Raw genomic sequence first — 72,089 nt, 5'->3', positions numbered from 1 at the left:
TAATACTGATCCACACAGGCTAGCAGAAAACAGATCCTGGTGCAATTTTTAATGAGATTAATAGTTTGGATGAGAAAAGCAACAACACTGCTTTAATAGACCTCAAGGTTGCAAGGCCACTGTGTTTCTTTGCATTACTGATGACTGATTCAGGTGTTGTAACAGTGCCAAGGGAACATGGCAGTGCATAAGTGAATTAGAAACTGGATAAATTAGATGTCAATGAAAGTGGAAGGATCACTCTCAAATGACTCTCCAGTCCTGCAAGGCCTGTACTCAACTCCATTCCAGTTAACTTTTTTTCAGCAATGACTAAAAGATAGAAAATGGGAGACAGACAGTCTCAGAAACCACACAGACACCAAGAGGCATTATCTGAGTCCTGCAGGCAGTCGCTAGATCATATCTCCTCTGCCAGTTGGTGTTGTGGGTATCATTCCTTCCCATAAAGTCCTACAGGAATCCAAGTTTCCAGATCTTCAAAACCTTGAGTAGGAAACCTCATTTCTGTGGCACAGCACAATTCACAGGGCAGATGAGGGAAAAAAAGCCTGTTGGGTTGACGGGACAGGACCTCCCAAGGACACACCTATGGGGCTGGACCTCACAGGGAGCCCAGTTGCAGGGCTTCTCATGCTCCCTCAGCAGAAAGCACGGGTTTGAACCCAGTTTCTTGCACCTTATAAGATTATACCATACAGCTGGGGCACAGGCTGCCCTGACATGGGCTTCTCTCAGCCTCTCCTGTTGCAAGTTTCTATTAGCTTAAATTAATGACGTATTCTCTTGGCCAGGACAGAAAGCATGGAGATTCAGAGATGAGCTCTGAGAATAACTAAAGGCTATCTGCAGTTAGATCAAGGCAGGGAAAGCTAAAATTGTATGTACAATACCTACTCCATAGGTACATCACCTATTGAAAGGTGCTTCTCCTCTGAGATTATGAGAGGGATTTTAATTTAAATAAATTCAGAAAATAAGGCTCACCATTCTCTTAGCGTGACTGCCATTGTCTGAAGGGATTGTCTGTCCCTGGAAACTGGGCTTTGCAGAAGAACAGGGCTGGTTTGATTTTCCCCTGTGGTATGCTGTGGTTCAAAGGGGGAGGACTTATGACTATGTGAGACAGGGAATCAGACAAGATTATCACTGCGGTCTATTCTAGTCTTTTCAAATATGGTGGAGGACAACAAACAATTCACCTGATATTACCTCTCACTGAAGTAACTCCATACTTTTTTTTTTAACATTTTGTAGATTTGCATAGTTTACACTCAGAACTGTTCCCAGCTATTCTCAACTTCCCCAGTCAGTCTCTCTTCCCATCTCTCTCTGGCTTGCCCACTTGCTCTTCCAAGGAAAATGTCCTTCATCCATTTTTTTTTTTTTTGTTAACAATTTTAAATTTGAAAAGAGCAGACAAAAGAAAAAAATATCCTTGAGGTTGGACTAAACCAAGCAGAAAACTGAGCAAAGCTTTGCCAAGAATATTGGACAATTTCAATAGATGACCTAGCTGGAGGCTTGGGGTGCCAAGAAAGATAAATAACATGGCTGTCTGCCTCCTTTTCAGTTCTCTAAGTTGGATTTGTAAATCACAAAAATATAAAGAAATTTTTTTAAGACATTGTTGAAATTTTGGGGGGAAGAAGGGAAGGAGAACTATCAAAACAAGCTAATTATTTACATTTTCACAACAGCAAAGGGGTTCAAAGCAGTTGACTTGGATTAAACACACAAAATAATCATTGCTTTAAACTCACAAAACCACAGCCCACAGACAAAATCCGAATCAGCCATGCTATGAACAGAACAGCAGCATCTCAGGAAATGGTAAGCACCATCTCAGAAATACATGAACTATATAAACTCTGCTGACAAGTGTCAGGGGCTCAGCAAAGACCTTTCTTTGAAAAGGGTCTTCTTGAGCTGACAGTCACTGGTGTGTTTTTTGGTGGGGGGAAAGATTTTTTTAATGACATCCTACACTTCTGGCACCTTCACAACTGTTGTTTGCTTCAGCGGAAGTTCTCTCTCCTCAAGAATGCAAAATTTGGCTGGTTTTTAAAACCTTAGGGATGAAGTGCAGGAGAAGTTGGTCAATAAGTCACATGGCTAAGCCTGACTTCTCCCTTTTCAATTACAGATGGACTTACTAATGTGGAAATGTCATGACTACATAACAGCCACAGTGCTCATTAGCATTTAACAAAGAGTAAAGAATACTTATTTTATGCCTTTGGCATCATTTCCATAGTCTGAAAGACATTGAAAGCATCAAGCAAAATTCTCTTATTAATTTCATATGATGATCCCTACCCAAGTGCTCTCCTTTTCTACCGTGTCTGCAAGTCCCCTTGAAATCAGCAGGAAATATCTGCCTCGTAAGAGGCATACTTGAAATCTAATGCTAGAATCTGTATCCCTTGGCGGATAATTCAGTAGAGACAATTTTGCCCCTAAATCCTCAAATATCCCTGTCTTCCTATGACTACAACAGTTTTATGACAAGGAAGGATCTTCTTTTGTTCCAAACAACCAAAGAGTTTCAAAGAACCTCCAGTTTCAAAGAACCTCCAATTGAATTTTAAAGAGAAAGTGGAAACATGTTACAATAAAGCACTATAGGGACGAGAAACAGTCTAAGCTGAAGGAAGTGAGTTAAAGCTGGAAAATAAATAAACCTGAAACATTTCATTTTTAGAAAATTGCACATAATGTGCTTGTCAAAGGGTAGGGATTAGAACAACAGATTTGTGTCAAGACATGCTCAGGAGAAGTAAGTTTATTCACAGAAGATATAGGACCATCCAGATATTGCGAAATGGCAGAAGATTATAACTAACGTGCCAGAAGCATGACTGAATGCAGAACTCGCAGAGATAGGGCACATCTTACCATAAACTAAATGATGTGCTTTTCAAAAGTAAATAAACATATATAAAATTGATAGTTTCAGCTTTAGTACTCAAGCAACAAAATGTATAATTAATCAGACACTGGAAGGAACAAAATCCCACAGTTCTTACAAAATTGTAAAAGTCTGTAAAGACAGTGCCACTTATGGACACTAGAAGTTACCAGCTTGTACCCAAGAGGGATCTTTTTTGTTTTGAATTGGTTGTTTTCGAAGCAAAGAAACAATTTTTATAGTTGTATGTGAGCCTGGAGATGAGGGTGGCTGGGTTCAGCGTCTTGTTGGCTTTGGCTTGCTGTGCCGTACCAAACAAGCCAATTAACTTCACTGTGCCTGTGTTTCTGAAATGATAAAGATCAGAAACTTCTAGCTGCACAATCTTCAGGCTGCATTGTAAATTCCTTGGTTGTCATTTACTATCAATATCAGGCTTGCCACAATGAAATGTCAATTTTGCTGATCCTTCTTGACGCCGTAATATACTGTAGCTAGAGCAATAACAGTAAGGAGAGCAATCATGGTGTGCAGAGGTGTACACACTCTCCAGCTGTACAATTAATTCCTTAACAAAACAAAACAAAACAAAAAAAAAAGACTGTTCCTTTTTTTTTTTTTTTTTACCTTCAGAGTAGCTGAGATAATAATAATAACCATGAGTAACCCACTCAGTGATGACTGACCATGACTGAAAAGACTCTGAAGCAATCTTTGTAGCCATTAACCCTCCAGGAATATCTGTCTCTACAACAGGCATGGACTGAAATACAACAGCCCATAAAACATTCTGGTAAAGACTAGTTATAGCAGCTGGTTAATGAGACAACTGATTAAGCAATAGTGGTAACATGGTGAGCGACCTTGCTCCATCTATCAGGAGCTACTTCCTTCAGTGTTTTTATCCTGTCTATTGTTCTATTATACACTTATATGCATTGTTTCATTAAGTATTTAATGATAGTTTTCTGCCCGCAGCTACTATTAATCATAATACAAAGAAATGTCAGAAGGTGATGGAAGAGCTGAGATGGACACGGAGGAGAAGAGCTAGAAACAGAGAACCAGGAGAAAAACTTGTGGCTGGAAAACAGGAAAGGGAGAGCTCCAGAGGAGGTGGAGTTCTCTGTAAATTCAGTGGACACCTTTAGGAGTTCAACCTACCTCTGTCAGGAGGCAACAGGAGAGAGAAAAGGAGTGAAAAATAGCTATTTTTTTAATGATTCGGGGTCAGAGGGAAGAGATTTGATGATGGAACACAAGCTCATTAGAACAGCTCTGTTGGGTTAGCGCAGGGCTCCACCTGGCCCAGCCTGTGTTTAAGAGCAGGGCAAACACAGTGATATTTTCCTGGTATATTCTCCAAGTAACCAGCAGCCCTGGAGACGGAGGTGACCTCTTTCAGCTAAGTCAGCTAGAGAGTGAGCCTGCTTACAGGCTCTGCTGTAGTGATTTTAATAGCATTGTACTACTAGAAAGAATAAATCTTTCAGAAGATACTTGTTTAGTGAGGGACAGAAACATTAAGTTTTTATCTGAATCTTAGCTTTTGAACCAAATGCACATAAGGGGAATTACAATGGAAATCAAAGAAAAACAGCTTCTCCCCCAAAACAATTCGCGTGGGGAGTCTAACTTGACCTTGGGAAAAGCCATTTGCAGTTGCTATGCTCTGAGGTTAAGATCATCTTGAAGGGTTTGGAGAGGAAACTAGAGCCTGCTGCAGTGCACTGAACCAGCAAACCACACATTCATAGAAACATGCAGAGGCAAAGTAAAACTTAAAAAAAAGTGTGAGGAGTAGTTTGCAAGAAACAAAGGGACAGATTGCACAGGGTAAGGGAATAAACATGCTACTAAGCAATATCTAGCCTTTGGATGTTGCCATTTTTTCAAGAAACAAAACCAGTTTTCACATATACCTACAGCTGAAACCTGCAGAATTATTCTGTACTGCACAGTGCAGTAGAAATGATTCAGGATATGATTGCTTCCAATATCTAGACAGTCTTCTGGAATATCAGTGAGGCTGGATATGGGGGGAAATGTTGCTTTATCCTTAGAAGCAGGACCCAGGAGGAGGGTCCCTTGTCACCCCAAATTGCCTCAGCTACTTTTAGGGGTGGACAGGCAATCCCATGAACCCAGCAGTAGGGCAGCCGCTCTCTGGCCCTGCGTGTCCAAGGCAAGTTAGAGGAAGGTCCTGGCTCCTTTCTGTCCGAGGTAAGGATCCAGATATCCACAGATGGGAGGAGTAAGCAAGCAAGGGTACCTGAAATACGAAATTAAGTGAGCCCAGTCTTCTTCAACAGAGAAAGTCAATATGCTCAAATCTATGGGCAGGCAGATGTGAATATCTCTCAGTCAGGTACCCCATACAGAGAGGAAAGAGCCTTTGTATCTAATCCAAGCAGTAGAGATATGCATGGTTTTCTCTTAGTTTTCCTCTATCTGTGCTGTTTGTATTTGGTACTTCTGTTTCTTATTCTCCACTTCTGTTATCCTGGCTGGCGCCAGTGTGACTTTGGAGTATGGTAAACACCAAGACGACTCTATCTGTAGATGTCGGGGTCACTTCCACAGTGCCCAGCGCAACCACATGTTGTTTACAAAACCACACTGGAAACAAAATGCTCCTCCACTTCTCTGCATGAACGTTTGCGCCTTAGTAACTCTGAGGGAGAGAGTGGTAGAGGCGTCTTTCAGGGACAAATATTATAGACGTAAGCATCCTGGCAAAGTGATTGTCAAGAGAGGATCTGAAGTTAGAAGGTGCTATGAGAATGTACAACACTGAAATTCAGTAGGAAATTTTCTGGACAGAACAGCATTTTCCCACCTTTGTAACTGGATCAGATTTCTTTAAAGCTGATCCCCAAAGGATGCTCCTTGAGCCAACAAGCCACCTGTCCACCCAGTGTGGCTCCCATGTGGTGCAGCAGCACACATCAGGAACTCCTTTCCTGAGCACCGAGAAAAATCAACTGCTAAATCTGCTGCTCTGTATCAGTTTCTTCACTGTATGAAACATGAGCCCCTTTGATGTAAAGTTAAGGGAGCCTTTGGTGTCTTAGAAGATTAATCTAACAGAAAACATATGAATATGATGTTCATTGGTTAGTGTTGATCCTTCTCTCCTGAGAGATGTAGAAATCCTTCCTGATACTCAAAAGAGTCAAGTGCAAATCCCACACTGATAAGTCCCAAGGAAATGTAGTTAATAAAAAGCCACCTCCTTGATCCTTTGCCCTGCAGTCTTTCTGCTCGTAGCTTTGGCACAGCTTTATGCGGACTTCAAAAAGCATAATGTCTTTCTAGGAAATAGGACACCATCTATAAATCCCTCCAAACAACCCCTTCACTTTTAGTCCTGTGTGGCCAAGTCACTGTAACTACACAGTAGAAGCCACTTAAAGAAAAATCCAAGAACTTTCAAACTTATGTGGACCAGAGAGCTCAGAAAGAGAAGAGTGGAAAGGAGCATGGTGCTGGTTTCTCTTCCAGACGTGGCCTGACACCTGAAGATATATGTGATGTGATGCAATGCAAAAGCTCTTTTGGAGGCAGCTCAAAGCAGCATAAGATAAGCCTTGCTGCTCACTGTGTGATCTGCCAGCTTTTCTTGGACCACAGGGTGGGAACTTCTGGTCTAGCTCCTTACAGAGGCTCTTTGCAGTTCATTTCCAAGAACATATTATCTGAAACAAGTGGGGATGTAAGTCTGCTTTCTGGAGTAGGTCTCATCATTTGTTGTTTGAGGGGCTTATGAGCAAGGCAGCAATTCTAGAGAGGGGAGAGAGAGAAGCTTTGCAGTGACACAGCATCTCCAAGCCTCCATGTAGCAAGGAGCTACAACTGCCCTGGACAATGGCAATGGGGATACTTGTCCTTAAAGCATCCCTAGGTACATGTCCCTCCCAAAGAAACTCAGAGCAAAAAAAAAAGGAAGACATGTTTAGATAACAAAGACACTCTGGTTTAGCCAGCTCTGAATCAAGGTGCCTAACAGGGCTCAACAGGCAAGGGAAAATGGAGTAATTTAGGGGTTTTGTTGCTTTTTTCTATTATTCTTTGTATTTATTTATTTTCTTTCCTTCCTATTACTCCTACTGCCATGTCACAGAACACCTCCTTCCCTAGTGTAATCTTTCCTTACCCCCTCTACTCAAATTCCAGCCGTGCCTTTCCATGGCCTTTCTCCTCTCCTCCTCCAAGGATGCTCCCGGCAGCTTGTTAATTAAGTAGAATCCCTGTGCTGATAAATTTCCTGTTGGTGCCATTGTGAAATACTGAATAACATCAGAAACTTCCACTAAACTGAGCAAATAGTTGGATCCAAGTCAGAAAGCTTTCTGTTGAACCCGAGATGCCTGTGAGCAACAAAATAAAGGGAGAGATTGTTTTCTGCTGAAGTAACAGCAAACAGTTGACTGACTTATGGCTTATTGCAGAAAGGAAGGGTAAAATTTAATGCAAAATAAGCTTATAGACCTATTCTTCCTCAAACGAACAGTCATTCCATCCCTTCAGGGCTTCTCTGTCCCTTGACGACTTCTTTATTTCCTTAGTCTGTGCATTGTAGCCTCGTCAGTCGCATCTCATCTTGCACATCTCTAAGCATCCTAACTTGGGAAAGTGGTGCAATTCTGTCCTTGTTAGAAACAACAACAAACACCAGAAAAGCACTAGTATTTTCTAAGAAGGACCAAAATCTGCCTTAAGTTTCAGGTGAATCAGAGTAGCTATACTGCAGGCAACGCAAGTTCTTGGTGTACTGAGCCCCCAGCCTCCAGTTAGTGAAAGCCAGGAGCTCTCGGGTTCTGTGGGTACCTTAGTGCTCTGATCAACCTGCTTTTTACAGAGAGGTACTTGCATATGGTGTTCCAAAAGGCGGGAAGGACAAACTCCCCCTCCCTTCTCTAATAGTCAAGTTTGGGGAACAAAAAAAACCCCACGCCTCTCCAAAAAGTAAAATGCTAGAGGATTGGGGTGTTCCAAGTCAATTGGGAAGGTTTTCTTTTTTATGATATAGGACATATGATTTGAGTTAGATCACATAACGTAAACACTGTAAAAACAGACACTGAAAATCACAATGTTTCATTAAAATTGTGAGTGTGAGCAGTCAACACTGCTAGATTTTTTTTTTTTTCTTTATTTCACTAAATACAGCAAAATCCACCCAGAATGTTTCAACCTCCTTCCTTATGAAATACTAGTCCACTTTTCCTGTCAGCTCTATACTCCACTCTTTGGGACCAAATCAGTCGTTTCATTCAGTGCTGTACTTTCACACACGTATAATCCACTAGCAATTAATGTGCCAGTAGGCGGTGCTCAGAATCTTACTGCCAGCTCCCTTTTTTTTTACAATATTCAAGCTCTGTGTAGCCCTACAGAGACCTCCCCCCATGTAGCTCTTCAGCTTTCCTACACAGAGCTCTGTGAGATAAAGGGATTTTGCTCACCAGCTATCTTGTATTTTTCCATTTAGCTCTCAACAGCAGCAAACAGTAGTCCAATTTCTTCTAAACTTTCTGCTGCTTTCTGCTCTTTAGCACTCTGGTCATTGACTGAAACCTAATGTGGTAAACCAGAGCGGCCCAATGGCAGCTGCCACCAGGCATGGATGCCAGTTTTGGGACACTTGCTCCCCACAGGCTATGTTATTGATGGTGGCAGTTGCTGGCCGGCTGGATGCCAATGGGGTGCTCCTTCCCCAGAAATCCTCTTCCTTCCTCTGTTGTCCTGTTCAGCCTCCCGCAGCTGCTGCTGTGCTGTCTGGGTCACGGATCTAAACCACTAAAGGATGTTGTGAGGATAAAGCCAGGGAGGCAGAGTTCCTGTACTTCAGCCTTAAAATCATACTCTTTGGTGAGAACTTACAGAAAATGCAGGAAAAGGAGGCACTTGCCTGCTAGGGCAGCCTTCCCAGCCCCAAGAGTAGCTCCTTGTCTCCTCCAAAGAAAACAGCAATGGCGTAGATGGAGGCATCCCACAGACCAGTTATCATAGCTAAAAGCTGAGCAGAACCCACGGCTCAAGCTGGAAACTTAGCCTGATTTGAAGGCACACTAGCCCAGGGAGGACAGGCAAGAGGCACCTTGCTCTCGTGTCTCAACTCCCTTCAATGGGCTCAAGGATCTTCCAAACACAAGGGCATCCTTCCTCAACTGAGGTCACCATTTGAAGGCAGTTAAGAACCTATGCTGACATCCTCTTCCCATCCAGAGGTGACCCTAACTTAAAGCAAGAGCCTGTGGTGCAAGCAAACTAAAAATCTGCATTGCAGCAACATTGCACACAATTTCAAACACCAAAAAGAGAGCGTGGCAATACGTCCCAGACAACATACTCATATTGCAACACTTATTCTGAGAGTAATAACTCCAGGGTTACAGCGTACGAGGCATTCTCAACCCGAGTCCATCTCTGCATGGGAGTAGTGAGCAAAACAACATGAAGAATACATTTCATCTGTAACGATCTGCATATGTGAATGGCAGAGCTCAAAAATCATGTGGGCACATGTTCCGCCTGACAGAAAAGCAAGCGGGGCTTAGTCTCTGTTCTGTGATCCTGGATGGAGTTTAAAAGCTAGGGAATAATCAAGATGCAGCTTAGCAATCCCATTTCCAATTAGTCAGTCTATTGTGTGAGAAAACTAGAAGATAAAAGAAGGAATTCCTTTTTATTTCTACACATATGTGATGGCTCTTTTCATCATCATCAAAGCACCTTCATCAAAGCTTTCCGTACCTTCCAACAGGACCTCAGAGCAGAACACACCTCTGAAAGAAAAATAACTGTATTTCACTCACTGTTCACACAGTCAGTTTACACTGCAGCAAAGTCTCGGTGCCTCCATGTTCTCTGAGCAGCGGTGAAAGACACTGGCAGTGAGTGATTTTAACCGTTCTGAAGCACTGTTAGCTGTGTAGTAATTCCCTCATACAACTCTTATTTTACCAGAGTGACTCCAGCGAGTGTCAAAACCTAGTCTCATAGATGTACTTTACCTGTTTTCTAAGAAAGAGAGGCAGAGAATAGGGCACAGTACAGGAAGGGAAGAGAAAAGCCATGCCCACCCTAAGCCTCCCCAAGCTGGAGCCTTGCTCCTGTGTTCCTTCAAGCCTCTATAGCTTCTGGCTCATCTTACTGTGAGAGAAGTTGCCTTCAAAAGACAGGTCATTTATTTGCTGTTGTGAATTTGAATAATCACAAGTCTCTCTTTTTCCAAGGACAGCACCTTTTTCATATCAAAATGTTAAGAAATTATGCATCAAGCCACCAAACGCATCCAGATTCAAAACAAGGATAACAAATTTGGGATAACTTTTTCCCTTCTCATGTCCAAACTTTTGGCAAAAACCTCCTCAGATGCAAGAGAGCTAGAAACATAGTGTTGTCCTTTTAGTTTTGTGCAGAAAACTGAGGGAGTTTGGGGTTTCTTCAGTATAGCATGATATTAGCAGCTAAGCCTGCAAAAAAAAAAAAAAAAAAAGACTGGAGAATTCCCCTGCTGACTCAATATCTAACTGGGAGAGCCTGTAACACAGGAGAAAGACAAAAAAAAAAAATTGATGAGGAGAAAAATAGACCTGAAGAAAAAAAAAAAAAAAAGGAAAGTTGTGGCTGGTTCATGACAGGAGTACAGGTGTCAGAAATGGCCTTGTTCATCACCAGATGGTGCACTCAGGTCCCTGCAGCATACTGGAACAGAGATAAGTCATTCAGCTCTTTCCATAATTTCCCCTGGAAGTCTGGAGACACATCACAGATCTTGTGCGAGAGTAAGAAGAAATAAATATGAAATGGAAAGTTGGATAAATGAAACATCACATCCAGGTCAGGTACCACTGTGCAGGGTTCTTATCAGCTTTAGAAAATGCTCTTGGTCTATTTGGGGGTGAGAGAAGGAGGGGAAAAGGCAGGCAGGCAGGCAAGGAGACAAGGTGAAGCAGACAGGCAGACAAGAGGGAAAGAAGAGGATGGAAGGAAAGAAGGAACAGAATATTTTCAGTCTGCCAGCTTTAACAGTGATGGCACCAATCTGTTTGCCATGAAGGCACTGTGGGAGGGCATAAGTCAAAACCAGAACATTTATTTATGAGGTAGCTCCTTTCCTGGAGACCACAACAGCTTATGGTCTCCAATAATCACTATTAGCACCAGGGACACTGCATGGTAACCTGTTAGCATGTTAAATTAAAAAAAAAAAATCACCTGCCCATATGAACTGTGTGCTTACAACTTCATTACAGTAAGAATGTTTCCAAATCACTTTTTTTCCTGATACTGAACTTCAGCAAATACCAACCTGGCCTGTGTCTGTAGCACTCTGGGCCTTCTAATACATCATTGAGGGCTGCACATGGCTTTGGAGACCAGAGACCATGACCTTCTCAGTAGGCTGCTGCTGGAGGTGTTGTCACTTCAGGCACGGAGAGGGGAATCGTTACAGCAAACTTCCCATTATTTTAATTCAAATGGCAGTCAGTGCTCAGCATACAGAATGGTAATACCTGTAAGGTAACAAATGTAACAGCTAAATGCCTAGTGCACTGTGTGTCCTTGAGAAAAGTCTGTATATTCAAAATATAGACTAGAAAAATAAATTCTTCTACTCCCTCTCTTATCCATCCATGAAATTTTTCCCAGTCATATCTCAGAATAAGTACCCACTTCAGCTCAAAGCACAGTTAGTCTTTGCCCTAGCCAAAGGTGCCCAGGTATCATTTCTGTACTCACTGGCAAATAAAAATGGAAAAGCAACTTGGGAAACTACACTAGAGATTTATTATGGGTTAACCTTAATGTAGAATGTGCACTTAAATTATGACATTGGTATCTTTCAAACTTTTTTCATTAATCTAAAGAAATAAGCCCCAGGCTGAGATTATCCCCTGCACAGGGCTGCATCCTCTTTTTACATAAAGACTGCATAATGTAAAATCTAATCACACATGGCTGCTGGCATCCAGGTCTCTCTCATCTATCTGAGTGGCCAAATCTCTAGGACAGAGCATTTCCATTTTCCATGATTTACAGCCTTCCCAGTGAATGCACAGACCCATCTATAGCTATTTTTTTAATCAACAAGCATATCATCTGTAACTTTAGAAGAGGTCAATGCCTTCCTCCCCTTTCACCCTCGTGAAGCCACGGCCCACAGGATGAAACCCATCCATCCTGTGTAGACGGCACCTTGTGTCCCAGAACTTGACTTTGCATCTGCAGTGTCGCCGCCGCACCAGGACACACAGAAAATGCCCCCATGTACCCTAAAATAGACAATATTCAACAGCAAAGACACTTGCTTATCAGGAGGGAAACTGCTAGTTGGAACTGTTCAAGCTCAAGGACTGTGGTCATAGACATCACTGGCTGCACAAGGGAAAAAAAAATTCTGAGGATAAAAGTAATGCCTTTCCTTGAAGAATATCTCAAAACGGGGATTATAAGCAACAAACTGATGAATTTCCCCAGACACTGTTGGACTAATCACACTTGGTCAGAGCTAGAAACTACCACACTCTCTTTAATCTCGATTTAATGACCAAAATCAGTCCATTTCTGGCTCTGCCCAGGTACATCAAGATTCGTCCTATGCTAAAATTCATTATCGACTGGCAAGTGGCAGCTCTAGGAATACCAGGCAAATCCCAGAGTTAATGAGTCAGTTTTTCAGCTTGAGTTGACTACATTTTTGCTCACATGTGGATTAGCCAAGGGGGACAGGGATGCCATAGGTAAAAGCAGAGCTCTAGGTGCTCTGCGAGTGTTGAAGCCAAGCAGAGAAATTTTACAGAGCACTAAGGGCCTCTATTGTTGTGCTGAGCAAGAGCTGTGTTTCTTCATAAGCGTCTTAATAACATCTTGATCCTGTTTTAAGTGCCTAAGTCCTTAAATAGATCTAGGATGTTTGTTTTTCTAGTGACCTGCATTCAACTTGTGCTTTTTTCCTGGCCGGTGCACATTCAGTCGGGCTCTTTCCCACCTATGTGTCATTGCATGTGCCTGGTCACAAAGATTTGCAGAGTACGGTCCTGAAAAACTGAACTGTAAATCTAAGGCTCGTTTCATTTTGATAGGATGTGGCAATGGCTGTGTCTGGGGCACATGTGGACCTGGATTACTGAGAAAAGGCAGGTGGACTCCAAATTCCAGCTCTCAGTGAAGGCAAGTAGATCTTGAAGGCACAGGATCCACATGTGAGAGACATGAATGTGGTTTTTCTTCCAACTGCAGAAGCTTGAAAAACACTCATAGTTTCAACAGTAAGGTCTCCAGAGCAGGGCAGCAAGCTGGCAAATACCTGAGAGGAGCTATGTTTTGTTTTTACAGAAGTTTGACCAAAAGATTTTTTTTTTTTTTTTCTTTTAACCTCCAGCATGGAACAGCTCAGCTCTGGTACTTACGACAGAAATATCACAGCTGATTCATGACTGGCAGTATCTGGTTGTCAATGCTGACCCACTCTTAAGACAAAATAAGTGTCTACAAGGCACCCAGTCAATCTAGCAAGCTTCCTTCACCTGCCTGCCACCTGAATTGCATTTGCCAGTTTGTCCTCCAGAGAGAAAATGTATTATAACACTAAGAAAGAGCCTTTAGAGTGTTTTCCTGTACTGCTACAGGCACTGTTTCCAAAGAGTCAAACAGAGGAGAGAAGCTGCAATGCAAAACCAAAGGTGCATGGCCTGGAAACTGCTCCACACCGGATCAAAGATGGGAAGAAATATCGGAAACACCATGTATTTCCTTTCATGGGAATTGCAGTGTAGTTGTGTTTGCATGGAGCACCAGTGGCATCTAGTGACCATGCCTAGAAGATCACCACGAATTGATATGAACACAGCGTAGACTGAGGCCAGAAGATACGTCACTGACCTGCTGGTGGTGATGGCTGCAAACCTAGTCTAACCTCCAGGGTTTAGCAATACTGCGTCTTCGCGGTCAGACTTTTTAGCACTTCTACAGAAGATGCTATCACATCTTACAAACTGCAATAGCAAAATCTCTCACCAACCCTGTGTCCACCACACCAGCCTGGAGGTTCAGCAACAGTGTGGGCCAGCTTGCCTCACACAACAGCAAAAGAAGTGTCTCTTTGGCACGAGTGGAACACTTTCCAGTCTGGATGGAAACCAGTGATCCAGCGCCAGCTGGTGGGGATGGAGAACGTGTCAGGCAACACCAAGTCATCTGTCCCCCTGCCAAGCGTACAATAGCCCTTCTGTTCCCTCTGGAGAAAGGCCTCTTCTCCGAGAGTGCTGGGGGCCAGACAGTGAGCAGTATTGTTGCAGCTGGGTGAAAAGTTTACTAGTGCAGGGGAAACAGTACAAAAAAATTATCATACACAGTAATCTGGAGTTCAAAAGGGCATGATGGCTAATGCAACTGACTGGCAGTGTGAGAACGAGCGAGGACTGTCCGGTTTACAGCTGCATTTTGGTGCAGATTTGGACCTATATTTAAAAAAAAACAACCACAAAAACAAAAAACTGAATTTCATGAAAAGTTGTCATTAGGAGAATGAGGAAAACTGTACTTATAAATCCCAGCTGTGAAACAATTGTAAGATTTCTGACACCAATTTTGGTGCCTGGAAGTACAAGTTCACACCTCGTACGGCTTCGCTCAGCTCTCCTGTCCCTGAGTGCGTGTGGCTGATCGCAGGCGAGCTGTCAATCGCTGGCCTTTCAGGGTTTTAACATTGCGCTCCTTTACCTATGCTGGATGGCTGTTAGAGACCTTACCCACTTTTCCTAAGGACAAACTTGCTTCCCTTGCTGGCAAAACCCTTTCCCTCTGTGGGTGTTCTTGCAGTGTATCTGCACTGCTGGCTCCTGCTCCGGACTCTGGGCCGGTGTCTGTACCCATTCGGTATTTGGAGAAAACAGTGGAGCTGTTGGGAAGGAAAAGCAATGTGTACGTGCAGTGGAGGAGCCATGATGGGCAGCAGCAGCAGAGAAACACCATCAGATGTGTCCGAATAGGGCTGAGAACCAGCCCTGTGCATCCTTCGTCACCGCGCAGGCTGTATGAGGTGCTGCCCTTGAAGCAGGTTTTCAGCCATGTCTGACTTCCTGAGGCCTTGTGCAGCTTTCCAGCCTTCTGCTGCCCCCTGTCCCTTGGAGGATCCCTCCAGGCCAGTCCTGTGGCACTTCTCCAACAAGAGGAAGCCTGGAGGGGAAGAATGGCCCCATGGCTCAAACCACAAGCAGACCCTGCAGAGGCAAACTGGCCCGCAGCAGGAATCACAGCGACAGCTACTGTTTCCAGCTCACATCTTCTGGTGTTTATTATTCTTTTCATTCCTGGCCATGTCTCTGTATTATTATTCTTTTCATGTGAAGGAGGAAATTTTGCTACTGAACCACTGTTTGTGGTCCCTGCTGTGCAGACAGCTGCCCAGATCAGCAGGCCCCTGGTTTGCTGTGGACCAGCCCTGAGCTGCCGGCCTGGCCATCCACCTTACAAGGACTCCTTTCTTAGACGTTTCCAACCGTTAGTGGTCAGAGAAAGGATGCTGGGCTAAGCTGACCAGGATGGCTATCCATATCTTCCTGAAAACTCTCGTCAAACACATAGTCAGTTAATGCAAGCAAGGGTTGGGAGGTCACAAAGGGAAAGCACAAGCCAAAGAGAGGGAGGAACAGCTGCAAAAACTACTGAGTGCTGCAATGCAGAAAGCACCCCATTTCTCCTGCTCCAGTATTCAAAAAAAAAGGAGGTGCCACTCAAGAAATTTCCCCATGTCCCCAACAATTATAAAATGGAAAAAAACCCAAGAAGTTATAATGGAAAACTGTACACACCCTTGAGAGAAGGAGAGAGCAAGCAACATACCATGTAGCTGCCCTTTCTACCAGACTGGCAGGGATGCTGCTAACCAGACGTGGAGGGTTACGTCCCAAGCCCTGCAGTGGATAGAGCAGTGTGTACGTTCACCAGAGCCCCCGCAGATGGGCACAAGTCCTGTTCTGAGCACACACCGGCTTGCAAAGCCTTTGGGCTGAGCTGGCAAGCAGAGAGCACACCGAGCTTCACCCTGGGGTTGCCCGGCCACCGGGCAATGGCCTGGCACACCTGCCGGTATAGCAACACCTATTTGCTTTGTTTTGGGACACTGTCATCATAGCTACACCCTCCCCTCAGGGCTGGCTCCCAGCCAGCTGTCTCAGAGCACAGGCCCAGAGAAGTCAGGCATGCCTCCAGTGACAACGTGTCCTACCCCCGCTGGGATTTGAGCATTCACTCCCTTTTGAACAGCTCACCCTGCGAAGGGAGCCACAATGAATGATGGAGGGCTCTCCATTGGCATCTCCATCCTGCTGGGACAGGCTGAGAGCAACCACCAGGCTACTGATGGCATGGAAAACGACATCACAGGATGTGGCTCCTCATGTGCATCAGGCAAGTTCATGATCACTTTGAACATATGAAAGACGGGCAAGGAGCAGCACATCATGGATCTGATCCTTTGATTTATTGTTTTTAAACAAACAACCTAAAAAGAAGCCCAGGCACAGAGGAGTTTTCTTTCCCTCAAAGCTTCTTGCACCTTTTGCCTGGATGGGTTGCTCATTCCCTCCTCCCAGCCTCTCCATCCACGTGTATCACCTCCCACGCTGCCAGCACTCCTGCCTGCTTATTTGTGGTAAACCACTGTGGCTGATATGGTTTTATCAGAGAAAGACTTGGAAACATTTGTGGTCCTTTTTAAACAGTAAGTGCTGTATGCTCCTTGTAGGATGAAGCACAGCTGGAATGGCATCCTGCAGGCTGGGGAATCGGCCGCAGCATTGGCTGCGACCTGAGCACCGGCTAGCTTGACATGATCTCACATTGCACACCACTTCTGTGTCCTAAATCCTGTTAAATATCTCATGCCACTCCAAATCAGCTTGTGCAAGCCATGAAGGCGCTTCACTGGGAAGGGTGCACTGGGAAGGGTGCACACTTTCCTGCAGTGCACTGGACCCACCCTTCCCACGCATGACCCTCCCCGAGGAGTACACTTTCCCAAGGATGCTGTCACCAACACAGAGGTGTCCAAACACAGCAGATTCTGGCTGCTTGAGAAACCAGTCACCCAACCTGTCCTTGCTGGCAGACAACATGCAGGCTGAAGGTGCTCATCTGGGATGACTGCGCATCTCAAATCACTCTCAGGGCTTCATGACAACTCCCTGCTTTGAACAAATCCTCCACCAACAAAAAGTAAGTAAAATTGAAGCAAAAAAAAAGTGTTGACAATGACACAGTTCTATTGGGATGAATTTTTGTCTCTTCATGCTTCAGCGGAGCTGATGTCAGATGATGACTTTGGCTCCCTGCCCCTTGGCCAGGTGTGATTGCTGCCTGTGGACAGGCACGGGGTAACTCATTGCAAGGTCAAGGAAAACTACAAAATGTTGAAACTACCCATCTTATTTCTGAATGAACAATTTCATGTTTTAAAATACATTTTGCGGAAGTGTGAAACAAAATTTCACATTTTTTGAAGTATTCTTCCTTGAAATAACTTTTTGTTGCCTTTCTAGCAACCACTTAAGTTCTTTTGAATGGATTCTAGTAGGACTTTTTTAACTGTACGAAATTATATTTTCTCTAGCTGCAGTTGTGGATGAAATAAACTGCTACCTGCAGTCCTGAAAAACTGAATTCTAACATCTACCATTTCTACCCCAAAAGTGTAGGCAATTTCAAACAATCTCAGAATAGCTTCAGACCTGTTTCCAGTTGTAGGACGGCAAGTGCCCTCGAAAGTAAATCCAATGTGCATTCCCTGAGACCTTCCATCTGATGATGTTGAAATGCATTCTCAGAAATAAAAACCAGTTTGACCCTAATAAAACAGTTTATCAGAAAAAGATTCAAGGAGTTTTTAAAAACCCCAACAAACAGAAAGGTCATTTAGTTACATGGAAGAGAGCATTAGTACAAGATGGCCTCAAGGAGAACAAAATGCAGAGGTTTTTGCAGCAGAGACTCCCACCACGGGACTTCCTAAGGTCCCCAGTGCCGCAATGCCACTCTTCTGAGCACAGCTGCATCACCAGGCCTCATTTGCTGAAGGGATTCTTTAGCGAAAAATAATTGGAAACTTCTCTGCACCTCATCTTAATCTTCCACCTCAGTACCATCTGACGAAGTTGCTTTTGCTATGTGTTCAGCACAGATTTCAAGGAGAGAGTGAACATCCTTTGAGGTACTGAACAGCTAAAGTGACATTCAATTTTCTCATCTAGCAGTACTTAGAGAAAAATCCCTGCAGCAAACAGCATCAAACTAATGCCTGGGGTTGCCATGGTTCCCTCGCCTCAATCCTAATGGCCCGAGTAGAGTGCAAACCCCTCAGTGCATGCTTGTTAATTATTGATTGGGCCTGAATCACTAGAATTAGTATTTTATTGGCATTTCTTTCCCCAGACCAATATCTGTGCAAAGCTTGCTAATTTTCCATTCCTTAAATCACATCTTAATGTGTTGAAAATTCATGCGCAGACTTGTGACGTGTTAGTGGTTTTTGCAGAATGAGAGTCCTTTTATTTTTTCAGTATTTATGGTTCAGTATACAGCTGCATGACACACTGAAGCTAAGAAAAAGTGGGTAGAATGATTAACAGTAAAATTTTGAGAAGTCCGTTTCTTCTCAATCAAGGCAGAAACAATTCTCAAACAGTCCACGATCAGTGACTAAGTTCTACACTATTTTAAATTTACTTAGTGCTATAAATAATCATTAGTGACAATACTACTATAACCTGAAAATAAGGTGGGGCAAGATCTGATCTACATCTGTTTCATATTTATAGTGTTCACACTTGTATATTATTTTATATGCATACAGTTGTAAAAAACAACAAAATAAAACTGTCTCCACACCAATAACCAGGGTACATTGTACAGCTTAAAAGTTATGGTATACAGTAAAACTGCTATCACAGCCTATAGGTTGTGGGATACATTAATAAATAGACAATGATACATTAATTTACAAATTTAACAAAGAATTTTAAAAGAAATAGTAAGATACTACATACAATGGGGTTGATTCATCATTACTGCTTTTATTCCAGTTTAAAACAATGGCAATTCCATGTCATGGGAAACTTGAAAGCAATAAGGTAATGACTCACAGTCAGTACATACAATCTGGCAGAGCTGTAACATTTTAAGAGCAATCTGAATTTTTTGGAGTTTGAGCGCTTGATTTTGCAACCCCAAAGCTGAATTATTCACATCTAGTTTCTCTGCCTGCCTGTTTAATATATAGGTGGAGTGGGGGGGGGGGAAGGTACTTGTCTTCTGGTATTCACCAGCTTTGCTTTTTGATTTGGAAGTAAATCCTCAGCTTATCGCTTTGCCATTGCTCTTCCACATCAAACCAGGACCAAGCCACGGAGCCCATGGGTCCATCCCACTGACATAGTGGCTGAGGCATTGGCTTCTAATGTTAGGTAGCACCCTAATTATCTAATCACTCTATTAACAGAATTCAAAACCCTAAACTACTTTGGAACATTCACATATTTTAACTACTGCTAAGTTGGCCAATATGATTTAATTACAAGTCTCTAATCTAGACAATAGCTTCTAAACCCACTGAAGGCAAGATGTACCATAACACTCATACAACTATACATATAGTTGTACCTAATTCCTAATTTTGCAGCGCTGCAACTCTCCAGCAGTAACAGAAATGTATGTATGTACATATGTAACAGAAAAGGAGCAAATCAGCGTTGTGGCTGGACTTATGTCTGCTATTCTCATGCTCACTGACTACATCGTCATTAACAACAGTATCAGCAGAGGACTGCTGTAGGAAGAGAGGGGGAAAATGCTGCTGAAGGACATCTGAAGGCAGATGGCCTGGTAGGTAAGCGCCAATGTCGGACACAAAGCGATATTTTTGATTGCTAGGGCTGCTTGTGCTTCTGTTGGTCATGGCTGCTCCAGCTACTCACAGAGCGTGGTGATGGGAAAGCTGCCTAACAGTCATTAAAACTATTACACACCTCTCCTGCACTAATTTGTCCCTCGAGCTCTGAGAGAGACAGGAGGCAGCCATTGGGGGCTGAGGGGTTAAATGCAGCCCGTGATTTTATGTCTGAGTTAAATTTAAAGAAAAAGTATGCTTCACACTGCAAATCAATGTTGATGTTACCACAGAACCATCAGAATCAACAATAGGGTGCCGGAGTGCATCTTCACTCATCTATCCCAAAACAACACAGGAACACAATTTTCAAAGACACATATTTATACATCTGGTAACCACTTTTGTCCCTATTACGTAATCAAAGATCAGAAACAGTTTTGGACACTCATGCACACACACACACATATTAAAAAAAAAAAAAAAAAAAAAAGCAATACAAATTTTTTGTTGCTGTAAGAAATAGAAAGTGCCAGGTAGTACATCATCGTTTTCTGGTCCCACTGTTGCCACTGGCAGACTTATTGAAACTTCTGCTCATTTGTGGGAAGTGTACAGTTGGTGTTCTTTCAGTGGGGCCATACAGCCCTAAATTCCTGGCTGTAGCTGACTTTCGAAGAGGCTTGACGCTGGGAAAAGGATTGAAGACTTGCGGCTTTGGGTTCCCAGGCTGGGGAGATTTAGCCAGGTTTCCACTGTCGCTGGATGAACTGGAGGACTCTGATAAACGTGGCTGGCCGACCTGATGGCATGTTGATTCAGAACCACTTTTGTTATCTGAGGTGAGTTCCAGTGCTTCCAGTTTTAGCTGAACCACTGACATGTTTGCACTGCTGTCCACAGAGACTGGCTCAGATGACTGCTGGTCAGCTTTTCCAGTAGTCCTGTCATCCAAACCACCTCCTTCTCTTTCTCCAAAGTCAGAATGTTTGGAAGTCTCCTCCTTTGCACCAGGGCTACTTGTTTTACAGCTCTCGCTCTGCTCATCTATCAGTCCTACGGTATCTCCATAGCCCAGCTGGCCTTTGGCCCTCGCAATATTCTTTCGATGAACTCGTATGTGAGTGCGCCACGGAGAGTTCAGTTTCGTTTTAAGATCTTCTTGGGGAATGGGAGACATCTTCCCTGTAGCATGACTTGGGATGTGTATAACAGCATTTTTGAGAGATCTGTTATTCAATTTCATCTTCTTTCCTAAAAGGAGGTGGTTTATCACCGGGGAGTGGTTTACCTGAGAGGGGAGGAGGCTGGTAACTGGCCCTTTGTCTGAAAGAAAGCATTTAAAAGAAACACAGGATTGTTAAAGAACAAAAAAAAATTCATGTTCTAAGGATCCACCACCAAATTTGATGCCTTTCTTGAGGTATAGCAAAGGTCTGTAGGACTGAAATCACTGAATTTCTCTTACATCTTGGAGTCAAACACAAAGCTGTAACTTCTATTAACAAAGACTTCCAGTCCTCCCTCCCTGCTTCTTACCTATGGGTTAGTCCCAAGCCAGGAATACCATGAAAATGAATAATAACAAAAATAGCTTCTGGATTTTTGGAATTGCACTGTGATAGTTTAACATTAATAGTGGCTTCTGACCGTTCCCCTCTCCTTCATTTCTCTTCCAGCCATGAGAGGCAGGTCAGTCCCTACATGAGGTTAGGGACTCGAATTGCCCTCAAATAAGCCTCTCCACGAGGCTTGTACGACTGCAGAATGAACCAGTGTATTTTTAATGGATGAACCACACCAACTCTTTTCTATTAGGTCCTCTTAATAAACCAGAGCAGTAGATTTGGAATTAGGTAATTAGATGACAGTTTGATTAAGCCCCACATCATGATTAGTAAGATTAGAAAGGTTTGTGTTGAGGGGTGGGGGTTGGCAATCTTTGGGAATCAACATTTTACTGTTTGCACTGTTTCTGCTGGTTACAGGCTTTGTTCAAAGCAAATACTTTGCCAATATTAAAAAAAAAAAATCCTTACAAATGATGTTACTGTTAATTAAAAATTGCAGCTCTATGCATTCAAATACTCCTGACAAGACAAGTTTAGACAACCTAGAAGAGGAATAAAAATTCTCCACAGTGACCCATCTGCACGGTTCAATGCTGACTTAGGAAGACGACACCTAAGTGTGCAGGAATGAGTGGGATGAGCTGTGTCCAGCTTGCACACCCACTAAAATCTTCAGCTGTGCTGCTCACGCTAAGCCCCGCATTGTTGAGTTTGCCAGCTGGGGAAACAGACTCCGTAACACAGATTGCTAAATAACGGAGTGATGTCCAGCTCAATCCTCACAGCAGGATCATTATGGCTAGGTAAACTGTCAGCCACCACGGAACACCTAAGCCAGTTCTTCAGCTGCGTAATTTGCCATACCCAGACGAGCTCAGAGGAGTCAGGATAATATGGACCAGCTAGGAATCCACCTGCCACTTGGTCTGAAGTGTACTCATCTCCTCGTTTCACTTTTTCCAGTGCATCAGTATGTCAACTCCAAGAATGCCAAAGATTTAAAGTTTTTAATCAGAGAGATCAACACAATGCACCCAGATAGCAAAGATACTTTTAAATACCATTGTTCAGCTGGTCCCTGGGACCTAAAAAAACCCCAGGGTCGTCATCTTCAGATCCTGACAAAAGAAGAAAAAACATCACCTTCTTATTTCCAATCTGCTCATACAAAGTGGCGCCCACTTCATTACTAATGTGTTATATATCCTATCACTCTCTCTCATTTTGTCTATTTGGTTAAACATAAAAGAATGTTATTTGCCTTGTTTCCTATGATGAAGTTAGCTTGTAATAAATCAGTAAATGAAGCATGTTTTGATATGTTACCTGCTCTGATATACACATGGTGAACCTGCTGTTGCTGCTTCTTCTTTATCCTGGAATATTGCTTTTTCAGTGCATTAATATCAGTGGTCATACGCTCCATCATCATGCTGTTAAAAGCAGCATGATACTCGCTTCGGCAAGAGTCTATTGCTCCTGGACTTAATTCTGCAATGTTACTGGAACCCAGACTTTGTTCTTCATTCTGATCTGCACAGAGTGGGAATAAAGTGGAGATGAGGAGCAAATTGGCAAACTCAAGGGTGCCGCAGACTATCTACAAGAGAAGTCTATATCTGATTCCTATCGTCTTATTTAACTGTAGTCACTAATTAAAAATTTGATCTAATACACATATTTAACAAAGCTTCACTGTTTATAATAAGAAGTATTACATTTCTAGAACTACTGCTTAAGAACAGCAAGAGTTTGAGGGGAGTTTAAAAAGTACAAAAGTCAATTAACACAGCAATGAGAAGTTATAAGCACAGTTCTTCAATTACTCAAAAGTATATCAAACCATCACCAAAGTGATTCAGAAACTGATCATTAAAGACACTCAGCTGGTCAAAGAGGAGGCTAACAACGCTATTTATAAAAGACATTACAGTCAAGCAGGCATGAGATTAAACAACCAACCTAGTGACACCATCAAGAAGCATGAAGAAACAGTTAAAGCACCACATGGAGAAAGCTGCTATTAGCAACAAAAGGGATAGGCACAGAGCAACTTGAGAGTCTCTCTGATCAACAGGAGCAGAGCAATTTATTTTCACAGCTGTTTCTGATGCACCACCAAACTGGCACTCCAGGGTCAAGGGGACCGTTCCTCTTGAAGTGATGTGTGTTTGTTTTTGGCTTAGTTTGCAGCAGCAGTTTGCTGTTCCCACTAAGCACGAGCTTGAAGCAGCAGGTAGAGACTTAAGGTCCCTCAGGAAGGGAAAAACAAACCACCACAGCAATCAAGAGGAAAATCGCAGCTTATAGGCCCCAGCAAAACCCAGCCACAAGAATGATGACGTGTAATCAGCTAACAGCAACTGCTACATCAGTCTGGGTTTTTGCGGGGGGAAGGTGGGGGTGGGTTGAGGATAAAAAACTACAGCCTCTCCCAGGATATCATAAAATCACTGTTGATCCAGTACCATTTTGTAAAGGCTGCTGCAAGTTAACAAATTATCTGCTTTTCTTATATGGATCAGAATTTTGTTCTGCTTGTAGAGCTTGCACAGGTGAACATACAATTCTCTCAGAAATTTTATTTCAATGTGGAGGGTCTTGAAAAATAGTGAGATTTTGTCAGAACACCCTAAACCATACCCAATTGTATAAAAATGTGAATATACCCAAAACATGCAACAGTCTAAAGGTCTGGCCAAACGGGCAGTGAAATGACCTGCAGAATTCACTCACTGGCTGACACGTTCCAGTATTAGCCATGCATATGCTAATAAAGGTCAACATTATTTATTACATGTTCAGTCTTCAGAAAAGGCTAACTACCTAACAGTTTTCTTGGAAATAAGCACGGACTTAGGGTGGATCTTTTTCCACATCCGTGCTTCTTTTTTTGTGGGTCGGCAACATTATGGGGTTGGGTTTTTAACCATTACTGCAGCCAAATCCTTAACCCACATTGTCATTTACTGTATACATACAGCCTTCAAATTTGACTTTGAAGAAATCTTCATGGACCACAGAGCAAATAATTTGGTACCCGTTGTAATCTCTTCGTGGATATAAAATACAATTTTCATAGTAGCTTTCACAGAGGAAGCTACAGACAATTTCTGCAAGGTCATGCAGATTTAACTACGCTTTCCAAAATGAACAAAAGCACTTTTACCTTTCATCTGTTTTTGGTATTTTTGGAGTTCTGGTGCCAAAAACCCACTTAATGGTCCAAGACAGCCAATTGCATTGGCAATTGAGTCTTCATCATCTAGATCATTCTCCTCATCACTGTCTCTGGTTCTGCCTAGCCTTCTGTCAAATGAGAACATAAAAGAAAAAAAAAGAAAGAGATATTCTTAAATATGATCATTACCAAAAATCTTTATCTTCTTTAGGAGCACACAAGGGAGGATGCCACCTGCCTTTTCACTATCTGTGTAGGGTAAATAATAACTCTATGCCATAAGCAGTGCATTTCAAACTTACCCTGAAAGTGAAGTAGATTTTACTGCTGCAGGGAAAGGAGTAATGTTGTACGTGTATTTCTCCCTTAATTCTGCCAGTTGTGGGAAGGGAAACTGAGCCATGGTATAAACAGTCTAGGGAAAAAAAAAATACAGCTTTTAAAATTGTCACTTTAACTAACAGCCCCACAAAAGATGTATTCATGAACAGACTTTCACAGTCTTGCAAGATTAAAGGCTGCACATTCTCAGGTGCTGTAAGAAAACAGAAATGGTCAAGTTTTATGATTCAGTCAGTATTTCCTGTAAGAAAAACAAAGACTGACTCACTAGAAAAATACACAGTTCAGAGGCAAGGAAAAAAAAAAAAAAAAAAAGAAACAGATAACAGGAGATGTAGGGTTCTTTTCAACTCCTGTACTTATTTAGCAATCATTGTCAATTCTCTCCTTGCCAGCACATCGGAAATCCTGCTCTTCCAATTATGATTTCACCCACATGAAGGCATCATTGAGGTTTCCAGGATCTTCCAGAAGACCTATGTTTCTGCTCAAGTATTCAACAAGGTATTGACACTAGCACGGGTAGGAAGGAGAAGATCCTTACTTGATGTGGCCTGTTAACAGACACATTACTTCACCTGAGCGGCCCCAAGAGCTTGTGTGAAGGAAATAATTTCAAGACAAAAGTTACAGCAGGATCCAACATTACTCAGCTAACTTTTCTCCTCTCAGTTTCTGGTTTTGGTTGTTGTGGGGGTTTTTTTGGAGGGGAGTGGTGGTAGTTGTTTCTTTAAAGGAATTTGTTCTATGGCAAACAAAGAAACCTCTCTGCAATTGTCTGAACTCAACATATAGTCCCAAGAACTTAAAACAAGACAAAAAAAAAAAAAAACAAACAAACAAAAAACCAACCACATTTTATTTACTTCAATACTTAGAGTTAAAGAAGATAAACAAATGCAAGTGCATTTGCTTTCAGCATTATTTTTGCTTTAGGTAATTTTGTAATCAGTTACCAGCCAATCTCCCATAAAGACACATCATCTTCATCACAACATCACTGCTGATTTCTTCCTACCTATTTTAGTTGCCTTTTTTTTTTCCCCTGCTTTTATACACTTACAACTATTCAGGACTTTCAAATAATTGACACACAATTCATTGGGAGTCTCAATGACAGAAGTAAAAAGAAGAAAATAGCCAAAATAGAATTTCTCATAGTTTCTCTGAAAAATCAGATTTTCCCCATCTTGAATATTAAATGCCTTCTCAAAGACAGTAATGTAAAAATTTCTCATTAGCTATGACAGAAAATCTTCACTTATTTTTTTGCCTGCGCTATGAAGTCAGCGACATTTTTGTCAGAAGGCAAACATCCTCAATTAGGATGAAAGGAAATTTTGAACAATTTCTACATAATCTGCTCTTGAACTATGCCTTGTCTGTGCTAAATACACTAAGGAAAATCGCAAACATGAATTCAGTACTAGACCTTTCCTGACAGAAGAAAAAAAGGAAAAAAAAAAAGTTTCACCAACGGCAATGATGAGCAATGAGGAGCAGGAAGGATGCTCCTGGCTGGATGAGGCACGGGGCAATAGTGCAGCTCAACAGGCTTCTGCGTGAAAATGGTTTCACAGTTCAAGTCATGCACGGACTCTAAGGCAAGGAGAACGCCTACAAAAACCCAGAGTGTGAACTGAGGCTCTGCCACTCCATGAAACTACAACGCTACTGTGAAAGACAAATACTCTCTAGGGCCTGAACAGCGATATCCTGGCAGTCTACCAGACAAAGGAATTTTATGATCTGGAGAAAGACCTACCTCCGGCCCAACATGTCTGCCTGTTTGTTTGATCTCCGCCACACTTTCCTGTTTTTTTTCCCCATATGTCTCAACTCTCTCCCTTCATAGAGAAGGAGGTGTGTCTGGAATTTATTTCTACTCTATGTCAACAGCATTTTCAGGTAACTTGTTCCATATGTCAGTTACCCTTTAAGTGAAACAGTTGACTCAGAGTCCTTCATTTACTCCTTGCACCTACTGTTTCTGATTATGCTTGTAGCTTTTGCCTGCCTCCAATCTGTGACTCTTCCAGATCCTGTGCAATTTCTTTCATTTAGCATACACATTTTTACCTTACTTACTTGTTATCAGATTATAACTGGAGGCCTTGCTTGCCACCCGGCTAACAGATCCACAAACAAATTTTATGCGGATGCAAGTTCCACTGGAAATTTAAAAAATATTGTCAATCAACACCTGTGATCTCCTTACAGCAATGCTTCAGAGTCAAAGCACCCTATTCCTAGTTTGTACACAGCCTTGGATGCCATTTGCTTAATTCTGCTGAAACTGTGCCAGAGGGAAACAGTCTACACAGACAAAGCACAAGGCAGCAAAACTTATTATCTTATTTACAGTCATAACAGACAGATTCTGGGAACAAGAGAAAAAGACAAGGTTGTCACCTTTTATCAGTAGCATTTGTCAATTATTTGCCTTACCCTAAAAACGCAAAGCCATCTACACCCTCAGCGGAATACTATACAAAAGGTTTTGGGCTGCAGCTTCCAAAAGAGGGTAAGCAGTTTTGCCTCTGCAGATAGCTCAAACAAACTTATCTCAAGAGCCAAGGCTCCTGTCCCTTTTCACTTTCACTAACAAAACAAAACAAAAAGCAAAAGCAAAAACAAACCCAAACAAGGTGCCACTCAGGTGAAAGTTAACAGCGAATACCATGAAATCAGGGTAACAGTCTACAATGCTAGGGTGCTACAGAGGGATTAATCTCTGTTCCCCTCCACCATAGTAAACAGACAGGGATGCCTCTGCTTTTCCTGCTTGCTTCTCATCTCCTCTAGGCTGGAATGTTTCTAGGTGCGCAAACTGGATTACTTCAGCTGCTTATAAAAATGCCTGCTTTCTGATAAGGCATGAAAGCATGCACTCAATCCAGCTGTTTCGAATATCTACTGACACCTGGCATACAGCCTTCTGTCTCCATGTTAGAACCAAAGTTTACTAATAGGCCAAGAAAATGACATTACTGAACATCATATTTGTTCAACTTCTAGTCCTGAATACATACCCGCTCTAGTATCTGATGTGTACAGCACTTATTTACCTAAAGCGTTCAATCCAAAAAAGAAGGAGGCTGTGTAGGCTTGCTTGCTCCTTCAATCCCTCCATGCTCTCCTCAGCACAACATCATAAGAACTCTTGCCACGCAAGGGCCAAATCTGCAAAAGCTTTAAGCCCTCAATCCTAGATATACTCACTATCTGCATGGGAGGGAGGGAGGCAGGCATTTTTAACCATAAACTTGCACCAACTGTACATGCCGGTGGAGAGAATGAGGACGAGAGTCCTCTGATCTACTTTAGACAACTGCTCCATCAACACCTGCCCCTGAAGTCCTACCTCCTTTTCCGAACTCCCAAAGGAAACAGGTCTTTTGGAGCACAATTTGTTTTCTAGTGGCAGAGAAGTGCCTGCTACTCTTTACTAGCTTAAATAAGCCTGGACGGGTAGTCCAGATGTAAATGTGTCATGCACATCTAAAGAAGTGAGATGATTGCCACCAGCAACCTTTACTGACACATGTAGGGAAGGTAGAGGAGGATATTAAACCTTTCCCGCAGTAGGATACTAATCCTTGAGCCACCTTGTAAAAAGTACTAGATGTAAATTCACCCTTCTGATTTTGATTAGGGAAAAAAGAGCAACAGCAACAAAACACACCCACAAACACACATCATTTTGAAAACAAAGCCATCTAAACATTCACCTCTGGCTGACTCCTATGAAAGAACCTAAAGCAATTTAAATAACAGTGTCTTCACTGGATCCTGAATCCTTTCATTAATGCAATGGCTCATATTTCTTTATTTTCTTCTCCAACACAGAAAAAAATTGTTCAAATGCAGCAGCCAGGCACATGGTGGTATTCATATCCCCTAATGGCAAACACCTGTAGTGCCCACTTCTCTCCACTAAAGAGAGCTGAGAGTGAGCACCTCAGATGGAGATGGTTACACTGCCAGCGCCCGCCTTTGAGTTGGAGAATGCTATCTAAACTATAGTGTGGTTTCTTCAACTGAGAGAACACAAGTAAAAGACACACTGCTTCTCTACGCAGAAAACTTAAACCCACCACATTCTCCATGTCAATGGCAATTCTGTCCTACCTTAATGCTCCTGTCAGTGTCACAAAATACACCTGTACACTATGAATACACATATGCTTTGTACCAAGTGTTATTTTTTTTGCTGAAGCACAAAAAGACTGATAAGTTAGTGTATTTGCAATTGCAAGAGTTAAAAAACCAGACAGGTCCTTCCACCCCTCCAACCAGTAAGTTCCCTACGCCTTGTATTTTTATTACACACAACAGCTAAGAAAGAAATCCACACTGCGTCACTAAAGCCCACTTCAGCTTTCCTAACATTATTCTTTGTCACAAATGCCACATCTTGATTTTGTACTACACTTGAGACTTCAGAGCAGTACTTCACCAGACAATGGAAGTGTATTATCCCAGATAGTCAATAAGTTTTGCTTCCAATAATGGGTAACAGAATTCACCTGCTAACTACTGTAATAAACTCATCCAACTTCATATAGTAAGACCGACTTTGTTCTTCTTCCCCCAAGTCAGGTAAAAAATTTCAGATTAATTATGTGCTGTGTATTTGCACCCATTTAATCACCACAGTCTAACTCATCAAAAGCCAAGTTCCAAATCTGTAGCATGAAGTCTTTATAAAACATCTAAGTAGACAACATCTCAAAGATATCAGAAAAAAACTAAAGTGTAAGTGCAAATCAATACAATTATATCTGTAATACTGAAGGTCCTTTCCTTTCCCAGAACAATGTGGATCCTTGTTCTCATACAATGACGTATGCTTTAAGAATTCAGGGACTGCAATTATCTACAAATGTCTTTGTTTATAGTTCACTGACGACTGTTCATAGCTTTTTTTTTTTCCTAAACCATCGAGAGTATTTTTTTCCCTTCTCACTTGATAAACTCGTCTCCCACAGTGTCTGCAGAATGAAAAGGACATAATGTAATAAATAACTGGTCAAAACATAAAACACCCTAAAAATTAAAACTACTAAAAGATTCTACATCTTACTTGCGTAAATGCAATTAGTCATTATATCACAACAAACTTTCAGCTGTGAACAAACAACTTTCATCAAACGGAGCCTAGTGGTTCTCTGTACTTAACGTACAAGAGAAGATTTTAGCTTCAACTGCAGTTAATCTATTTGTTTCACTGACACACTAGCTCAACTCAGTTATCTTAAACTTTCATTCTTGGGAGAGTTTAGGTCTCTGCAGTATCTGAACAAAAATGTAATTCATTAGAAATCAGCACCGAAAGGACTTACAGAAAACACAAACAATAATGGTATCACACTTACTCACCTGCATCAGTTCATTGCTTTCAATCAGACTGTCCTCCAGCATCTCCTGGGTCAGCTTGCCCATGGTACTGTAAAACTCATCTGCAGTTTCACAACACTCTATTTGCCTACATCAAAAGACACGGGTTTTTTTTATTTTACTTTTACATACGGATCATACACCTCCAAAGCAAAACTGAACTTTCTGTCATCATAAAATACGCGCTTTCATTAGTCATCTTAATTCTCAGGTTTATTGTAATCCTCCCTACAGTTCTAAATAATAAAAGTGTGCACATGACATTGGAAACGCTAGTGCAGTAAAAGGACATACTGAGCACAGCTTACTGTCCTGACTGCTCACGATAAAGGATTCATGATGCATGTCCAGACAGGTTATTCCCTCTGCCCCTTTCACTTCTACAACATGAGAATCAACAAATCCTGCCTCCTACGAGCACAAGGGAGCTCTCTCATCAGCTCAAAAAGGGAGCATAAAGATTTCTTGAGTGCCTCATCACCCATTCTTCACTATGCACCGAAAGGCTGAATCCAGTTAAACTGTTGCTGAACTGCCTTTTTGTGAGACGGGAACATATTCACTGGCCAGAAAACATTCCCATGGAGTAAATTAAATATAGATGTATTTATGTATGTCATTGTATTCAGAAGAGCTGAGCTCACACAATGCAGAATAAAGGAAAATCCACTCGTATCTTGCATGCTTGTGAAAGCTATTTCTAAATTAGAGATGCAGACTTTATTTATTTTTGCTTTTTTTGTTTTGGTGGAATTTTTTTTGTTTGTTTTGGGGGTTTTTGTTTGGTTTGGGGGGACTTTTTTGTTGGTTTTGTTTTGTTTTTTTCCTACACTTTTCTTTAAATTTCTAAAAACACTGAATCACCCATACAGTGTCAGCTAAAGGAAGAGAAATATGAGTAATATATTTTTGCGAGTTGCTGTTCTACATCCATTAGGGTCAGCCACTAGACATCCTCTCTCATCAAGTGAAAAATTTGTTTTATTTTCATGGCAAACAAAAGGCTACATATTGTAGCCTCCCTTGTAAAATACGGCTGCTGGAATGATCAAAAAAGTACATGGTCTTTTTTCTTAAGGATTAGAAGCAGCTTCTCTTGATATTCAGTGTCTATAGAGAACAACCATTGAACTATGAAACTCCTACTGAAATCTTAACATAGTTTAGCTAAAAGAACTATTAATTAGGTTTTTAAAAATGAAGAAGTGTATGTAGCCAATCATCAACCTGTGTATATGTCCTCATGCTATACTAAAAGGTTGGTTGAACTTTACAGAATATAGACCTCTGTCTGTTATCAACAGGTATGTAGCCAATCATCACAAATTCACTGCTTACCTCCCCTGATACCTTCAAGTCTCTCATGACCTCCACATATTGCTTTCTCTACTGCAACCTCCCTGTTCCTTCAGTGTCCCTCAAAAGAGAAGTATGGTTGAACCACTCACACTTTAGGAAAAGCACTTCTCACCCCATTTTCCTGTCTAGAAAGACAGTCTTGAGAAGTATGAAGATCATGAGACTATGATCACTGTTTCAGGCCTCACTTTTTTAAATCCTCCCCATTCTATTTCTAGCTGAGACATAGTGCCTGATCTTTTACTTCCTCATCTCATTTGGTATCATTAATCACAAGCTTACTGAATTTAAATTCTTGTTAAATTTGTAGTGATGCATCATCTTCTGGATCTCCAGTTATCACACCAGTGTCCTTTTCTGTTAATTGCCCCAAAATCTGCCAGACCTTCTCCTGTTCTCCATAAACAACAGTTCCAAGGTGTGCAATGTGATCAGTGTATTCTTTTGGACATATTCTTCATTCTGCTCTTTCCAATTCTTATAAAACTCATTTCATATTTGCTTTAAGTCGTACTGTAAAATCTTCAAAGCAGTGACTTTCTTTTTTACCATGTTACAAGTGGGAACATTTTTAATTACAGCTTTTAAGTGCACAGAGACCCACTGCAATAGGACCTTTTATCTAAAGGTGTGGTACAAAGTAATAAAGCCTAATGAGACTACGTATAGCTTAATCCTAATGCAAATGATTCATTCAAGTTTCATTCATGGACTGAACAAATAAAGGTCTTAGGAAATTATTATTCTAATTATTTATTCTTCAGATTTAAAATTCAATATAATAATCAAAGCATCTTACAAAGCTACTGGCCTGCCGTGCTAATTTATTCAGAAAGAAAAAAGAAATTAAATCTCCAAGGACCAAGCTGAACATAAATCCCAGTGGTTCAGTCTCAGGGAAAAAAGGAAGATGAGTGTTGATAGGCATCACAAGAAAAATTTGATGCAGCTGCTGATGCCACCTTAAAAAAGTTTCCAGCTGAACTAACATCTGCTTGACCTGTCAGAGCTCACACCTCCCACTGAAGTCAGTGACAAAACAAATTTCTCCAGGAGCACTGTACACTCTTTGGAACGCAAATATTTGCTATGACAACAGAAGAGTTTAGAAGAACTAACCATCTCTTGTGTTTTGTCCTATGTGGTGAGTTTCCAAGTCCATAAAGGACTATAACAGAAACTTATAAATGCTTAAAAGCAGAGAATTTCAGGAAAATTTGTTTGCAGCCCTTAACAGAAAAGAACCATGTACCAAAAAATCTTTCTCCTAGTAACACTGAGCTCTTTTCTTGGGTATAGCCAATAGGCTCAAATCCTTAAGTCTCCTTAGGTGAAAATAAGGGAATTAACATCCCCAGCTTCAGGCACCCAACTAAATTAGCTAGTCACCCTCAAGTCTCTCTGTATGTCCTTCCACAGAGTATCTACCAGCTCCCTCAGAGGTCTATATTCTGTAAAGTCCAACCAACCTTTTAGTATAGCATGAAGATATATACACAGATAACACAAACAACTGGAGACATGTCCTGCAGTAAGGGTCAATTAATTAACATGCCCATTCTGACGTGACATCAGAAGAACATGTTTTTGACGAAGCCATAGAGGCACTTTGTGCAGCTTTTTCAAAGCAGAATCATTCTCCTGAAAGATCGCGTCTTGTTTAGAATTGAGAACACATTCTTCAGAACATCGCAAGTTACATACATTGCTCACAATGAAAAGAAAAATTAGATAAAAATGACTACTTACTCTCCTAACTTTGCCCAGATAGCCAAAGCTACTCTCAGTATAATTTCAGAGCCTTCAAAGAATACTGAATCCCAGATCTTCAGAACTGTATGGTTAGGCAGGCAAGTGGCAAAGAGGGTCAGAAACCATTGCATTGTGAAGACATTTGTAAGTGGGGGTTCATAGCCTCCTGAAATTAAGAAAAAAAAAAAGTTTAAAGTTTCATTTACTGTTAATTTACAAGGAGTACAAACTGCATACTGAAATCCACCATGCTAGTACCTCTGTTATTGCTCAAAGCTTACTTAGCTTGCAGCTGTCCAAAGATAAGCTGAGAAAAAGAGCGATGGAAAAACGACATACTTCATCACCTTTCATTCTGCTGCACTGCAAAAAGCTCTAAGCAGCAGAATTTGTTTTGAACTGCAAATCTTGGAAAACATCACCACACTTTTTTTTCCCCTTTCAGAAAGATTGCTTTCCATTCCCTAATGCCATATCAGCTAAAAGCTTTTATTAAATTTAAAAAAAAAAAAAAAAAATCACAAAACCACTGCATTTCTTCAGAAACTAATGGCCTAAGAAATCTTTTTCTTCATGAAGTGAAGGTGACTGTCTCTGTAAAGTCTTATCTATTGTTTTAATATCCTGATGCACTGCAGAAGCAACTGTAACACATTAAATTTTCCTTTTGGCTTGTTAAGTTTCAAACAAGATTTAGTATTTCTGCCTGAAACTCTGAAGTTCTACTTTCTTATTATACTCAGAGAACACTCTGTGCATCCTAGTATCAACTGATGCACTGAAGGCCAGGAGCAAAGAGGCTGCTGCCTGTGAAAACACTTCCAAACAGCAAACACTTCCTTGATACCCTTTCCTTGTTTTTGTACAGTTTGGGCACACTCACAGTTATTTACATGCAATGTGGTAGCAGCTCTTTTCTAAGATGGAACTCAGGGTGCACTTAGCTTCCAGACTGAAAAAAACCAGCAACCAAGCAACATCAACAAACTCACCCTCCCCAAAACATTCCCAAAGAAGTGTATCTTGTTTAAAAAAAAAAGTCTGGAGGGAAATGCTGTATCTGGAAAAATAAAAAGAAAAAGAAAAATCACAGTACAGAGCTAGTTTTCACGTAGCAACTCAAGAAGTACTTCTGAGTTTTGCAGCACTGGCTCTCACGTCGTAACTCTTCCCAGAACAGCTATGTAAGCTAGCAACTACGAGGAGCAATGGTAGGGCAGGTACCTTGAGCTAAAGCAAGAAACAACCTTTTCAAGGTAGCCCTTGTACTAAGCTGTGTGTTACAGTGCTGCCACTCCACACTCTTTATAACCTTGTCAACACAATTCTGTTTGCCGTTAATGGTGGAACCAGATTAATTCCCTTTTATTTTTTCCTGACAGTGCCACCTATTTATGTTAAGGTTATCAATAATGGAAACCATCATCTTTCACCTTCACAATTTAAAATATACATTGTAAGGAATAAACTCATGTAAAAGCTTAAAATAGTGCTCAGATGAAACAATAGCAAAAAGGAATTTAATAATTTTTTGTTGAACCTACCTCCACTTTCTCTGTTAGCAGCTCTTTGCAGGGTGTCTAAGTGCTGGGACAGTTCAGGTAGCTTCATTCGTAAAAGATCTCGGAAAACAGCCATATCCACAGAGAGAGCACGGAGATTATTGACAAAATAGCTATCAGGAAGCACCTTATCAATTAGGTAAATCATGATCTGTGAGGAAAATGAAATACAATCACGTAGGACTTACAGAACCAGTTATTTTCCACCTTGACAGCTTCTACACATACAAGTTGTGATGTCCTTGTTTATCATAATTTCAGTAGGCTAAATTTCAGGTGTCTTCAGGGATTTAACTTGCATGGTTACGTCAACTAGTGAAGACACAAATAGCACTGGCTGGGCATTCACTGAAGCTACCACACTGGGTCCTGTGCTGTTAAAGCCCCATGGTGTCAGTAGTACCAAGTGTTTCCCAGCCTCTGGGAGACACTTCCCAGACACAGAGCTTTCATTTATAACATCCTTCCCAGAAAGGGGACCTGACTGGTGAGCCCCGAGAAGCCCCTTGCTCCCTTAACTGCTAGGCTCTGCAATAATCCAAACATAGTTTACCCATAACTCACACCCTGAGGGCAGCTTTAGAGGCAACAGCCTCTACAGTTGTTCTGAAGTCACTCATCACTTGTGTTAGATGGCACAGTGACTACAACAACAAAACAGCCACATGCTAACTCCCAATTCCTTTTTTTTTCCCCTCCCGTGTTCCTTCCATCCCCCACACGCTCCCCCCACTCCCCTTTTCCCTCTCTCTTCTGGAGAAATTCCAACCCTGCAAAGCCCACACACTAAGCTTGGAAAATAAATTATATTATTTTCCATTCTTATTTTTGCCAGGCAAAATGCATGTTGATGCTAACAGTGTTCAGTGCTTCACCTCCCCAGGGAAGTCTGGCGCCATGCCATTCCATTGTCTCCTTAGCACAAGGAGCCTGGCACCACTCACAGTAAGAGACAATCCAGTAATGTAAGGATGCACACAGTTGTCCTAATCAACTTGGACTTCATAAATCTTGGGCAATTGTATTTCCTATATTATCGTAATGTGTTTTAGGAGCTTCTGGATTGTATAAGACCACAATAAAATGTGACAAATTACAGCTGAAAATACCAAGGAAATTTTTAGCAAGAATTATTGAAAGGAAATTTTATTCTGTGATTTAAAGTATCATTACAGTATGGTGATATTGTGGTATCTTCTTCCTATCTTCTGCCTATACAGGCAGCTCTCTAGGATCAAGTATTCCAGCTAGCTGGATTCTATTACCACAAGCTTTACATTTTAGGAGCTCTGAGTTAATTTAAATATTTACCATATTTAAATCATTGTCTAAGGCAAAACAAACAGCTCAGTATCTCAAGAGTCACAGTCATCTTTTACTAATTTGACCCCAACTCACATATACAAGCAAGTCTACTTAAGGAAATTTGCACGTGATCTTGGCAAACCTTAAACCATATCCTGTAATAAACTGTATTTCCATTTTCTGGCGTATTATAAATATAATGAAGCTTTCTTTTAACTAGAATAGAAAAGGTCTAAAAAATTTAAAACACTGTATGACTGATGTGGCCCAGAAAGTAGTTTCAAAGTTATTTACTTTTGTTTAAAATCTTTGTGTTTTCCTAGAATTTGCTTTAAAATGCAGCAGATTTATGAACTGCCTCAGATGCTACTGCCACACAGGAGGCCGATAATGGAATCTGAAGGTTTCAGCTACCTACGGTGACTGGAAGCAGACTGGAGATTTTAGGATAAGATATCCTAAAGTCAGTAGCAGTGTTGCCATTTATTTTTATTATGGCCAAGACCTCATCTGTTTCCTTTTGGAAAAAAAAAAAAAAAAAATTAACAGTGATAACATTCAAACTGTTCATTTTATCTCAGACAGGATAACAAATAATCTGCAGATGTAAATCAGTTGATTCCTTTGAGTCCTGCTCTTTCAGGCTGTCTACAGAATTCACACACTGATTTGTTCTAAAGTTAAAAGCAATCTTCAACACTGAAAAAAAATATTTTACTCACTTTCAGGGCATCCCCTTCATTGCCCTCCATTACTTCCAGAATAAGTGCAGCTAGTATGTTAAATCCTTGACAATAGCCAACAGATTTATTCCACCTGGCATAAGCCAGCAAAACGCGTTTTAGTACCACTCGATCTTGCTCTGCCTCCTGGCCACAGTAAGAACTGCAACCAGTTCGGTGAAGGTCCTTTAAAGAAAAAAAAAAAAAAAATTAAAAAACCAAGACCAAACAGAAAAGACGTGCATTTTCCTTTCCTCTTTAGTTCTCCCACCTGTCCCAGTTTTCCTTCCATCTCCACCCTCCCAATACAAACTCCTGAAGTTGATAACAGTGTTTCTTTTTTAATTTGTAAACTTTAGCTTCCTGAAGTTCAGCAAGCTCTTAAGTAAACAAGTTACCTAAAAAGTGAAGTTGTCACAGAAGATATTAATAGATATCTAAGTTTCAAAGAGGCAAGATATAAGGGCTGCTTAATGGGTCAAAAAAGGAGCAACTGTTTTTATTGAAGTATAAAAGAACCGTCAGGTAAGACAGTTTTAAAACATAAAAAGCAGAAACAGCATCCTTGAGATTTAAATGATTTATAAATTAAAGGCAAAACATGTACTACAATTTTTAATATTTTAATATTTCATGAGTAATATCTATAAGCTTAAATTACCAAGTACAGATGACAACTGTAACAATCAGGAATAAATTATTTTGTTCCATGTACTCTAAGGTGACTGTAGAATCCAATCTCTCCTAAATACAGTAATACCTCTTAAATAGGTAAATAGACAAGTAGTAAAGTCACCATGGCAATACAAATCTGTTAACTTCCCTAAAACTGCCCACTGCTTTAAATATTAAATGTTAATCAGCTAAGAAATACACGTAGACAAAGGTGTTTCACTACTGTAAAATAGCTGAGAAATGCTCAATCGCTATATTATAAAACACACTTTTTAATCCCACCAAACACTTATGTTTCTTTCCAGAGAAGAGGAAAAAAAAAACACTTATGTTCCTCTGTCTGCATTAAACTCCACTATTGCTTTTAAAATACAAAACTAAAAACTGAGCAAAAAATTTCAGTAACAGAAATTTTTTTCCCAGCTAACACTAACCAGACCAGTGCAGAAAAGGGATAAAAGAAGCCGAAGAAATTATTTTGGCGGGCCAAAGGGAATTAAGGTGTCATTTTTGCCAAAGGAGTTGCAGAGAATAAAATAAATCCAAATTCCATCTTTTAAAAAATATATTAACTTTTCATTTAAAAAAATAAAATAACAAATTAGCTGCCTACCTTTACTATCTGGATGCCCATAGAGTCATCATCAGGATTACTTCTTTCATTGAATGTGAAACGCATGGTTTTATCCCAGTCAATGGCTATACTGTGCAAGTACTGATCAGCTAGGGTCAGCCAAACCTAGAAACACACAAAGCAAGTCAACAAAATGAATTATTTCTCAGATAAAATAAAAACAGCTTTTATATATACACCGTTAGGTAAACCTCATCAGCTTCACCTATGAGATCTGCTCTTAGACTTGAAATATGCAGAACTGTATCTAAACACAATTTTTGCAGGATTAAAACAATACTGTGCTCCCTAAAAGAGAAAGGAAGAAAGGAAGGAAACAGTTAGCATTAAGTGTGCAGATCTGTGAACTGCTTACAAAGATGTATGTCCACTGTCAGAAACTTAATCCACACAGGCCCTCCAAGATGGAAACCCATCCTCCGGCAAGGACCCTCTTGGTCAGTTCAGCCCTTCTAACCTCAGAACCAGCAAGGAGCTTTACAAAAAGGTAAAACTGCTGCAGGCTTTCCTCAAACTCCATCATGGACCCATCTCCTGGAAAACCCACAAAAGAAATCCAGTGGTGCTTCTCTTTAGTAGAGGTCTCTTCTGATCAACTTTGCAGAAGAAATAACATCTATATTAACCAAGCGATCTGCAAGTATCATTTGGATCAGAGTAACTTACTCTTACAAAAGGGCTTCCTAAACTGTTGGGGAGTTCTGAAAACAAACATTTTTACTATTTTTAATACCAAATAATTACTAGGGCAGATCTATGCATGTCTATCTAAAACAAAGGCTGGACCTTTATTAAACATTTGAAAAGTTCCTGAACCATGAAAGACACATGACAGATTATACAATGACAAGTAAAAATAAAGGATCTTTTTCTTCAGGAAACTGAAAGGAATTTGAAAATGAAAGCAAATTGGTCGAGTTCTATATCAGCCGTTAACTCACTCAAGTAAGAAAAGCAATTCAGACACTTCCCACAGATTTAAAAACATTTAGAGAGTTGCATGATGAAGGAATTTATAGACAGCTCCCAGAATCTCATGTTTTCTGTATTTAAGTGTCCCTTCCCACAATGTTGCAAAGGCAGCCATGCAGAGGAATGCTGCTGTTCTGCCTCCCAGCAGCCTTTGGCACTGCTGACACCCTACTGATGTTGTTTGACTGGATTCTTTGTCTCTGCCAGCCCCAGAAAATAAATGTCACATGCCACAGCAATAATGCAGATGTCACCCTTCTGTTGCCAGCAAAGGAGGCCATCAGCATGCTGCCAACACAGAATCCTCCCTTTATTTTGGCATCAATCTTAAAATCATTGGGAAACCAGAGAATGACAGTGAAAAGACTACATCCCTTTTCTTAATGCTACTTCTTTGGTTAGCATCATGCTGTCACATGTGAGCAAACAGAGATGGCAGAATAAGAATGAAAAGATCCGAGTTGGATGATGTCGCAGAGTATATCCTCAGCAAAGTCTGCTGATGACACAAAACTGGGAGGAGTGGCTGATGAGTCCAAGGGCACCTTGATAGGCTGGAGAAATCGGCTGACAAGAAACTAATGAAGTTCAACAAGGAGAAGAGCAAAGTCCTGCACCTGGGGAGGAAAAACCCCATGCAACAGTACACACTGGGGGCCAAGCAGCTGCAAAACAGCTTGGCAGAGAAGGGCCTGTTGACCCATGAGGCAGTAACGTGCCCTTGCGGCAAAGGCGGTCAACAGCCTCCTGGGCTGCATCAGACAGAGCCCTGGCAGCAGGTTGAGGGAGGTGATCCTGCCCCTCTGCTCAGCACTGGTGAGACCACAGCTGGAGCGTTGGGTCCTGTCCCGGGCTCCTCAGTGCAAGAGAGATACAGAGCTACTGAAGAGAGTTCTGCAAGAGGACTAAGGGACTGGAGCATCTCTCCTAGGAGGAAAGGTTGAGAGGTTCCATAGGAATATCAGGAAACACTTCTTTACTGTGAGGGGGACAGAGCACTGACACAGATTGCCGAGAGAGGTTGTAGAGTCTTGCTGGAGATATTCAAAAGCCATCTGGACACAGTTCTAAGCAACCAGCTGCAGGTGGCCTTGGTTGGGCAGGGAGGTTGGACCAGATGACCTCCAGAGGTCCCTCTGCCACTCATGTACCACAGAAAAGTGTCTGAGAAACTTACTGGATTGTGGGAAAAGAACATTGCAGGAAACAAAAAAGTTTGTTAGATGGATATAATGATTCACTGGAATTGTAGATTAAAAATAACATCATAGTGGTGTGAGGAAAATGATGCTACTGTAAGTCTTCCATTTCTTTCCTCCTGATTTGTAAAGATTAACAGTTTGGTTTGGAAAGAGAGAAAAAAAAAAAAAAAAAACACGAAAAGGAAACTAATCTGATGCATCAAAAACATATGGAACGACATACATTTTATAAGTTTTAAAAATAATTCTTTTTATTAAAATTGCATTTTTAAAGCTGAGATCCTGTGACTCAGATTTATAGAAAAGATTAATAGACATAGCTTTTTTAGGCTAGTACTTCAAACGTTGTTGAAGAAAGCAATAAATTAAGTTTAGCAAAATCCCACTGGACCCTGTCCTACAACACAACTCAGTGCAGTTTCCTATTAATGGCACACTCTACCATTCTACATCACTCCTGGCTCTGAACTTCCCAATTTAGGCAATCTGTCTTTCCCCCATCAAATGTTTCTACAAGCATTCTTGTCAGCACTGGCATCTATCAACTTCACCTTCATATGACAGCCTACACTGGAGATTTGCTCTCCTTTCAGTCGATCTTCTGCTGCGGGGGCAGCTTCACCAATGCAATTCCTTAAGACTGACAGAATAGAGCAGTAACATCTGCACCAGAATAAGTTACCTAAGCTTCAAGCAGAAAGAGTTTGACTATTGAAAACACCATCTTTACCTGTCTCCTCAGTCTCTCCAGCTGCTCTGGGTTATCACTGAAGAATGTAAACTAGGAAAAATCTCCAGTACAACTTAAACTTAAAACTTCCAAGTATTTGTTAAAAAATACTGGTAATACTCATGTCATTCACCTCTCCTGAGAAACCCACGGGCAAGATGTCCCACAAAGTGTACAGATCTACCTACCTTTCTCCGCCATTCTTTCGGTATGCCCGTCGGCAATCTGGCCACTGCTTTGAGTGCATCATGCCACTAAAAGCAAAAGCATCCGAAAATGTATAAAATGCACCATTAGTTTAATAAAACAGTATAGCAACATTGACAACACTGCAGACATGCATATTCATTTCATTTTACTGCACACATTTTAGAATTTAACCACTTAATCCACTCACAGGGAAAATATAGATTAATTACTTTATGATATAACAAAAAATATAATATTCTAGGACACAAAGAGTTATGAGATATCTGAGTAAACAATGAAAGCCTATTGCATTTTCCAAACACTAATGGAACTGCTCTTGATGCAATTGCAAATAATATGCTGACATTATGATGACAGATGCACTTTTGAACTAAGGCAAGTACCTTGATTGAAGAGAACCCAGTCCTTCATAAACTCAAGAGAAAAATGAATCAAATTACCTGCTGAAAACCATTTTGACCTAAAGATGGCTCAAGAGTGAATTTCAATTTTGTATCAACCCCTAGAAAAAAAAAGGAAAAAAAAAAAATCATGGTCATTATTTTCATTTTGCTCAGAAGGAAAAAAAAACAACCACAACTGAAAGAACAACACAAGATTTCAGCTACGTGTTTCAACAACTACATTTGAACCTGTTTCTGTGAATTCTTCTCTTCACAGTAGATTCAAGGCACATCTTAAGAAGTACATGGAGAAAATATTTTTTAAACTAAGTAACACCCTCTTGAATCTAACGATGCAGTTCGACACAATTCATTTCACTAAAAATCATGTAGTTCAGTATTCTACAAACTATATTTGTACACTGCAAACTATCATATGCATCCACAGAAAAAATATAGACAAACAGTTTATTTCCATCTATTTCAACTTCTTGACATTAAATCACTCAAAACCCATTTCTAAGTTTGGGGTGCTAAAATTATTTTATTGCTCAGAATATATATTTTTTTTTATAATTCTTCAGAGCATAAAGCACATTTGGCCAGTATTCTCATTTAAGCTTAGATTTTATTTTGGACATTACTATTTTAACCATTATGAAGCACTCCTGCTAAAAGTCTACAAAATGCAGTATTACATAAAATACTAAGATCTCAAGTCTGTCCTGCACTGGAGTATGCCGTAAGACGAAGAACAGCAACACTTTTAATTTGCTTTCTATCCCACATTTTGAATGCACAATTCTTTGGTCCTTCAAATGCCGCTGTCCAGAGCTCGGGTGCTGAACACCACGTCGCATCCCATGCCCTCCCTCAAGTCTTCTGGCATAAAGAACAAAGGTTTTCTTTATTTTTCTCCCATAATTTAATATAACGTATCATTCCATATTTAAAATTATGTTATGCATAGATTCTTGTCTTTCTAGAATATCAAGCCAAACATTTTTCCTCATGTTTTAATAGCCTTATATTAAAAAACTCCCAGATTTTAATCCTGCAAGGTTTTAAGTATATAAAATCCATGGTAATCAACTCACCAATAGTCAGTGCTTTGGAAGATTAAGTCTACAAGGCTGACAGAAACCCAAACTGCAATGGCATTTGCTAGTTACAGAATGTAAAATGCCTTTCAGCATTTGCATACTGAAGTTGTGATAAGTAATTTTAAAGCCTTATCACTGAATAACTATATATTTAAAGACAAAGCCTTCTCCTTCAAGGCTTTTTATCTTTTTTTTTTTGCCTTTGGTGGGAGAAGAGAAGAAAGAAAATTCACACAAAATCCAGTATTGTTTAAAATTTCAGCATTGCATCACAGAGACCTGGGGATTGGTGCTTTTATTTCCCTGCTTCAGATTTAAAAGACATGCTTGTCATAGCTAAAAAAATGAAAGCTTCAAACGATAACAGAAATGTCTTGAAAAACATTAAAGGATTAACAGTTATTCCTGGAAGTAACTGTTTATTAGTATTCTTCCCCCTAACTCCATGGCACTCAGCAGGGACTCCCAATAGATAAATCTTTTTGTAATAACTCAAAGCAATGTAACAAAGCCAGTAACCTACTAAGAAGAAATTGTATCACATTTGCTGTAAATGCAAAAAAAAAGTGATTCTCATTCCCAAGCAATCTAGTGGTAAGTACTGGAAAACTCTAACACACACAAAAAGGTATCATGACCAAGAACTCCTTTTGTTAAGGTAACAGATGTTGACATGTTATCTAACACTGCCTTGTAGCAAAGAAGCAATAGCCTTCCAAAATAATCATGTATTAATTTCCAACTCAGCAGCCAAATATTAAATCACTTCACAGTTTTCTAAGACTTAGAGATTGCAGTAACGACTTTGCTCTTTTTCTTATAAATTTCATAAGAAAGATGCAAGCAGCCAACTCTGACAAAGATCAAATACAGTAAGACATAACCTCAGAATAAGGTAAAATGTATCTATCATTTACATGAACATCATTACTACGGAGCTCACAAAGGGGCCCAGACAGCTGTCTGTCTTGATTAAATGAGACTGAAATTAGACCCTTGAATCTCCATCTGCAAAAGTTTATTAAATCAGGGCAGTCAACTAAGACAGGTTTGAAAATTACTAGAAATTAGTAAGTGGTAGCACTACACTACATATGGGTCTCTCTTCAGTACAGTGAGGAAACTCTTAGTCAGGCCATGCACTGTAACCTCTTGTAGAAACCATGGAGTTTCTACTTTCCTCCCTCCGCCCAGTTCTGTCTTTTTTATCCCATCCACTTTTGCCTGGATCATCACCAGCCTTTCCCCAGGGCCTCCTTGCACGTACCGTCTTTTCGTCCTACACTTCCACCCTCTGCTACATCTTACCAGCAACTCCCTTTAATTCTGCATTCAGTTGCCTCCTCCCCATAAACTAACTTAGATTCCCCAATACCTTCTTCCTCCCCTCAGTACCCCACCATCTATCCACCCCTACCACCACAGACCTTCTGCACCCATTTTCACTGTATTTTCCCCTTTTTTGCAATCCTTCTTCTCTGGGCCACATCTGCCTCCATTATGTAAACACACACTCTTTGCAGAAAAGACCCCTTGGGGCCTTATTGGAACTTCTCTTCCCAGCTCCTCTGCATGGACAGCCTGGCAGAAATATACCGTATACGCAGCAATAGTTCCTACTCTCAGGGACTGATAGCACTGTCAGTACAACTCAGCCCTTTTACATCAAGCCAGACAGGCTACAGTGTCATCTGCCACATTAAGTACCACCTCCAGTTCATACACTTTCAACTGATGCTTCATACCTAAAAAATATATATTATTCCATGCAAGCAGGAGTATGCTGGGAACACATAGAAATTATTAGCACCATAAATACAAGCACACACAAAGGTACATATGTTTGGCACCAGTCAAATTTCTGAAGGGTAGGGGAATGCCAAAACAAGGCCTGTTCAATGCCCTTGCAACCAGGTCACCAGAAACCACTGCAGAAAAGCTATTCTAAAAAGAAAATGGGGGGAAAAAAAGAAAGAGAAAACTCACGAATCGCAGTCCTGTTAGCTTTTTAATGTAAAATACATGATGACTCTGGGCAACAAAAGGCTGTCAGAAGGAAGATTATATCCCTAGGATTCCCAAACCCTATCACAGTCTTCCACTGCAGTGTAGCACAGGGCCACATCATGAGCCATAAGAGGGAAGAAAAAATGTTGTGCTCAGGCAAGGACCTGGGTGAAGGAATCAAATCCCCACTCCTCAGCAACATTAAACAAAAGCATGGGCAAGGTCGGCATTTTTTCAGGAATATTAAAACAGAAAAACTATAGGAAGATGATCTATTCTGATGCACGTACATGAGCTATAAAGCCATAGCTTCAAACTTACAAAGCACATCACTGTAGGTTTGTGGCTGTACTTAAAAGCAGCTGTTGAAACCTCTCCCATGGAAAGCCAATAAATATTTTACCAAAAACAAATGAGGAAAAAGGCCTAAAGCTGCTTCATGTGCAGTGGGAGTTTAAACTTGGGGAAAAAATGACAATGTAAACTACCACCTTATTGTCGCTTGTTGTTTCAGGAAGATTCTTAGTCGTGCCCTGTAATTTATCTCTAAATGTAGATTTCAATCTGCAAAATGATAAATACAAGTGACATTCTGAGCTATTCTGCATGAAACCACTTTTATCAGGAGTCAGAGCTCACAGAGATGTATGAAACTACATCTAAAATCCACACTCTACGGAAACTTCTAAATATAAACAGACAGCTGATACAGACGCTAAAAAAAATCTGAAGGAAAATACATTCAGCTTATTTTTTAAGGGCTCATTAGATGCCCCATCTCTGTTACTCTATGAAAGCATGCATCCTGAATGATGTTACTGCAGTTACTTATATATGAACAACATGGAAACCCTAACCCGGTGGGATTTGCTAGCCTTAAGACTGTGGCATTCATGGTCACACCTTCAATCTTCACAAACAATCTTCAAAACCTTCACCCCTGGTCTTTGTGGGAGGGTAAGTAAAAGAATGTCATTATCCAGCTGGGATGTTAGAAGACCACTGTAGGAGCAGAGGTCTATGAGAATTATGAGTCAGGAAATCTCCTTGATAACAGCAAGCCCATAAACCTATACCAGAATATATCTGAGACCTTACTAATAACAGCACGCAAAACTCATCTGAAACACAGAAGCAGTCAGCATTCTGCGCTTGGCAAACACACGGCAAGTACAATGGGAAACTGAACCTTACACACTTCTGTGCGCTGCTCTATGTTTCCATAGACCTCAGGCTTGCATGCTTTGTGAATGCCTAGGATTAGGCAACAGATCAACAACACTTTAGCTACAAGTGACAGCTCTAACATTGTAAATTGAATTAACATTTCCAATACTTCATTAAAAAAAAAAAACTAAATGATCCAAAAAATTTTGATGGCAGGTAATTGGAATCTAGCATTCAGTAATGATCACCCATCAGCACTTCAGCTGAGAGCCCACCTCCCTGGAGCTAACACACGTTGGCTGACCACCTGCTCCTCAAAAGATTTTTGGTACTGAAACAGGATCCAGAAAAAAAAATAAAAAAAATAGAGCCGCAGAGCCCATGCCTTCCCCCTTAGGAAAGGCACGCTTGTGGATTTAAGACAACACCCTACCGCAGACAAAGGCTGGGCGGGAGGAGGGGTCTCCGACGAAGTCCAGAGGTAGCAGGTTTAGCAGGAAGGGTCTGGTGAGGCTGAGGGGAGACGGCCGGGCCCCGCCGGCTCGGCCATCCCGGGGGAGACGGGGCTCGGCTGGCGGAAAGGCGAGGGGCAGAGGGGAGGGAGGCAGCAGGGACCGGGCGAACGACACAAAAACGCTGCGAGGCGGCGGCGACGACGCCGGGCGGCAGCAGCAGGGAAAGGAGACGGGAGAGCTGAACAACAGAGCTGGGATCTGCCGGGCGGGGAGCGCGGGAGGAGCCCCCCGGGGAGGGGGCAGCACGCTGCCTCCCCGCAGGGCCCCCGGACGCCTCCGGCCGGCCTGGCTCCCGCCCCGCACCCGCCGCCGCTGCCTCCGCCCGCTCCCCGGGCCCGGGCCGGCCTCGCAGGCCCCGATACCGGCCCAGCCTGGGCGCTATCCCCGCCACCGCCGCCCCTGAGGCCGCGACCACGGTGCCTCACGCAAGCCGGGCCCCGCCGAGGCGCGGCCATTTGCCTCGGGCCGGTACCGGCCACCGCCCCCGGGGGCGAGGCCGCCGCCTCCGCGCCTACCCGCCCTCATCGCCCTCCGGCCGCGTCCTCCTCGCCGAGCTGGGCCCCGGCCGCTCGCCCCCCCACACCCCGCTGCCCGCTAAGCCGCTTACAGGAGTGTCACTGCGGGTCGGCCGCCCAGCCGCGGCGGGGGCGGTGAGGAGGGAGAAACAGGTTACCTGGCTCCAAGGTGCAGAGCAGGCGGGGGGCGGTCCGGGAGATGCAGCTGCGCTTCTTGAGGACGTTGCTGAGGATGGTGCCCACGCCGCCGCCCGAGCTCTGCCGCTTCAGGCATCGTCCCCCGCGCCGCAGCGAGCCCGTCAGCCGGTCCTGCCGCATGGCAGCCCCCGCCCGCCGCCCCGCCGGGCCCTCCCTGCCAGCCGTACCCGAAATCTCGCCCTAGGGCGGCGGTGCGGGGGGCATGGCCGGGCGTGGTGGGGAGCCTAGGCCCGGCTGAGGGGCAGCGGCTCTCCGGGCTAACGGGGATCCGCAGTGCGGAGACGGCAGAGTCGAGGTGCGGGAGAGAAGAAGGAGGACGAGGAGAGGAGAAAGGGAAAAACAGGGGGAGAGAAAAGAGAGGGGGGAAAAAAAAAAAAAGAGAGAGAGAGAGAGTTGCTCCCGCCCACAATCCTAGCATCACTGCCTGAATAAGCCAGCAGCCTCGCCTCCTCCAGCACCACCTGGGATGCAGCAGGCGAAGGGGAGCAGCAGCTCCCGTTAGAAATAAAGGGAGCCCAGGCGGCAGCGAGGGGGGGGCAAGGGCTCCGGGCAACCGGACAGCGATGGCCCGGCCCACGCGATACAGACAGGTCTCACCCGATGCCTGTTGTCAGGGGGCAACATCGAAATTTCTGCTGAGAATGAAGTGAGCTAACCAGCCAGCAAAGAGACTTCTCAGGTGGGCTTCTGGCCTGCAGCTGGACATGTAGAGACAGTCCTGCCACCCCTTTCAAAAAGCTGAGCTGGGGACAAGGCCCATGGGCGCTATTGGGCCATGGAGCAAGGGGAGAGCGATGGATGTAGCAGCATCTCAGTCCCAGGGCAGGCTGAGGTCAGGTCCTGCTCAGGGACAGCCCCAGCAGCGGCAAGAGCAAGCAGGCTGCACAGTTTCTGTGCTTCTGACTCTCCAGCAACAGAGACTTTGAACATCCTCAGCTAAAATAACACCTTTTTCTATGAATCTAAACTGCAACTGCAGTTACTGCTAATGACATGCCATGCACTAAATAGCTAAAAGAAGCTATTCAACAGCATTTTATTAGATGTATTTTCCAGTGTTATTTGACCTAACAGCATCTTAAAAGGGTTTGATACAGAATTTCGAACTAGTGGACAAGAAGGAAAAGTATCACAGAATTATAGAAGAGTTTGGGTTGGAAGGGACCTTTAAAGGTTATCTAGTCCAACTCCTCTGCAAGGAGCAGGGACATCTTCAACTGGATCAGTATTTGAAATAATTATAGCTTTTACGATCTAAACCACTCACCTTTTCTGTGTAAGGAGAGGAGATTTATCACACGACATTAGTTGGGCTTGAAGACCAAGCTACCAGAAGTCTAAGCCTAGGTGCCAACATTTATACCTTGGAAACAACAATTTGCTCCTTTATTAAACAAATGTTTTTCTCAGCCACATTACAAAGATAGGAGAAAACTGGTCACAGATAACTATATTGTGTATCTATGTATAAAGATACATAATATAAAACACAGAAGCAAGCATTTTTTTTTAAGACCAGTTACAGCTATCTCTAGAAATTACTGTTAAGTTTTCAGAAAAGTGTGATTTTGATCATGCCTCTTTAAATATCTGGTTTGGTTTTGGAGAAGAGTCACTACATTTCAGCTGCTAGCTTGCACTCTGAATAGATAATTAAGTCTGTGTGTCGGTGGTTCTTTTTTTAACAAAGGTGACACTTCTCTGCTGATGTAGATGATGCAAATCACTTTATTTCAGTGCCAGCTGAAGATGATGATTTAGTGGTTAAAGCATCAAATTTGAAATGAATTAATCTCCCTAGGTGTACAGCTTGTACCAATGGGACTGTAACAGGTACATTTAAATACAGAATTAACCATGTAATCTCTAATATTATTCTCCTCTTCCTTGAGCACCATACACAAATAGCACCACATTGTTCTTGGATCATTTCAAGACTGGCTAACCCAACAACACATGCTGTTGCCCAAAGTCTCAGGAGCCATAGCCAAAGTTGCAGGAACCACTCATTATCCATACAGTGAGAATCAGTCATCCCACTAAACTGAATATAATTCTATGTTACCCTCAATTTTTAAACAATTACAAATCAGCTCTGAGAAAGACATCAGTATTTAACTGATGAGGATAACCAGCTCTTAAAGAGAGAATTCAGTGTCCTCATTACTGCTATTTCTCCTACTTGTCATCTTGTCACTCTATAAGAAAACTGGAAACAATCAGGACAATCATTCTGTGATTTGGGACATGGCTACTTCTAAGGACCAGCATACCATTAAGGAGCTTTCCCACATGCCAGCCAAATAACACAACATTTAAGGAAAAAAAAAAAATGCAACAGTGAAGTTTGGGAGACAAAATGAAGAAGCCAAGCCGTACTAATGAGTTTGATCACTCGCTGGATCATTAGCACAAATAGATTTGAGAGACACGCATAAGCCTCCATTAAGCATACATATACATATCTTGAAGGCAAGAGCTTAGCTTCTAGAAAAGTGGATGGCATTGGGTTTTAATCACTGATCAGGCAAAGCCGCTAATTTGCCTGTGGCAAAACGTGTTCTGCATCACTCCCTGGATCTGCAGACATCTAAGCATGACACTGCATGTCAGAAGCTTGTATAAATTTGCTGTATTCACCACTGTTAAGCTGTAAATAGTCTAAACAATGGAGAAATTTCAGACAAATCATTGTAATTCCAAGTTGGTGAAAACACCTCAAACAAAAAAAACAAAGTGTTTTGGCTAGCCCAGGTATTTCAGCTCCAGATACTTTGTAATAACCAATCTGATATTTTGCTTTTTTTCTGCCCTGTAGTTCATTTATTCCCTCCCACACAACACAGTCAGTTTCTGAAAAACGTTAGCTCCTCATTTGGCATCTCTTTGCAGTCTTACCACCACCTGCTAACTGCCTTTTTAAGGCCAGAGCATACTGCATAGGAAATACTAGTTCACATGTATAATTTGCTTGATTGTTACAATTGGCCTGATGGTGATCGGTCCTATGATCACTGCCAGGTTTTGACATAGAGAAATCAACTCCGTTTACCTTAAACCTCCCCATACATCCACCCACTTCTCTTCTGTCTGCACTGGGACAATGAGGTAAAAGACAGGCAGCTAGAAAAGGAGAATGAGCACAAGCAGATGGGGCAGCTACAGGAACTGCAGCAGAAACTGGGCCACAAACTGCTCTTGCTTTTAAAGAAAAGGCTGCGTTTGTTTTCATGGAGCTTTAACTACCCAAGCCCAGGATTACTGGAAGGCACAGTTCACTGGTTCTCTTCTGATGTGTGCAAAGATGACTGGGTATAATAAAAAGACTAAAAATGGTAAGACATCTTCAGCTACGTCACTTGTATTTCATGAACTCCACATCCTCACCTTTATTTGACAGAAAAGTGTAATTCTGATTTGTCTGAAAACATCCCAGTAAAACAGTGAAAGTCTGGGGAGAAAGCTTGTTTGCCACGCTTGTGGACACCTGTGTTATCAAAAATACTTAAAGCAACACATAGCCTTAAAAAAATGTATTGTAATAAATATATTGTAGGATAATATTGCAACATGTTTCATCCCAAAGAATTTTAGAAATTACGTTTAGGAAGCATCACTATACCAGCTGCTGATACAGCAAATATCAGAAAGAAACATGTATTAATAGAATGAGGGGAAAAATGTATTGCAACCACAAGGCAAAACCTATTGCATTGAACACATCATAGGGCCATTATCTGCTAAGCCCCAGAGTTCCATATACGGCCTTTCAAAGCCCACAGAATGTAACCAGAAAATGTAACCCCATTACCACTTGGCTTCAAATAGCTCTACAGAAGTTAGCAAATCAAGACATTTTAACTCTTTACCAATACATGTTCTGATGTGCATTCTAGTTCATCATGAGCTTCAAAAGAGAAAAGATTTCACTTTCAAACTGTAATGTATAAGAGAAAACACCTGGAATGAAATATGTCCGCTTTGGAAGGAAGAAAGAATAAGACAGTTTGAGATTGTCCCAGGAGGCAAAATTATTTTAAATACATTTAGCCCATTAAGCCATCTTCACCACTAGAGCACAAAATTCCCATCCTACCCAGTTCTAGATGTGTTCTATTATTAGAAATTCCCTGCGCCAAAACCAGCCCTACTTCCTTCTGCTCGATCCTAAAAGCTTAAAACAAGCATGGCCCACCTGGAGCTTCACACTCCTCCAACGCACAAGATGGAGCCACCTCTGACAGCTAGAAAAGAGGCTGCTGGCTTATTGGGCCACAGGTGCTACAGTAATGCTTCAGTGCATGTCCTTGAACAGAAAAGCCTGCAAGGTGGCACAGCCCCAGCACTCCTCCCACCTCAGTCTGCAAGTAGAGCATCACCTCCTGCATTGCCAGGACTGCTCTACAGCCTCTGTTACTGACTTGCTACCTCAGACACCACAGGCAAGCAGATGCTCTGATCTACCAGCTAGCTGTAACTACTGTGTGGACCACCAAGCACGGAGCCTGTAGCATCGTTTCGCGTATCCACAGTTGCATGAGCACATGAGGAGGGAGTCTGTGGCCAAGAGTGGACAGATCTCTGCTATCCAGAAGGAGAAATATGATTTTGGACTGACAGATTCAGTTCTGCCACCAAGCTGGTCTCTGCTCTCAGACAAGTCATCCAGGGTTATCTTTACTGGACAAAGGATGGTTCCAGAACCAATACAAAAATGAAGTTTTGCTACTCTATTTGTGCCTAGAAAAGGTTCATTTTATGGACTTTCAACAAGTAGGACTCAGGAAAATGGTGCAGTGTGTTGACACACCACAGTCTCATCAACACAGCATGAATATTTTAAACTTTTCCATTGCATTAGTCATCATTTGTATCACTTCGTACATAAATGTCACAAAAGAGGTCAAGACCTCACTGTGTCCTGTATTAGATATCACAGGCGAAAAGAGCAGAGCAAGTCCTTGCCTACAAAGGTATTCAGCACAAATATAAACTACACAATGGACAGGAAATAACATCTGTGATTTTCAGAAACAGAGAACCAAGATTTAAATAATTAGTCTCAGGAAGCGTGCCTCAGAGCTGAGAAACAAATCCAAACACACTGAATTCTAGTCCAATGCTTCCTCTTCCTTTAGGCTTCAAGCACATAGCCTTCTTACTTATTTCCCCTTTTCAAAAACTGACAACACAGTAAGTACTCTTTAACAGTAATGTCTTTTGAAGGAAGCCCTGAAACAGCCCACTTGTTCTTGGAGGATTTAAGACAAACTAGAGAGGATCTGAGGTATTCTCTTCTTAGAGAGCCCTCTTTGGCCATGGGGCCTTGTTTATAGCCAAGATGTCTGAAACAGAATATTGCCTGCGCATTGTTCAGTCGTATCTACTGAGGACTGATCTAGACAACATCATTAAAATAGCACTGCTTACTGTAGTGTATATCTTTCATCAGGAAATTAATCTGCAAGACTGTTACTCCTGTAAGAGCTCCTGTAAGAAGCTCACAACTGTATATATATCCTACGTGATCCTTCAGCTTATCACAATCAGGATTTGGCCAAGAGAGAACTTCAGACTCAAGATTCTTCATGATTATTTTTAGTATTTATTTTGCCAGCCTTACCCTCCCATACACACCATCCACTCCTGCATTCTGTACTACACATGTTCATACACCAGGACAGGATCAATGACTGTTGACAAAGGCAGAGAAAAAGAGAAGGTCGCTTCAATAGAGCCAGCTCTCCTTCACCTCACCATCACCTACCCACAAATGTGTGTCGTAATTTATCTTTTGGGAGTGATGGACAGTTACACTTAGTAAGTGTATTTACAAGTTGAATAATATTCATAATCATATTGCTTCTTGAAATTTTTGGCAGATAAGATACACCCTGAGAAGAATGACAAACTTTTCCAGCGTCAGTAAAAACTGTTGAAATATCACACATCTGTAATGGAGGCGTCTGTAAATCAGTTGTGAAAGCAGTTTCTAGCAGCTTACAACACAATGGGCTGGAGCTGTGATGACCAGTTTCCCATCTAGGGAGGCACCACGTTCGCAGGCAGTGAATCAGTGCAGGTAAGGCTGACTGCAGTCCCTCAATTCGTAGGTTGTGCTGAGTGGCAGAAGGTGCTTATGCAATACGATCGCGTGGGTGAGAATACGAAAGCCCTTAAAAACATCACAAGTTACTAAAACAGAAGTACAGACGTGCCTGTAACCCCCTTCAACCTGCCTATACCCTCTCTCCATTTGTGAAGACACAGCTATTTCCATGAATGAGAGAGGTGCAGAAAGACCTGACATCTGTACTGTACCAGGGCTAAGGCAGCAACAGCAGAACTGCACGTACTTGATCCCAGACCTACGCACAATCCAGTAGAGTACCAAGACCCTATTTTCCCAAGTTCTTTAGCAAACCCCTCAGCAGTAAGCCACAAGCTTTTCTTAAACCTGCCCCTACAACACAATCACACTGAAAGCTAGGCATATGTTAATATTCAAATGCTTTACACCACAAATTATTAACTCTCCTCACTGTGTCACCAACTCTCACCATCACACCATTAAAAAGCTAGTGCTTTGCAGCATCTGGAGTTTTTAGGCAAAACTGGTTTTGAGGATGGAAGAGTGAAATTTGCTGATAACGCAGCAACCCTGAGCACACAGGGGATGGCAACCAGTACCAATGGGCTGAGTACAAACGGTTGCCTATTTCGCTCCAGGCCCATCACTGGGAAGTGACTGTTCCCAGAGCTTAACAGGAGAGAACTGAAAGAATTCCTGAAAAGTTGAAACCAAGTCATGTTTTTTAAACATTAAATGCCACAGATCAAAGGGACCTCAAATATTTCAGAAGGAAAAAAGAAATCTACTCTGCCGTTACAAAATAGGTTTCCATGTTGTGTCTTTCTCTTAACATAGGGTTCGACGGCTCCACTGAAAGGATGAGGCAGAGATTAAACTTAGAACTATCCAGGCAGGAAACTAAAAGAGGTTTAAACATAATATTGCTTGATCACAAGACAGGATTTAGTTCCTCTTATTATGCTAGGAATAGAGGACAACAAACTTGCACAACTAAGCATGATATTCTATTAAAGCTATTTTTATTGACTGCAGTGCCTATAAATCCCAATTCTGGGCTGCAGCATTATTGTAGTAGGTGCTGTACAAGCACAGCAAAAGACAGATTGCCTGTTTTAAAAGAAAGAAGTAAGAGAAAAGAGGAGGAGCACATATGGAGGAGCACAGGGAGACAGAGAGATTCATGGTGGACAGTAGCCTTAATATAAGAGCTGCTGTTGTGTTTCTGTAGGCTTCACGGCAAAGATGAGCACCAAGGGACACACATGAAGGAGGACAATGAGGTAGCATAAGGACAATAAGAGGGCTGAGAGATTAGGTTTTAATCATCAACTCAAGTCCAACATGGCTAAACATCTACAAGGAAATACCAACATGAGGGGAAATTGAGAAGGTGATTGTTTTAAAATGTTAAGTGTGAGATGGAGATAGGAGGCATGAGCTAACCTTGAATACTGAGTAAGAAATGACAAGGATGTGACAACAGAGAACAGCAGGTTGTGAAGAGCTTTGGATATTAAAGCAATGAGAGCAAGACATTGGCTAGATCTACAGTGACCATAAGGGAGGCATAGGAACCAGCACTCATGCGAACCCCTATGTACAAACATGAAAATGTAGGTGTGTTAATCGTAACCTGAAGTCAAATGCTACATTTAATTTTTTCAACGTATACATGGTGTCTTCAAAAAGTACACTCAGGAAAAAAAAAAAGTTTGCAGAAGCTTTCTAGGTCCCAAATGCTTCCACAAACTCTTAATCACAGTGGATGGATCTCATGATGTTGTGAAAATTAGGTGGGGAATTCAACAACAGCATCCAGGTTTCCTATTATTTTTTTCTAATTTGGTTCAATTGTATAAATAAGCTCTAAGGTTATAATTGCCATTTGAGGAACACAGCAATCTCTGTTGTCCCGATGAAGAAAACAAAAGAAGGGGGGAAGTAAATTTATTTTACTATCACCTTCACGTGCCAACTATAACAGCAGAGCAGATCATATGCAGTTACACTAAGCAGATAATTGCATCTCATGAGCAAGGTAAAACACATGTCATGCAAGGACTGCTAAAGTAACAATATATTTTAACTGCTGTAGTAACTAGTAGCATAAAGTCTAGAGTTAACAACTGGAATAAAAGTCATAGCAATGCTTCCATGCTCAATAAAATATTCAGAGAGTACCTTTTAAATTAAATACAAAGTAATGAATTAAGTGAGGTCTCAGAGAGTAAATGCCCCTCTTTTTTTGTCAGCTAAATTAACTGTCTCCACTGAAGCACAGAATTAAAAATATTATTTTGGTAAGGAACATAGTAAGAAGAAAAATCATTGAAAAGGCCTACATAAAATATTGCTGAAAGGCATGATCATAAAAATTAAGAAATGTTCCCTAACCTTGTTAAACAATATGAAGTAAATGTACATCTTGGCCAGTATTCATACTCCAGAATCCTACTTAAATGCAACATGGTCATTTTAAAAAACAAATCACCAAGTCAGCAGAAAAACTAATGCAATATATGAAAAAAGAATTCTGACAGGTATGATTTGTAGGCATGCTTAAGATAATATTTGCAGAAGGATGAAGGTCATAGCAGATTGTGGGCTCCCAGCTCTAAAACTGAGCTGCTCTTCCTTTATTAGAATCTGATTATTTGCTTAGCACCTAGCATAGAAATTGAATTTTACAGTGTGGATCACCAGCTTCATTGGTCTGAACTGCTATTTCAGAAATAGCAAGATTTTAATCCCCCTCAATATAATTAACGAAAGCAAAAGCACCCTATGTCCCCAAGACAAGATTTATCCAAAGACAGAACACTTTCAAAGATCTTAGATTAAAAAGTAATTGCCAAAGTTAGAAAAATGACTAATCACAAAATGCCTTTGCTTTGGGCCAGGAAGCACTATGGGAACAGGACCATGTTTATCCATAAAAGTTTTTCTGTGTTGTTCAGTATTTATTTGCAGTAATGCTAAGGACACCCATCAAAGACCAGGCTCAGGCTGTGCAAGGCTTTCATTAGACACATAGCAAAGAGACAGGTTATTCCTGCACTGCCCAAGGATAAGAGAGTCCTGCTTCCAGCAGGATCCTCCCTCTCCCTCGAAGATGGGGCTCTGTTACACAGGAACGGAAATAAAACCCTTTCTGGAGCTGGGGAGGGGAATGGGGTTCACTCCAAGAAAAGCTCATATAAGCCCCATAGAGCTTTTGGAACCACAGATCTTGACAAGTCACAACAGAGATCCTCCACCACCACTCTTTGATCACATATACATTGGTTTCCATTTGCAGATGCAGTTCTGTAAAGAAATGGAAACTTTCCCATTAAGTTTTGCATGTACGTGAAGCTACTGCAACCCCAAGTCCTTCAGATCACGTAATTCCCTTTATCTCCCATGTCGGCCACAGCTTCACAGAGCACATTCTGCAAGCGTTGGAAAATTAAGCAGCTAACAAAGCAAACAAACCTCAAACTACCACCTCCCCTCCCGAAAAAAAAAAGTACATACATTAGTCATTTAAGCAAGTTTGACACAGAGAGTTTTTTTCCTGAAGTTTGTCAGTAAGATGAAGAGGAGAAAATAGTTATCAGTCACGACATCACTATTCCAAGCTTTTTTATTCAACAGTTAAGTGACAAAATTTCAGTTCATAACCCACTCCCACAGAACAAGCTTATTGAACTGAATGTGTTTAGGATTAATCAAAGGTTCATAAAACACTGAACCCTTTAAGCATTAAGATGGATTTTGAATATGTACAACACCACACAAGCATGAGTTTTGGTGACAGCAAAGTTCTGATTGTTTTTTTACTACTGCATAGCTTAGGACAACTCACTTCACTCCTCTGAACACATGCTGCTTCTACCAGCCTTCAAGTGGTCTCATTCCATTAAAAGTTTGGTTTTCAGATATGCTTGTCCAGTGACCAGCTCATTAGGTTCGTAACTTCACTGGGCCTCTCTAGGCGTTACTGTAAATATTAGTAATATTTACTTCCTCAGATTAGTATTCTTATTAAAAAAAGATCAGCTATGTACATTGATTACCTCCCCATTCTGACTTCCTTTAGTCTCAGTAGATAATTATTTTTCCTTCAGGATCCAAGGCCCAATAGCTATTGCTGCCAATGGCCATTGGTTGAGGTAAGATATCAGCCGTAACATATTAAAAAAAAAAAAAAATTAACAACCCACACATTAAACTGTTAGCTACCAATGATGCCCAATCCAACCCAAGAACCAAAAATTGTTCATGCTCTGTATTTTGGCCATATGTATTGTATGGGTGGCAGAGAAAACATATTGATCAGTACCAGATTGCTGTGATTTTAGGGAGGTAATTATAATTTATATGGAACTAAATTTAGAAGCTGTTTCACTGCTGGCAAAGCATAGCCAGAGGTTTTCAATTTTTACTAAGAAAGAGATATAAATGATAGTTTATCTCACTTTCTTTTTAGAAAGTGTTCTAGCAAGATGATGTAACCTGGAGATGGAACATGGACTTGATTCCTTGGCAAATTTCAAGTGTATGTGAGGAGCACTCATTTACTGCTCAGTAAGTCAAATTCAGGTTATTAACAGCTTCAAGGAGAAAAGCATTTTTGAAATCTGAGGCTCTTGTTTAACTCTTCCTCCAGAGTTGCTCCAGTGTAGAATTATAAGCAGGATTATTGATCCAAACAGATTAAGTTCACAGCCCACTTTTCTAGCATCTTGTTTTTAAATGTCAAGCTTATCTCACAAAGAAATGTAGCTGCTAGCACTGCCTGATGCTCCATAAATCAGTCTATTCCTAGCACTAATTATCCCAAGCAGCTGTTATCCTCCATTTGATCTTCAGTATCCAGGAAATCTTTTCTTCAAAGACTAACTCAACCAAAGAATGGTTAGTATGTGCCACATTTAGAGATAAAATGCATCTGTGTTACTTAAAGGCCATGCACTCTGTTGGGCATTTTCAGTGAAGCCCCATTAACCCTTCTACAAGTTCACAACAGTAAAAAAAAAAAAAAAAAAAAAAAAAGCATTTAATTAAGAGAAAGAACAGCTCAGTTACTTGTACTGAAGTATGACCTCCAGAAGAATAAAAGAGGAGGTAGTGCTAAGCTAGACAAGCGTGAAAGACTATGCATACAATCTAACTGCACAATTTTTTTTCTCTCAGGCTGTTTCCACATCCAAAACCTTGTCAGAGAAAGATTACAGATAGCAATGACACAGTATTATATGCAGCTCACACAGCCACCCCTGCTGTGATCTTTTAAACACAAATAAACCCTTATGTCTTGATTGTCCAACGTTTGCCACAGATGCCATGGCTTTTCACCACCTGCATGAATTGGAGCAGGATCTGCCATCAGTTCAGAAGTGTCTAAAGGATTTGTGAAATACTAACGTGCACTTTTTGCACATCACTCCTTCACATATGGCCTTTGGCAGCTGTACAGCCAGCTTCCTCACAAATTCCCAGTTAATGCAAGGAGCTCCCAGTTTATACGCCGGATGCTGACGGCACCTTGTGGCAAAGCGCTTGACTGCTTTCGCACACGGACCTACGGGCTGAGCCCTTTGCCCAGCTGGGCCATGCACCCCACTCCTCCCTCCCTGGCCAACACTCCCCCTGCCCCAGGCAAATGTGCTGGGCTGGAGCAGGATGAGCTCAGTTTCACACTCTTGCTGAACCTATGCAGAAATCAGCACCTGGCCTCATTTAACCACAATAATCCCAGGGTGACTAAATAAAAGCCTCACTTTTCCAGTTTTTCAGGGAAACTATTCGACTAATCAAACTTTGCCACTGATCAGGTATCCATCTAAATGGCTGCAAATGAGCAGAGGGAACAGTGGTGCCTGACAGTTATTTCTGATGTCATGACTGACTGACAGGGCCTGTAGATGGAGAACAGGCTGTTCTGACTGTTGTCAGCAAACAGCAACATCCTTCCTTCAGGTGACAGCATGCCTCCTCAGTTCGAGCTGATCAAATACCACCTTCCAAAGTTACTGCAGTACTAGAGAAATAAGATACCATTGGTTTGAGAACCACCTTGCTCAGGCAAATTAGTATATAAATACTAGAAGTATTACTTCATAAGTAATCACGGCTGGTAGACCAGGGTCTCCCAGGTCTCACCACACTCCTCGGGTGAAGTCCTGGTATCTCCCAAACAGTAAAGCTGTTGTACTCAGCAGCCACTTGCTTCTGCATAAGGCACATCTGAGGCTCAACAGGCAGAGAGAAGAACATGCAGGTGAAGGCTCTCCCCTCTCAGAGGCAAGTTGCCTGATGTCAGCTGCTCATTTTGCTCAGCTCTCACCCGGCTCTGAGCCCATGGCAGCATCCTTTCCTGGGAAAATCCCACCCCTCCACAGACAGCAGCTCACTGAACTAGAAAACGAGCAGCAGCAGTGAGCCAGGAGGTAACACCTCCCTCAAGGAGGTAATGATTCCTCAGTCAGCAGGCTCCATAGTGTCCTCAGCAATTTACCAGCAGCAGCAACCCCAACTCTGAATGCAGCAAATTTCCTATTAAAAGTAGCAGTGGAATGATATTTAAAAGAAAAAAAAAGTGGCAGTCAAGTATAGTCTTATACCCCCTGCCAATACTGAGCTCTGCCCAGGGTCACTTGAAACCCTGAACAGACTCCCAGGGTTTGCAACAAAAGCAATCCTACCCTGGATCTTGCCACTAGTCGAAGCATCCGCCGAGATGGTTTGCTTAGTTAAATCCTGAAGAATGTAGCTGAAGGAGCACACAATAAAAGCCATTTTTGAGAACGGCGCAAGTTTTAGCCAATAATGGAATATGAGATGGTATATTTGATTCAGCAGTGAGAGCTAGGGACAAAGAAGCATAGTAGGGAGTATCTGACACAGAAAAGTAAGGATTAATATAATCCCTAAAGAGGTATGGCTTGGGAATGCGTGTTGGCTCCTCAGCTCCCTAAACCAGGCTAGCAGTCCCAGTGTTGGGCACCCAGGCTGTGAGCTGCAGAGATGGCTGGCTGCATGTTCCCAGGAAGATCTCCAGTAACAAAGCTAGCTGGATCCACTTCAATGGAAAGCTCTTCTCACAAAATACCAGCTTCTGGAGAGCAAAGTCCTTCACAGCAGAATGTTATCTCTGATGAAAACATGTTTCTAAATGCTAAAAGCACAATTTTATCTCCTTAGAATGAAACATTTTAACATCTTACTTGAAAATGGCTCGTTACATAACATTAAATGGAAAGGACGAAATGTCAAAATCTGAACAAAGCATTTTAGTTCAAAATGTGAGCTTTCAGAATTTTGCTTCATAAGCAATTGACTTTTGTGAGTGGGTGTTTTATTTCATGCTGGAACAAGATATTTTTGTTGCTGTCTTCTTAAAGAATTTCCCTCAGAGTGAGGACTCCAGGTTCTGTACTGCTCTAAGCACTGGTTCTTGACATCTTTTGAATTTGATGTTCTGCAATGGCACAGACCACAAGAACTTTTCAGTCAAGATATGACCAAATCAGACAGCAAATTCGGCTTCTTTCTAAAAAAAAAAAAAATTATGTCCTTTTTAACATCAGAAAATAAAAGAAATTTTACTTCATCTGGGGAGTCAAGAAACTGAAATTTGCCCCAAAGTGGCCCCTGAGGGACACTAAATCTGCACAATCACGCAATTTGCCAAGTTTGTAAGGAAACTGATTGGACAGTTTGCCAATTCAGAATTTATATTACAGCTTTGTTTTTACAGTGGAGAATATCATCAAAAGAAGACGGCAGTCAGCTGAAGTATTTTGAATTAGCTAGCCAAGGGCTTCTGCGGACTCACACACCAGTCAGCTTTCTGGGGCTAGCACAGATCATACTGAAGGAGACAATGAAATGGGGTGGTCTCTCTGTGCAGGGCTTACCAGTGCTACTGCGCATCAAGTGATCAACGATGTCAAAATTCGGTACCTACAAGATCCATACTCGGTGTGCATATCCCATTAGCAGCACAATTACAGTTTAAGTCTGGAAACTCAGTCGATAGTTTTCTAGAATCCCATGAGAGGCAGTGGAGCAGCACAGGGCTGTACCAGAATTTTACTGACTTGCTGCTCTGTTAAACTGCTTCCGCTCACGCTGCTTCTCTGAGCCTCAGCATCCTGGCTGTGCCTGTCAAAGACCATATTCTCATCAAAAGAAAGTAACCATGGAATTCACTGCCTGAAAACTCCCCAGGATTACTCAATTAGCTGTCAGCCTTTAACAGAGAGATGACACTTTTCATGTGTTTAATTTCCAAAACTGCATAAAATCCTATGATAGCAAACTCCCAATGGCATTTAAAACCAAAAATCGTTGCTCTTGCAAAGCATCACCATCCTGTTCAGTGTTCCACACTGCTCATATTATGCCTAGTAACACTCACTTTTCTCTTCTTTCTCCCACGCTCACTAACAGATATCCAGAATACACAGTCTAATTCACATTAACAAATACTAAACATGACACACACCTACTCCTTGAAACATTTCTCCATGACCTGGTGCACAGCAATGAACTGCTGTTTGCAGTCCTCCTCCTCCAAGCCTACTGTTAAAAGGCAAGTAATCCTTCTCAGTCCAGGCTCCCACTGCAATGGAGTAAGCTTTCAGATTTTCCAGAAACTTGACTGGGTGAAGCTGAATGAAATACGATAATCAAATGGCACTTAATTTTGTATTCACTACTATAGGTGCCTCTGTCAAAGCGTTCTCCAGTAATATTTTTAAGCATCATGTAATTTATTAACATAACAATGAACAAGTCAGTTAAGTTCACACTTACATGTACGGTCATTTTTCCTCGTGCATAGCCCATACCCAAGGGACTGGCAGGTGAACTTCACCATCCAGATCAAAGGAACTGCTGCTCAGTGGCCCAGTGCAGCTTCCATCCCCACTGAGCCAAGCTCCAGCATCCCTAAGTACAGGTTCCCTCCTTTTCTAACTGCCCCATTACTTCACCCATTGCAACCCAGCACAGGTCATAGAATGGATTACAAAATCCTTGCCAACCAATTCTCAGCCCACCTCCGCATCTTGAGTCATAAGCAACAGAGAAAGCTCTGTGAGAGAGAGAGTTATGCTCTACGCAGCGTAACCGACAGATTTATGAAATTAGCAATAATTAAAAATCAATAGCAATAGTCTATTTATTTACAGATGTATTGCTACAAGTAGGCAACAGACTGTAAAGAAAATTCAGCCTACCTCTGGCAACAATTTAAACAAATAACTTAAGATGACTACGACTTTTTCAAACTCATTATTCTGTTGAGTTCCATTTCCCTTTCCCCACCAAAAGGCTTCAAAGCACAAAACATCAAGTAGAACTACATTAAGAACGATTCATCAGGAAAAACAAGAAGTAGCCACAAACAACATTTCTTAAGTATGCATTTCAAAATGCCACAGCATCAACTTAAAGGATCAAATGCATTAGCACCCACGTAGGGCAGAGACTAGTACTGTAACCAAGCACACAAATACAGACGAGGTAACAGGTAAGCTACTGAACTGAAACACACAGGCAATTGAGTCATTTGAGGATGACTCACATGAAATCAGACTCCCTAAGAAGTAAACCTCCTATTTTAACCACATTAAAGGAGGAATGTACTTTTGATAGATCAATTAAATAGTTATTGCTATAAAAAGTTACCGAAGCAGATCCATCTGGCTTCAATCAGAGCTACCGAGTTAAATTTAAAATGTATTAGATCAACACCTCGAAAATGAGACAGGGTTTTCTAAATGAATGACCTGTCTCACATCCACTTGGAAATCTAAATTAGAGTTGGAGATGAACACAGCAAGTACATGATAGTCTCCCTTTTAATTACAAATCCACCACTGGACACTGCACAGATATTAATATTTGTTATTTTTAATACAGAACATCATCCTCTTTAATATACATTTCAGACGTTAAAGTGAGGACAAAAGCAAATACAAGCTTAAAATTTGGCTCCTAATTTATAACAATGGAGATTTGGGGGGTGGGGATACGGCAGAACTGCCACAGTAGCACACGCGTAATTTGACCTGCATTAATTATTACACACGCACACAAGTGTTTGCCTCAGGTTAAGAAAGGACTCTGATCCAGAGTGACAATCAAATCAATATTAGCTATGTTAACAGTCCACAGTAGATTGCATTAAAGCTGGTTTTATACCTTTAATCAAATTTTCATCCTGTGAACTAAAATTTGCGAATGTCTGCCTTGGCTTTATAGCAATTACTGAGGGAAGAGGAGGGATGGAGAAAACACGTGAGCAGATAATTAGCGCATGCAGGAAAAAGACAAGGAAGAACATATGAAAGAGACCAAGGAACAAAGGTAGGGAGCAGTCTGACTGAGAGCCTGTGGTGGACACTGCAGGGTAGACAAGATGTGAGGAGGAGGGGGGAAGAAAAAAAAAAAAAAAAGATAAGCTGAAAAATGACAGTGGTAAGTCCAATATTTAAAAACTGGGATCAAGTGAGGAAAACTAATAATTAATTAGGAAGGGAACAAAAAAAATAAAAAGGGAGATGGACCAGGACACACAGATGAGGCAGAATTGAAGCTAAGGAGGGAGTGAGGGGAGAGAAAACAGAAGTCTAATCTAGATATAGCAGTACTTTTGCATATTTAAGTTGTGCTTCTCCAGAGACATCTGATGAAGGGAATCTTGCCCAGTCCTCTCCTAACCAACTCATAGAACTACAACATCAGACCGGGCTTTCCCAGGTTCCCCTGAGTGAGGTCCAGACCCTGAGAGGTGAGCTGATGCTGCAGAGACAGTAAGATGTTCTCAGAAGCTGAGGAGACACACAAGGACTTCATACGCCCAGTCTTCTACCAGGGAACTCTCCATCCCCTGGGAACAAGCAGGGTACCTCTCTGTGCCCAGATGATGCCAGTTTGTGCTGGCTTTCTACCCAGTTAAGACACACTCAAAGAGATCACAAGTATTGTAATAAGCATATACCAGACCTCTGAGTTTCTGTAGTAGACTCCAAAACATTCAGCTCACACAATCAGGAGCTTCTCAATAACCTCCACAACCATGTGGGAATTAATGATCTCAGTTATAATTAAAAAGCCATTTGTCACCATTTTTCAACTGCTTCACATATGGAACCTAATACTTTCTTCGTGAATAACATTTATTTGACAGCCTGACTTTAAATCTTTTCATCCAGTTATTGCCTGACCACATTTGTAAAGCACTTCCCTTCATGTTTAAGGAAAGGATAAGAAAGCCAGCAACCTATGAAAACCAGAGATACACCCCTGTCTCTGCACAAAATGAAATATTCTGTCTCCCTCTACTGGCTCTGCATTAAATCAAACTGGGAGGAGAAAAAGAAAAACTAGATGTTCATTGTTATCCTACAGAATTTTATACAGGAGTCACTGCTGAAACATCAGAAGAGTAATGCCTAGCTTTACTCTTAGTTTATAAACAAGTATTACAACAGAGAATACTAATGGTCTTTCTGAACACAGCACGAGACTCATTTAGAGTTATCATAGGTACATAGCACCATAGCTGCATAGCACCAAATTAATCATCTCTTTGTTAAATTTTCCACTAAAATTATTTCTCCATTAAAAATACAAGATCATATTCATGAACTTTCTGTTATAAACTTCAGTTTATTTTATATTGAAATAGATTTAAGCATTTCTGCTTTCTACTAGCCAGATTGAGTTACGATTGAGACAGATGACTTTACTTATAAATAATATATAGATAATACATGCTTCTTATTTTTTAAATTAAAATGACAGCCAATTAACATTTGTGATTCAAGGAACTTCTGGTTTGCACTTTGATCAGTCAAAATATATTTAGTAATATAAGCAAGCTGTCAATATATAAAATACAGGAAGAGAGAAAAGAATGAGATGTCTTTTGCATATTCTTTAGGTGATAGGTGCAAAAACTTGATTTATTTTTTACTGAATTCTGCTTTTCTCAAATGATACAATTCAGCACATACAGCACTCTGCTTTCTAAGATGGATTTGAAATAGTTCACAATGCTACAGAACAAACATATCTTTTTACTCCAAATAAGTCAAAATTACAAGAGTAAGAGAAATGTGTGCCTGGAAGCCGTGTTCGCCATCAAGCCATCGCTGTGGTATCTTTCTTACTGCTTTTCTTCACTGGAATATTCAATTTGGGTTAAAAAGTGTACAGCACAGTGTACTGCTTTTAGCAGGTATCCAACAGAACAATTTATCCTCCCTCAACAGAGCCATAGCCATTCATCCTTATGACCAAAATGCATTTCACCCTGCAGTGACTTTTGTTTTCTACAGTAATACCTATTTGTATGCAAAACATACAGCACCTGCCAGGGATGAGGGTCAACTGCCAGGGATGAGGGTCAACAGCATAATGAGAAACACAGGACGTTATGAAGTCATTCCTGGTGACTGCTCCTCCACATTTACTCTATCCCTTCAGCAGTTCAAATGCTGCGGGCAGTGTGCTGGGTACTGAAGCACAAGTAAGCCAGACATGGGCTTCCAAAGCTGCCAGAGGGCCATGCCTGCCACGCCTCTTCTGCACATTGCGTAGAGACCGAGAGCCACCACAGATCCGTGGGTGGCTCCCTGTGTGGTCTGTAAAACTTGAAGACCCTGAACACCCACACAGTTTTAAGCATACGGTCTTTTAAACACTGCCTGTTTTTCCCTCTGTAGAAGCAGACTAAAGCATGATAGGTACTTCATCAGAAAATAAGGGATTCAATTTTTCAGCCCTGTAATATCCTAACCAACTGAAGTTACCACTAGGAGTGAATTTGTCAAACAGTATTCAATGAGAGTCTGACAAAGCCAAGATCAAGCATCAAGACAGAATTTACATCTTTTCCTGAAACAGTATTTGTTTGCAATTGGTCTGTAAAGATTTCGTAAATGTAGCATTCAAACATCTGAATGTGAACTTCAGGTTAATTTAAAACTAGAGTTCTACCTCTACATAGAGATTTCACTATATGTGGGGAAAAAAAAAATTCCCAGTGTGACAACAGTATGAACATACCATGGAACTCTATATAAATCAGTTGAAGAATCACTTATATTTTGAAATGTTAGAGTTAATGACAATACAACTCCAAGAAATTTTAATTTTACACTAAAAATATATTTCAAAAGGAAAAGTATTTTAACAACTTTTCCATACTTGATAAAGATTTTAGTACTACGGGATATCATAAAGGTAATGCTGTACACGGAGGCATATTATAAAGCTTTATGGCGCATAACTTTATATTGCAAGTATATACTTCCATCAGAAAAACCTGGAACAATGACAACGTCTACAAATTAATAATAACACGTCGAATATTTAAGATGAGAGGGTAGTCTACAGAAAATCCAGTTTCCAAGGGCTTCAGCCAGAAGAAAAACTCTCTTACATTTCAGGGTGGAGAGGGAGGTGTACATTTTTTAATGTTCCATCACATTGACTGGTTCTTTTTGTAAGTTAAAAGAGGAGAAAACAGATCTTTCTACTCTTAGCATAATAGTTTTGCTGAGACATTAGGACTTAACTACATATTCAGCAGCTGCACTTCTCAAGCTACTCTAAGCAATCACCTTCTCCTGTGCACCCATTTCTACCAGCCTCTGCAGAAACTGGAAACAGAGAACTGTTACAGAAAAGAAAAAAAAAGGAATTATCTTACTGGATCAGCTCTCCCATTTGATTCATTATATCCCTACAGGGGTTCCTACTACTACTACACAGGAAATAGTACAAAGGCAAGAATATATAGTTGGAGGGAAGAAGACCAGTTGTGCCTGCCTTTGGACAGCTGTTGAGCGAATAGTGCCTCAAAAGCACAATTACCAGGAAATTTAAAGTTGTATATCCTACATCAAAAGCTTATTCCTACATTCTCTGTATAGTGCCAGTACATTTACACCGAGCGATAAAAAACACATTCTCAATCCATTCCAAAGCAACTGAAGTTATCAGGCGTCATTCAACAAATCCCAGTGGCTTTGGATCCGATCTTAAAGCCAGAAATAACTAAGTTGCAGCTGCCCGGGAATACATACATCTGGATTTTCAGAGATAAAAGCTGAAAACTAGGTAAATATGCTATATTAATAATAAAAATATCTCACTTAAAGAGATGTAATATAGAAATCTACACATACTCTTCAAAAACCTGCATGCACGTGCATGGATATTAGGCAATGAACTGCATTACTTTAAAACTTCACCTAACTCAGTTGTTACTAGCCCATTTTCAACATAATGCCCCACTAATATGTGTAAAATACTACCTGAAATTTGTAAAAGCACATCCATATTTAGGATGAAATCCCATATCCCTTTCAGTCAAGAGGTTTTTCCCTAACAAATGAAGTTGGGAAGCTCAGATCTTCAGAATTTATAGCCAAATCCTCTAAATCGTGATACATGCAAAATTCAAGTAGTCTCATTTAAAAAGACACTACAGTATATTCTTAAGTGTTAATGGCATTGAGGACTCAATTATCAAGCTGATGTTGAGAAAGAAAAAGAGTAGGTGAGAAGAAATATACCTACGCAGTGCATGACAGCCAAGAACTTTCATGCTAGGTTTAAGTAAAACAAAGGAACACTTTTAAATGCTTAAAAATTTAATGTTTCACAATAATAGGCAAATCCTTAACTAAACTACATTAGCACATGCCATTAGAGTAAGATTCTTTAAATAAAATTTTTACATGCACCTCAAAGCTCCTACAGGCATTTTTGGGAAAAGACCATGCTTTTTTTACTGTACCTGGACATTTCTGTACCTGTCACGCTGCATGTTAATGAAAAAAATAAGACAAGGAACATTAGGTTATTTTCACATGTCCTTTCTAAAGGTATAATTTCTATTTAGTTTTACACACAACATTACATGCAGTTTCACTTTAGCAGAACTAACAAAACCACTTCAGCCTATCTTCAGACGACAACTTTGCCAAGGCAAATAAAAAGGTTTCATTGTGCTGGAAGAAAAGGCTAAACAACTAAAGAGCAACATTTCTCCTCTTTCCCATGCACCTCCTCTGAAATCCCAAAAAAACACAGGTGCTGATAAAGAGGTTTGAGGGAAGTGGGTTTGTTTTTACTCATACTCCTCACCTTAAATCAACTCAATAGAAAGGAGTTAGGCACTACTAACAATCCTCTGGGAAGACAATGGCATATGTGGTCTATAGTTTCCAGTGAGAAGAAATTCCACTTCTGGCATCTCCCATATGAAAGCACACAGTTAAGCACAGAAAAAAAAAAATATCAGCTTGGGCTTTCTGCGAATTAAAGCTGAAAAGGGCTGGCAGACAATCTAAGGTAAGGGTGCCGCAGCAACACACAAAGCTGGGGCTACGGCAGCACACTGCGTTGAGCTAGCCGAACTCCGCCTGCTCCCAGGTGCCACTGACATCACCGGAAGCCAGTCATATCTAAGGAATAGCAGAGCCTGGCCTCTTGACTCCAAATAAAGTGCTAGGACTTAACTGAAATACTGCCCGCATTAATGAAATAAACTACTTAGGCCAGTACACATGCACACAGGAAGTACTTACGTCGTTTCTGGGAAACTGCCTGTAAACAAGCTGTGAGAATATCGCAGTTCTTCTGCACTTTATGTACGAGCCTGTCTTTCTGCTTCAGAAGACGAAGCAGCTTTGCCGATTGAACAGAAATTCTGTAATTCAGTTCCCGTTTTATAGTTGTTAATTCATCAACATCTGCCAACAAGCAGAGAAAATAATGTCAGTACAGACCAAAATATTCACAAACAGCTTATTCTAGTTGACGTGCAAAGGGAGTTACCCCATGGACATTTACATATACAAACTTTCTATAAATTCCAAGTTCTATTGCCTGGGATAATTCCCAAGTATAGACATTTTCAGGATCTGAGACAAAGTCTTTAAATTTATTTTAAACTAAAGTACTTCAACTTACTGCTCAGTGTATGAATCTTAATAATTATACTGTTACAAACTGGAAACATCATGACAGACGTAGCCAGAATATACCTATAGCAGTGCAACCAGTGGATGCATTTTAAATACCGTACCTTCCAGAAGGTGTCTGTGGAAAATGTGCATGGGGAATAAGCAAATGGTATCAGACAAAAGAACATGTTCAAGAAGCTGCCTACAAAGCTAGAAATGCAACGAGCTCTAAGTGGGAAACTCTTTCCACTAAGATGCAAACTAAGTGGCTTCAGTCATGACCTCAACTACTTCCACTGGTCAGTCACAGTGCCACCAGATTGCCGTTAGTTCACCACAATGACTCAGCTTACGTCTAATATTCCCGTTGTCACTCACGTGGTGAGCTTCAGGTCCAGGAGAAAATGGAGTTGTTGGATGTCTTAAGTCCATTATGTTTTTTTGAGTCCTCTGCTCTGTTCTCGGAGGCACACCCCACCAGTGAAAGTTTGGGTCTTGCCTATCACATACTGACCTCTTCAGCTCTTCCCTGTAATAGCCTGGTACAGCTTGCCATCAGCAGCAAAAGAGCTTTCTGTTCCCTGCGGAGAAGTTTTCAAATCCTATCACCTTCAATCCCACCATGCCTCTCTGATGCTGAAAGGAAATCCATAAAAAAAAATCTATACTTTGGTAACCTGATCTAATGAGAAAAATATTTACACATCCAGAAAAAGCTCCTGTTAGTGGGATGGCAAACAGCTCTGCTCATATGTTTTCAATAATTCTGGAGAGCTTAAAGAAAAGGACAAATTAGGCTGAAATGATCATCCATCACAGGATAATACAAAACATGGAATGACTGATGGCAAGGGAGGGGAGACACTGGAAAGAGAATCCTGTATTTTGTAGTCTCCACTCTGTTTCAGCATCCACTGCTCAGCTGGCACCTCCATTCACTGGTACCAGGCAAGGTGATTTAAAACCACATATATGGATGTTGGGGGGGGGGGACACACACGTTGTATCCTATTTGTATTCCTATTGACTTGTACAGTCACCACAAAAGTAGCTAGCTGAAGTTTATTCTTTCCTGCTCATGGCAGTTAGCTGTCTTTGCAGCAAAATTCATGAGTTTTAATTTTACAAAATATATTCCCGAACAAGCAAATTTATTGTTGAGTCCTGGCTTGCCACAAGACACTACGAAAAACGAGCTACATCCTGTAACATCAGATGGCATATCACCTCATTGAGAAGCCAGACACAGAAGCGGAAAGCTGTTGGCACAGGTCTGAATAACAGGCACGGTTATTCACCTCCTGCTTTTTATCCTTGTTGAAAACAACAATGATTTAACATCAGGAGACAAGAGGCCCTTGTGCAGCCCTCCTCATCAGGTCAACCTAGAGCTGCAAGTCTCATCCTTTCACAAACATTCAGTGTTGCGGTTACCTAGCTTTCATAAAAATTCTCTGATAGTTTCATCTAGATTTTGGTTAGTTGACTATTGCATTTATGTTTATTTTTTTTTTCCCTGGGAGACACGCTTACCTGCAAATAAGCATTACAATTGTCAGGTTTAGTTTAACTCCGCTAGGACTAAAAGGACCTGAAAAAAACAACTACCTCTTATGACACAGTATGTGTGGCATCTTGTGGTAGCTTAAGGAAAAGGGACTTAAAGAAAATGGAAAAAAAAAAAAAAAAAGGAAATAAGAAGAAAACTGGGCATTGATTCGTTACTGTAAGTGAAGAAAAGCACTGGATTGACAGAAGGACAAAAGCTTGTGCAGTCTGTTGCAGAAACCCTAGTATCAGGTGATCCTTTTTGCTCCCATGGCACCTAAAACGAAGGAAGGAGGGAGGAGCACGCCAGGCGCTGGTTTGAAGGCGGTATCAGCTAACTGCGCACGGCAAGCTTCGGGGGGAGATGGCCGTGCATGAAGGCTGCCGTAACAGCTGAAGGAGGACATACGCATACAGATGCGTGTAGGCACGGAGGCAGGAGAGAGGGCACCCCAGTTTTTAAGCGGGACTCCCTCGCAGGCCCAGAGGAGGAAAGCGAGGGGTCAGGGGCAGCTCCCGGCGGCAGCGGGCAGGGCAGGGCAGGGCAGGCGGGCGGGGCGGGCCGTACCTTTCAGCCGCAGGTACTTGACCTGGCTCGGCCGCTGCTGCAGCTCCCGCAGGACGCGGGAGCGGGCGCTGCCCGAGGGGGCGGCGGCCTCGGCGGCGCTGTACAGCTCGGTCAGCAGCCCGCTCACCAGCGACGAGGTGCGGCTGGGCCGGCGGCTGCCGGCACCCTCTTCGTCTTCATCTTCCTCCTCCTCTTCTTCCTCAGCTAGGCTGTCGGCGCTGCTGCCCGCCCTGCCACCCAGGCCGGCCTCCCCCACCTCCATCTTCCGCAGCCGCCCCGCACCGCCGAGTTCCGGGCTCGGCTCCGTTCCACAGCGAAACGCGGGGGAGGGCGGGCGGGGGAAGGGGGCGGGAGAGCCCAGGCCGGTGGGCGGGAAGAGGGGAGGAGGTGTTGCACCTGCCGACGGGTGGGGAGGGCGGCCTCGCCTGGCACCTCCTCACCGCACCGGACGGTGCCCGCAGCCTGCGCCTGTTGCTGCAGCCTCTTCCCCCGGCCCCGCGTACCCACCGGCCACCGCCGCCGAGCCCTCTCCAGCTGCTGGGCGGCGGCTGTCGTGGGTGTCTGAAGCGCCCAGCGCTCCCCGTCGTCGTCC

At 41.6% G+C, this 72,089-nt stretch overlaps 1 protein-coding gene across 3 annotated transcripts; it reads right to left on the bottom strand.

Annotated features, from left to right (window-relative positions):
* Window positions 1-18,443: 18,443 nt before the first annotated feature.
* TBC1D30 (TBC1 domain family member 30) lies at window positions 18,444-71,762 on the bottom strand. 3 transcript variants are annotated; one of them, XM_086748806.1, is made up of 14 exons: window positions 71,498-71,762; window positions 69,004-69,168; window positions 41,863-41,924; window positions 41,401-41,466; window positions 38,288-38,413; window positions 37,000-37,185; window positions 34,955-35,123; window positions 33,408-33,576; window positions 30,282-30,387; window positions 24,860-24,972; window positions 24,546-24,685; window positions 22,703-22,909; window positions 22,438-22,494; window positions 18,444-21,131 (listed from the first exon to the last, which is right to left on the bottom strand). In XM_086748806.1, exons 1-14 carry the CDS (start codon window positions 71,757-71,759, stop codon window positions 20,350-20,352), a joined length of 2,610 nt encoding a protein of 869 aa, XP_086604932.1. In that variant the 5' UTR covers window positions 71,760-71,762; the 3' UTR covers window positions 18,444-20,349. The 3 variants fall into 3 exon arrangements, with proteins under 3 accessions (XP_086604932.1, XP_086604917.1, XP_086604925.1); XM_086748791.1 differs by lacking the exon at window positions 22,438-22,494; XM_086748799.1 differs by lacking the exons at window positions 22,438-22,494; window positions 69,004-69,168; window positions 71,498-71,762 and adding an exon at window positions 47,271-47,655.
* Between the last annotated feature and the right edge of the window lie 327 nt (window positions 71,763-72,089).

This window comes from Chlamydotis macqueenii, chromosome 1, assembly GCF_036417535.1.
Source record: "Chlamydotis macqueenii isolate bChlMac1 chromosome 1, bChlMac1.mat, whole genome shotgun sequence".
NCBI lineage: Eukaryota > Metazoa > Chordata > Aves > Otidiformes > Otididae > Chlamydotis > Chlamydotis macqueenii.
Note: the sequence above shows the minus strand (reverse complement) of the source record. Positions and strands in the feature narration are given on the sequence as shown.

Excerpts from the sequence above, each read along its gene's own strand:
- TBC1D30 (XM_086748806.1), bottom strand. The coding sequence starts at position 71,759 with ATGGAGGTGGGGGAGGCCGGCCTGGGTGGCAGGGCGGGCAGCAGCGCC. Across the intron at positions 41,925-69,003 it reads GGCAGTTTCCCAGAAACGAC|GGGTTGATACAAAATTGAAA; the intron begins GTAAGTACTTCC and ends TTTTTTTTCTAG. Across the intron at positions 41,467-41,862 it reads GTCAAAATGGTTTTCAGCAG|TGGCATGATGCACTCAAAGC; the intron begins GTAATTTGATTC and ends TTTTGCTTTTAG.